General features: G+C 38.5%; 3 protein-coding genes across 3 annotated transcripts; all 3 read right to left on the bottom strand.

Moving 5' to 3' along the window:
* Window positions 1–15413: 15413 nt before the first annotated feature.
* On the bottom strand, window positions 15414–25327 carry LOC112571046. The gene is made up of 6 exons (XM_025249837.1): window positions 24675–25327; window positions 24239–24338; window positions 22455–22648; window positions 20413–20498; window positions 18822–19062; window positions 15414–16510 (listed from the first exon to the last, which is right to left on the bottom strand). The coding sequence occupies exons 1-6, from the start codon at window positions 24966–24968 to the stop codon at window positions 16379–16381; spliced, it is 1047 nt and encodes a 348-aa protein (XP_025105622.1). The 5' UTR covers window positions 24969–25327; the 3' UTR covers window positions 15414–16378.
* Window positions 25328–29131: 3804 nt separating this feature from the next.
* LOC112571044 lies at window positions 29132–33873 on the bottom strand. Its single transcript, XM_025249835.1, has 6 exons — window positions 33214–33873; window positions 32913–33012; window positions 32293–32486; window positions 31784–31869; window positions 30123–30368; window positions 29132–29388 (listed from the first exon to the last, which is right to left on the bottom strand). The coding sequence occupies exons 1-5, from the start codon at window positions 33508–33510 to the stop codon at window positions 30326–30328; spliced, it is 720 nt and encodes a 239-aa protein (XP_025105620.1). The 5' UTR covers window positions 33511–33873; the 3' UTR covers window positions 29132–29388; window positions 30123–30325.
* Window positions 33874–42518: 8645 nt separating this feature from the next.
* On the bottom strand, window positions 42519–67316 carry LOC112571045. The gene is made up of 5 exons (XM_025249836.1): window positions 66920–67316; window positions 66635–66734; window positions 45831–46024; window positions 43987–44072; window positions 42519–42638 (listed from the first exon to the last, which is right to left on the bottom strand). Exons 1-5 carry the CDS (start codon window positions 67214–67216, stop codon window positions 42596–42598), a joined length of 720 nt encoding a protein of 239 aa, XP_025105621.1. The 5' UTR covers window positions 67217–67316; the 3' UTR covers window positions 42519–42595.
* Window positions 67317–72089: the final 4773 nt, after the last annotated feature.

Raw genomic sequence — 72089 nt, 5'->3', positions numbered from 1 at the left:
AGCATAATAATTAGCATCCTTCGGTCGTCACTTATATCTCTTCCGTTTCGTATTAAATATGATATATACTTTCGGTCTAGATCTCCTAATTAAGTCATCTACCCTTCACTCTATTAAATATGATATATTATCGGTCCTTACCCCTTCAGCTCTATTAAATATGATATAGATTATTTGGTCCTACCTTATTAGTATTTCGTTGCTCTCTTTACAGGATGATAGTAATATACGCCGTCGTCCCACTATATCCTTCCCCTATTAATATACTGACACATAATTATCGGTCTGAACCTACAGTCTATTACATGTGATATAATTATAGGTCTAGCCTACAAACTATAATTTGTCATGTATTACGATGATATAATTGCAGCCTTCTCTTACAATAACTCATCCCGCTATACAGATGATATAATTAGCATCAGTTGCGTCGTCACCATATCTCTTTCCCTCTATTACACTATGATCAATAAATTAAATCGTCTATCCCTTCTATATTCTCGTCTCTCTATGTACAAGATGATATAACGTAAGCAGCCTTCTCGCCACTGATTTTTGGACTCCTCTAACATGAATTCTAACATTACGATGTACTAAATCACCTATATGTTCATCCCCTATTATAGATGATACTAATTAGCAACCTTCGTTCATTTACAATATCTCATCGCCTATGTACAGATGATATAATTGCGAGCACTTCTCATTATCAATATCCATCCCCCATTACAGATAATATAATTAGCATCGCATTGTTCGCTCACTCGTATCTCCTCCCTCTATTAAATATGAATTAATGTATCGCGCGTTCCTTTTCACTCTATAAATATGGCATATTAATTATTAGTTCTAATCACCTTTTATATATTGGTCGTCCTCTCTCTCCTATTACACGACTCGAATAATTGATGCATCCTTGCGCTCGTCACGTAATTCTCTTCACCGTCTTATAAATTAGTGATATAATTATCGTGGTCTAGCCCTTCAATCTATTTAGAACTATGATACTAGCCGTAGTATCGGTCTATCCCTTTACTATATTTCGTGTCTAGCTAATTACAGATGATATAATAAGCAACCTCCTCGCCACTATTTTTAGGACCTCTATTACACCTGATATAATTATCGATCACTAATCACTATATTTCATCCCCCTAATTACAAGATGATACAAGATTACAGACTTTCAGTTCGAAATCTTCACCCCGCCTATTACATTTCGAGATATAATTAGCATCCTTAGTCGTCACTATATCTCTTCCTCTATTAAATATGATATAATTATCGGTTCTACCCTTCACTCTATTAAATATGATATATTATTATCGGTCTTCCCTTTACTATATTTTCGTCTCTCTCTATTACACGAGTCGATAATATAACAGCCTCCTCGTCACTATTTTTAGGGGACCTCTATTTACACATGATATAATATCGATCTACTTCATCAAGTAATTTTCATCCCCTATTACAGATGATGATATTAGGGGCAGCCTTCTCATTACAAATATCTCATCCCCTATTACAGATGATATAATTAGCATGCCTTGGTTCGTCACCTATATGTTCTTCCCTCTATTAAATGTGATATAATTATCGGTCTATCCCCTTCACTGCTATTGAATATGATATACCGATTATCATCTATTCTTATTACATTTCGTCTCTCTATTACAGATGATAAGAGAATTAGCATCCTTGTTTGTCACTATATCTCTTCTCCTCTATGTAAATGACTGATATAATTACTAAGGTCTACGCCCTTCACTCTAATGAAATGATATAATTATATGGTCTAGACCTAACACTATATTTCGTCCCTGTATTACAGATGATATAAGTTAGCAGCCTCTCTTTTCAATAACTCATCCCCCCTATGTACAGATGATATAATTAGCATCATTGTCGTCACCATATCTCTTCCCTCTATTAAATATGATATAAATTATCGGATCTTACCCTTTACTATATTTCGTCTCTCTATCACAGATATGATATAATAACAGCCTTCTCGCCACTATTTTTGAGGACCGTCTATTACACACATCATATGAATTATCGGTCCTAGAGACAACTAGGGCGCCCTTCACTCTATTAAATATGATAGTACGAGTTATCGGTCTATGCCTACACTATATTTGTCGTGTCCTCTGATTTCTACAGATGATATAATAAGCAGCCTTCTCGCTGACTATTTCTAGGAGCCTCTATTACACATGATATAATTAATCGGAGGATCGTAAGCATCAGATATTATTATCAGCCTAGTTACAGAGATATTATTAGCAGCCTTCTCATTACAAATATCTCACCCCCCTATTACAGATGATATAATTAGCATCGTTGTCGTCACTTGCTTTATCTCCTTCCTGTCTCTATTATAATACTGTATATGATTATTGGTCTCAAGCCCTTCACTCTATTAAATAGGATGTAATTATCGGTCTAGCCCTTCACTCTATGTGGAAATAGTGAAGATATATTTATTCGGTTCTTCCCCTTTACTATATTTCGTCTCGCTATAATTGCGGCTCTCTAATTTCTGATGTATATAAGGCAGCCTACTACGCGCTTCTTTAGGTACTCTATTACAACACATGATATAATTATCGATCTACTGTAATCAACTTATATTTTTCATGCCCTATTAAAAATTAAGATGCAGCTTATATTAATTAGCAGCCTTCTCATTACAATATCTCATCCCCTCTAGTTGTGACAGATGATATAATTAGCATACTTCCTTGTCGTCACATATATTCTCTTCCCTGCGGTATTAAGATATAGATATTTATCGGTCATAACCTTAACTCTATTAAATATGATATAATTATCGGTCTATTACCCCCCTTTAACTAATATTTCGCTCTCTTTACAGATGATATAATTAGCATCCTTGTCGTCACTATATCTCTTCACTCTACTATAAATAGATTGATAATTATCGGTCTACCCTTCCTTCTATTTAATATGATATAATTATTGGTCTACTTCACTTATTTCGTGCCCCTCTATTACAAGATCGATATAATTACGCATCCTGGGCCCATTGTGCGTCACAATATTCTCTTCTCTCTAGTTAAATATAACATAATATTCGGTGTATCAGCCGTTTACTGTTAATATCGTCTCTCTATATACACATGATATAATATAATCGATCTAAGCATCGTATATTTCATCCCCTAATTAACAGATGATATAATTAGCACAGCCTGTCGTCACTATATCTCTTCCCTCTATTTAAAAGATATGATAATAGATTATCGTCTACCCTTAACTCTATTAAATATGATATAGCCCCATCTATCGGACCTCTAATACCCTTATCTATTAAATATGATATAATTATCGGTCTACAGCCTACACCTCCTTATTTTCGTTTCTCTATTACAGATGATATAAAGAAGCAGCCTTGTCGCCACTATTTCTAGGACCTCTATTACACATGATCATAGGTATTATCGATCTACTCAGCATCAGTATATTTCATCCCCTATAACATATGATATAATTAGCAGCGTTCTCATTACACTATCTTATCCCCCTGTTACAGATGATATAATTAGCAGACCTTCTGGGCGATTATTTACAGTATCTCATCCCCTATTTTCAGATGATATAATTAGCATCCTTGTCGTGCACTAATCTCCTCCTCTATTACAATATGAAATAATTATCGGTCTAAGGACCCTTCACCTCTAATTGAATATGATAGACTATTATTAGTCTACCCCTTATTATATTTCGTCTCTCCATTACAGATATATAATTAGCATTCCTTGTCGTCACTCATATCTCTTTCCCTCTAGTTAAATAGTGATATAATTTATCGGACCTACCCTTCTAATTATACAGGGTCTAACCCTTCTCTCTATTAAAATATGATAATATTATCGGTCTAACGCCCCTTATCTATCTTCGTCTTCTATTACAGACTGATATAAATAGTATACCTGTCGTCACTATATCCCTTCCCCCTATTAAATATGACATAATTATCGGTCTACCCTTCACTCTATTAAATGTGATATAATTATAGGTCTAGCCTACACTATATTTCGTCCCCGTATTACAGATGATATAATTAGCAGCCTTCTCTTTACAATAACTCATCCCCCTATTACAGATGATATAATTAGCATCATTGTCGTCACCATATCTCTTCCCTCTATTAAATATGATATAATTATCGGTCTACCCTTTACTATATTTCGTCTCTCTATTACAGATGATATAATAAGCAGCCTTCTCGCCACTATTTTTAGGACCTCTATTACACATGATATAATTATCGATCTACTAATCACTATATTTCATCCCCTATTACAGATGATATATAATTAGCAGCCCTTCTCATTACAATATCTCACCCCCATCGTACAGATAATATATAATTAGGCATCCTTGTCGTCACTGTATCTCCTCCTCTCTATTAAATATGATATAATTATCGGATCTACCCCACTCTATAAATATGATAATATAATTATCAGTCTACCTTTTATATATATTACAGATGATATAATTAGCATCCTTGTCGTCACTATGATCTTTCCTCTCTTCCCTCTCTTAATTATGATCTATATTCTGAATATCGGATCTACCCTTCACTCTATTAAATATGATATGAAATTATCGTCTTCCCTTTACTGAATATTCGTCTCTCTATTACAGATGATATATAAAGCCTCCTCGTCAGCCTCCTCGTCACTTATTTTTATCTAGGACCTCTATTTACACATGAATATAATTAGTCGATCTAAGCTCATCAGTGATATTTTTATTTATCCCTATAACAGATATATGATATATATTTAAGCAATCCTTGTCCTTGTCGTTACTATATTCCTCTTCCCTCTATTAATAAATATGATAATAATTATCGGTCTACCCTTCACTCTAAATATGATATAAAATTATCAGTCTATTCTTTATTACATTTCGTCTCTCTATTACAGTTGATATAATTTCATCCTGTTCACTATATTACTCCTCCCTCTTTTAAATATGATATAATTATCGGGTCAGTACCCTTTACTAATTTCGTCTCTCTCTATACCAGAATAAATAAGCAGCTTTCTCGCCCATATTTTTTAGGACTATACCAAAAAATACACATGATAAGATTATCGACTGTAATTAGCCACACTATATCTAACAAATGATATAATTAGTGCACCTTTCGTCTCTCATGACTTCCCTCTATTAGAATATACTATTAATTATCGCGTCTACACATGATATATTATAGCATATTCGTCGCACTGATATTTCTCTATTACAGATGATATAATTAGCCTTTACAGATATTTCTATGTCGTCACCTCTCTTACCTCTATTAAATATGATATAATTATCGGTCTATCCTTTACTATATTTCGTCTCTCTATTACAGATGATATAATCAGCAGCCTTCTCGCCACTATTTTTAGGACCTCTATTACACATGATATAATTATCGATCTACTCATCACTATATTTCATCCCCTATTACAGATGATATAATTAGCAGCCTTCTCATTACAATATCTCATCCCCTATTACAGATGATATAATTAGCATCCTTGTCGTCACTATATCTCTTCCCTCTATTAAATATGATATAATTATCGGTCTAAATTTCCTATCTCATTATATATTATATTAATTATCCATCTACTTATCACTATATTTCATCCCCTATTACAGATGATATAATTAGCAGCCTTCTCATTACAATATCTCATCCCCTAATACAGATGATATAATTAGCATCCTTGTCGTCACTATATCTCTTCCCTCTATTAAATATGATATAATTATCGGTCTACCCTTCACTCTATTAAATATGATATAATTATCAGTCTACCCTTTATTAATTATTTCGTCTCTCTATTACAGATGATATAATTAGCATTTCTTGTCGTTACTATACTCTTCCCCTATTACAATATGATATAATTATCATCTAATTAAGGCCTCACTATATTTTTCGTCCTCTATTACAGATGATATAATTAGCAGCCTTCTCATTACAATATCTCATCCCCCTATTACAGATGATATAATTAGCATCCTTGTCGTCACTGTGGTATATATATCTCTTCCCTCTATTAATATGATATAATTATCTCGTAACACCCTTCACTCTATTAAATATGATATAATTATCGGTCTACCCCTTTTACTATTATTTCGTCTCTCTATTACAGATGATATAATAGCAGCTCTCCTCGCCACTATATTTTAGGACCTCTATTACAACATGATATAATTATCGATCTACTCATCACTATATTTATCCCCTATTACAGATATATAATTTAGCAGCCTTCTCATTACAATATCTCATCCCCTATTACAGATGATATAATTAGCATCCTTGTCGTCACTGTATCTCTTCCCTCTATTAAATATGATATAATTATCGGTCTACCCTTCACTCTATTAAATATGATATAATAAACCTTCATCAATTAAATATGATATAATAATATCCTCTATTAAATAATATATAAGTATCGGTCTCCACTCTATTAAATATGATATAATTATCGGTCTAGCCGTTCTATTACAATATTCTCATCCCCTATTACAAATGATATAATAAGCAATAAATATGATATAATTATCAGTCTACCCTTTATTATATTTCGTCTCTCTATTACAGATGATATAATTAGCATTCTTGTCGTCACTATATCCCACCCCCCTATTAAATATGATATAATTATCGGTCTACCCTTCACTCTATTAAATATGATATAATTATCGGTCTTCCCTTTACTATATTTCGTCTCTCTATAACAGATGATATAATAAGCAGCCTTCTCGCCACTATTTTTATGACCTCTATTACACATGTTATAATTATCGATCTACTCATCACTATATTTCATCCCCTATTACAGATGACTAATTAGCAGCCTTCTCATTACAATATCTCATCCCCTATTACAGATGATATAATTAGCATCCTTGTCGTCACTATATCTCTTCCCTCTATTAAATATGATATAATTATCGGTCTACCCTTCACTCTATTAAATATGATATAATTATCGGTCTACCCTTTACTATATTTCGTGTCTCTATTACAGATGATATATATTAGCAGTCTTCCATCGCACAACTATTTCATCCCTCTATTACATATGATATAATTATCGGTCTACTTCACTTAAATATGATATAATTATCGTCTACCTCTATTAATATGATATAATTATCGGTACCATATTATATTCACTCCAATGATATAATTAGTACAGTCACTATATCTATTAAATATGATATAATTATCTAGCCTTCACTCTATTAAATATGATATAATTATCGTCTCCCCTTCCCTGTATTACAGATGATATAATTATCATCACTATATCATCCCTCTGATTAAATCATATACATTATCTTTACTTACCCTAATAGTTTTCTCGCTACTATTTTATGGTTAATTATCGGATCTATACATAATTCACTTCTATTTCAAATCCCTTATTACAGAATGATATAATTATCGGTCTACCCTTTACTATATTTCGTCTCTCTTTACAGTTGATATAATAAGCAGCCTTCTCGCCACTATTTTTAGGACCTCTATTACACATGATATAATTATCGATCTACTCATCACTATATTTCATCCCCTATTACAGATGATATAATTAGCAGCCTTCTCATTACAATATCTCATCCCCCTATTACAGATGATATAATTATCATCCTTGTCCTCACTATATCTCTTCCCTCTATTAAATCTGATATAATTATCGGTCTACCCTTCACTCTATTAAATATGATATAATTATCGATCTACTCATCACTATATTTCATCCCCTATTACAGATGATATTATTAGCAGCCTTGTCATTACAATATCTCATCCCCCTATTACAGATGATATAATTAGCATCCTTGTCACTATATCTCCTCCCTCTATTAAATATGATATAATTATCGGTCTACCCTTCACTCTATTAAATATGATATAATTATCAGTCTACCCCTTTTTATATTTCGTCTCTCTATTACAGATGATATAATAAGGAGCCTTCTAGCCACTATTTTTTGGACCTCTATTACACATGATATAATTATCGATCTACTAATCACTATATTTCATCCCCTATTACAGATGATATAATTAGCAGCCTTCTCATTACATTATCTCATCCCCCTATTACAGATGATATAATTAGCATCCTTGTCATCACTATATCTCTTCCCTCTATTAAATATGATATAATATCGGTCTACCCTTCACTCTATTAAATATGATATAATTATCGATCTACTCATCACTATATTTCATCCCCTATTACAGATGATATTATTAACAGCCTTCTCATTACAATATCTCCCTCTATTACATACAGATGATATAATTACAATATCTCATCCCATATTACCATCTATTACAGATGATATAATAGCTATCTTTATTGTCGGTTCTAATTCACCATATCTCTATTCCATCTATTAAATATGATATTAATTATCGGTCTGCACCCTTCACTCTATTAAGATATTATAATTATCGGATATAATTACAATCGATGATATATTATAAGCAGGCATTCATCCCATTCTCCCTCTATTAATTATGATATAATTTTATCGCTTCTACCCTTCCTCTATTAAATATGATATAATATAATTTCGTCTCTTATCGGTCTTCCCTTTACTATATTTCGTCTCTCTATTACAGATGATATAATAAGCAGTTTTCTCGCTACTATTTTATGACCTCTATTACACATGATATAATTATCGATCTACTCATCAGTATATTTCATCCCCTATTACAGATGATATAATTAGCAGCCTTCTCATTACAATATCTCATCCCCTTATTACAGATGATATAATTAGCATCCTTGTCGTCACTATATCTCTTCCCTCTATTAAATATGATATAATTATCGGTCTACGCTTTACTATATTTCGTCTCTCTATTACAGATGATATAATAAGCACTCTTCTCGCCACTATTTTTAGGACCTCTATTACACATGATATAATTATCGATCTACTCATCACTATATTTCATCCCCTATTACATATGATATAATTAGCAGCCTTCTCATTACAATATCTCATCCCCCTATTACAGATGATATAATTAGCATCATTGTCGTCACTATATTTTTTCCCTCTATTAAATATGATATAATTATCGGTCTACCCTTCACTCTTTTAAATATGATATAATTATCGGTCTACCCTTTACTATGTTTCGTTTCTCTATTACAGATGATATAATAAGCAGCCTATTCGCCACTATTTTTAGGACCTCTATTACACATGATATAATTATCGATCTAAGCATCAGTATATTTCATCCCCTATTACAGATGATATAATTAGCATCATTGTCGTCACTATATTTTTTCCCTCTATTAAATATGATATAATTATCGGTCTACCCTTCACTCTTTTAAATATGATATAATTATCGGTCTACCCTTTACTATGTTTCGTCTCTCTATTACAGATGATATAATAAGCAGCCTCCTCGCCACTATTTTTAGGACCTCTATTACACATGATATAATTATCGATCTACTCATCAGTATATTTTATCCCCTTTTACAGATAATATAATTAGCAGCCTTATCATTACAATATTTCATCCCCTATTACAGATGATATAATTAGCATCCTTGTCGTCACCATTTCTCTTCCCTCTATTAAATATGATATAATTATCGGTCTACCATTCACATTATTAAATATGATATAATTATCGGTCTACCTTCACTATATTTATCTCTCTATTACAGATGATATAATTAGCAGCCTTCTCATTACAATATCTCATCCCCCTATTACAGATGATATAATTAGCATCCTTGTCGTCACTATATCTCTTCCCTCTATTAAATATGATATAATTATCGGTCTACCCTTCACTCTATTAAATATGATATAATTATCGGTCTACCCTTTACTCTATTAAATATGATATAATTATCGGTCTAGCCTACACTATATTTCGTCCCTCTATTACAGATGATATAATAAGCAGCCTTCTCGCCACTATTTTTAGGACCTCTATTACACATGATTATCGATCTACTCATCAGTATATTTCATCCCCTATTACAGGTGATATAATTAGCAGCCTTCTCATTACAATATCTCATCCCCCTATTATAGATGATATAATTAGCATCCTTGTCGTCACTTTATCTCTTCCCTTTTTTTAAATATGATATAATTATCGGTCTACCCTTCACTCTATTAAATATGATATAATTATCGGTCTACCCTTTACTATATTTCGTCTCTCTATTACAGATGATATAATAAGCAGCCTCCTCGCCACTATTTTTAGGACCTCTATTACACATGATATAATTATCGGTCTACTCATCACTATATTTCATCGCCTATTACAGATGATATAATTAGCATCCTTCTCGTCACTATATCTCTTCCCTCTATTAAATATGATATAATTATCGGTCTACCCTTGACATTATTAAATATGATATAATTATCGGTCTACCCTTTACTTTATTTCGTCTCTCTTATATAGATGATATAATAAGCAGCCTTCTCGCCACTATATTTCTTCCCTCTATTAAATATGATATAATTATCGGTCTACCCTTCACTATATTTATCCCTCTATTACAGATGATATAATTAGCAGCCTTCTCATTAGAATATCCTGATTTTTCCCTTATATTTCCTCATTTTCCCCTCATTTTTCCTAATTTTCTTCCTTATTTTTCCCCTTATTTTTCCTCATCTTCTTCGTTTTTTTCCTTATTTTTCCCTCATTTTTCCTCATTTTCTTCTTTATTTTTCACCTTATTTTTCCTCATTGACACTCAGAAAAAAATTTACTCATCACTTACTTCTCTTTGGTATTAGAAACTTACGGGGTACGTTCCGTTCAAGTATGCTCACATGAATAGCCGGATTTTCTCGTTGTCGTCTCGGACTTTCTCATATTCGTCTCGGACTTTCTCGTATACGTCTCGGACTGTCTCGTCGTCGTCTCCTACTTTCACGTATTCGTCTCTGACTTTCTCCAATTCGTCTCGGATTTTCTCGTATTCGTCTCAGACTTTCTCTTTGTTGACTCGGACTTTCTCCTCATCGTTTCGGACTTTCTATTCGTCCCCTTATTTTTCCTCGTGTTATTCCTTATTTTCAACCATTTTTTCCCCATGTTCTCCTTATTTTTCCTCATTTTCTAACTTATTTTTTCTTATTTCTCGTTTATTTTTCCTCATTTTCCCCTTATTTTTCCTAATTTTCCCCTTATTTTTTCTTTTTCCTTATTTTCCTTTTATTTCTTCCTTATTTTCCCCCTTATTTTTCACAATTTTGTTACTTATTTTTTCCTTATTTTCCCCTTATTTCTTCTTATTTTCCCCTTATTTTTCCTCATTTCCCCCTTATGTTTCCTCATTTTGACCTTATTTTTGCATCTTCTTCCTTATTTTCCCTTGTTTTCCCCTTATTTTTATCTTTTCCCCTTATTTTTGGTAATTTCTTCCTTTTTCCCCCTTATTTTTCCTCATTTTAGCATTAATTTTGTTTCGTTTTCTGCCTTATTTTTCCCCTTATTTTTCCTCATTTTTTCCCCTTAGTTTTCCCTTATTTTTCCTCATTTTCCCCTCATTTTTCATCATTTTCTTCCTTATTTTTCCCCTTATTTTTCCTCATTGACATTGAGAAAAAAAATTTACTCATCACTTACTTTTCTTTGGTATTAGAAACTTATGGGGTACTGCGTTCCGTTCAAGTATGCTCAAATGGATTGCCGGACTTTCCATTCGTCGTCTCGGACTTTCTCGTCATTGTCTCGGACTTTCTCGTTTTCGTCTCGGACTTTCTCGTATTCGTCTCGGACTTTCTCTTCGACGTCTCGGACTTTCTCGTATTCGTCTCGGGCTTTCTCTTCGTTGTGTAGGACTTTCTCGTATTTGTCTCAGACTTTCTCTTAGTCGTCTCGAACTTTCTCTTAGTCGTCTCGAACTTTCTCTTAGTCGTCTCGGACTTTCTCGTCGTGGTCTCGGACTTTTTCGTATTCGTCTCGGACTTTCTCGTCGTCGTCTCGGACTTTCTCGTCATCGTCTCGGACTTTGTCGTCGACGTTTCGGACTTTCACGTATTCGTCTCGGACTTTCTCGTCGTGGTCTCCGACTTTTTCGTATTCGTCTCGGACTTTCTCTTCGTTGTCTCGGACTTTCTCGTGATTATGGCCTATTATGGCCGCGAACGACCGATTATGGCCGATCTTGCCGAGGAAAGTGTTTTTTGATTTTATAAAGTGGCATGATAAATAAAATAATTTTAACAGATAGTTGCTGACGTTTTCTAACTTTTCATTAGTGATGTTGCTAACTCTACTATTTAATATCAAATTAGAGAGATGAAGATATCCAGACAATGCCTGATCTCTGTAATGCCGCAGCCCTTGGACTGACATTCCCGAGCACACACACAGGGTTCAGCGGGGCTGATCCCCCTGCCATCTGCGTCAGGATGGGGTGGTCAGCAGGTTCAGATTTTTCTGCCAGATTGCTGCTGTAGGATGACTTCTTTGTTCTTCTGAAGTCTAAGACTTGGAAACACCAATGATGGTAGACACTTCCAGACTCTTGCAATCGTAATGGTAAGAGTAAGACCCATCTTCTAAGGAACTGTAGAAATACTCGTGAAAACAGGTGTCTCTGTCTCTCGTTGTGGAACATCAAGCATCTGCTTCAATGATGAGTGCAAAAATACAGCTACGTCCATTTCCTAGACCCCATGAAAGTTTCTTCAGCATTTCACTATCCTCGAGAATATGTAGAGCAACCGGAGCAACCCGAAGACAATACGCCGTAGACCACAAGTAGTCAACCAACAGAACACTGAACTTTGACACCGTATTCATTCAGCTTTCTAAAATGTTAGTGAGAGGGTCCTACACAGGACGACCAGTCTATTCCTTCGCGTTTATAAGCCAGTTCTTCCTCAGGCCACTGCGGCGTCAACTACCCTCCCAGGTACACATACTATTGTTAGATTTTTGTAGGCATGGGATAAGTGCATGTTCACCCTCTACCCGGGCAACCACCTCGTTCACGGTGACCTACTTGACCTGATGTAAACGACTTTTACTGTCTTGAGACATATAGGAACGCTATGTTTATAGCATAATTGCTCATCAAAATAAGAATGTCTTTTTAACTCGTGCGTTTGTCTGACGTTTCTATCGTTTTATTCATTCTCTCTCTTTCTCTCTCTCTTTCTCTCTGTCAGTGCTGTCAGTGACGGTCATCCCTTTTACCCTACCCTTTCACAATCATTGCTAATGACCGATTCGGTATCAAAAATAGAAAAAATATAATTAAAGACATTACTGTATCTGGTGTAAACGTAACTTCTTCTTTCAATAGAAAAGCGTCAGAATGGAAACAGAAAGACTAGAAGACTAAATGAACAGAAAAAGTCACCTCGCGCGTGCTTTAACTTTCCTGTGTGATATATTTGTGTAGTAAAAGTTACATCAGGATACATCTTGTTAAAGATAACAAAAACAGACACATTCAAATAAACAATTTAAAACAGTGAGAGACTAACAATTTTTTTCTTCTTTTTATAGATGTAATTGTTTATATCTTTATTGAGAAAACAACTTTGATTGCCGATAACGTAACTACCAAAACACACAGAAATGGGAGATAACACGCGCTACCTTTTTTTTTTTTTTTGTGGCTTTCGTCCCTTGGATCAGTTAATCCTCTGCCATTTGTTTAATAATAATAATGATAATGGGAACTTATTAACGCGCAGCATCACGACCAAGATAGATCGGACTGTCTGTGCAGACCAATAATGATACATGAAGGTAAACAATGAGGTACGTATAGACACTGAACAACATAAAGGTGAGGTACAACAGCCAGTGGACAGTGAGGTACGTATAGTGAGGTACGTTCATAACCACTACGCCACAGAGAGTGTGCTCGCGATGTTTATTAATTTAATGTAACCTACTTGTAGTTTAAAGTTGTCTCCACTGAGACCTTTACACACACACACACAAAATAATCAGAGCCCCGGCAATAGACAGGGTTACAGCAGACGACATTTGACGTCATATTTCAGGCTATTTTTATCCGGTTCGCGGAGAAGGTCGAGGCCTTTTTCTTTTCGTTGGCTGTAGCAACGCCTGACGTCATGCCCGTGGACGTCACTTGTCGTCTGCTTGATGCTGAGTCTGCTGCTTGTTCTAACAACAGGCGTTCTTCCTAAGACGTGAGAAGGTTGTTGTGAAAAGTGAGAGACCGACTGGTGGTGTTGGTGGACACAGCAGCCAGTAGTGACCACCGGCCAGTGGAAATCCGTGGGGCCTGTGCGTGGAACTGAATTCAGTAGCCGGGAAGTGACCACCATGGTCTGTGTGAGACTCGAGTGTGTTTCCGGTGTTGTTCGTGACAGCGGGTGACCGCTGGACCTTCCTCAAGCCGCGTGGGTGAGTACTGAGATCTCTTAGAAATTTCCAATATTTTTTCTTGTCTGTGGAAACATTGGTTAGCAAGTGAGAGGCTGTGCTTATGCATGAGTCTTTGTTTTGTCTGTGCAAGACTTGAGACATTTTGGATTGTTTACGAACGTGACTCGTGCGTGTTACCCTGTCTGTTAGCCTAAGTGTGTGATTGATGGGTTACGGTGCTTGTGACGCGCACCCTGTTTATTGTTTGAGTATTTGAGGGGAGAACTCATTGGGACCGTCTTTATTCTTACCTATAGCCGAGGCTTGGAGGAGAAAGCTTTTTCATGTTGAAGCCACCTAGTGACAGATATCCTTCTGTTTTCTCCACACGCTTGCTTCTCATCGCGACCTTGTCTGTAGACTTTGTTCTTGTCTTCGATCTTATTCTCGTTTTTGTCCTTGTTATCATCGTTGCTGTTCTACCTCTTCGTCTTTTTCGTCGGCTTCTTCCCCACCCTGTTACTCTCCTGTGTGTGCGGAGTCACGACTTTCCTACATTCATCCACTCCCTTCGTTTTATGCATCCATCGCCTTTGTCATCCTGTCCTACATCGTGTGACGTGTGGTCAACGAAGTAGCTGGGACTGAGGACCAACAGAAGGTACCTGCGTTTCCCGGACGGACAGTGAAGTAGTCAGCGCGAGAGCGTGGCGCAAAGCCACAGAGAGAGAAAGAAAATAAACAAAGTATAAACAAAATGCGGACTGCTCTACATCTAACGCTGGACATGAAAACTTCACGGACAAGAACTCTATCAGTACCGTGCCTCACTGTGTGCGGATGTTTGTTTTCTTTTCCCCTACTAACATTAATTATCTTTTGTTTGGGCGTGGTGTATCTGTGTTTTCTTGCGTATGTGTGTATGTGAATGTTCATTTTCCTCATGCACAGCAGTTTAAGTAAAAATCTGGAAATAAGAGGAAAACGAATCTTTATTAGACTTCATCATGCACTCGAAGGAATCATATTTGAAACATGCACAGACATCATGAGCTTTAGCAGATAAACGATGACATTATTTCAATGATTACATATGTTACAGCCTACTAAATGAATTTTGTATTGGTGGACATTGAAAAAAATTCAAAAGCCTTGTTAAAAGTAGTAGAAGATGCTAAAACAACATAAAGCGACTATAAAGACATGAAATTGTGTTTCCGAGCGAAGGAAAAAATCCAGCCGAATGAGGTGTACTTAGACATAAAATGGTACAGTTTATTGTCCCTCCAATTTCACAGAAAAAAAGTTAAGTTGAAAGTTTCAAAGGTCTCGATTGTTTGTGTGGATGGACTTAAAATGTTTATTAATTAGTTGAATGTTGCTTATTCAACAGTGTTTTTAAAGTCCAGCCTACTTGTTAGAATAATAACTTGAAATGCACCACTCCGATGATGTCTTAACTTGACATTAGGGACAGAAAAAAATCTGCTGAAAATTTCTGTGTAAACAAATTAGATCGCAATCTTAAGTGTACAATAATGGGTACAACACACATGGCATATAATCCTTTTCGTCCGAAAGGTCGTCCTAATATAATTGCATTCAATTATGTGCTCGTAAAACATAAAGAAAGATCTCAATACTTAAAGTGTAAAAAGCAGTGTTTATATAACATTTATTTCAATAAAAGACATGGGAAAAATCCATTTTCTCGCTTCTTGAAAATTTTGTTTTGACACTGTGAGGTACAGGAGAGAGAAAGAGTGACTAAACATAACTCTGGAAACGTGATTTGAAGAGAAATCGTATGACAAAATAAGCACACAAGAAGAAAGTATTTTAGTACACCTTATATCAATCTCTAATAGCCACCGACACAGACAATTTGGAGACAGCTTTCGACAATGGCTTTCATGGGCTGGCATCCCATTGGCTGCTTTGTTTGTAGCGCTAGTCACATCCTCTGCCGAGGTTGACGTAGGAAAGACTGACATTACGTACAATCTCCAAGTACGTGGCGTTTGTCAAGTTGATGTCTGACGCCAGGTCGACTTGTTGGGTTGTGTCATTGTTGTAGGTAATCTGTGAAACACCAGACAGACAAATAAAGTCACCGACAAAATTGCTAGCAGTGACCTACTTGTATTCGACATAGTCTCTTAATCCTTTCTGACGATTTCATTTTCCCATTAAGATTTGTTTTCCTGTTAGATGCATGAGCTGGCAGTTCAAAGTCTTGTTTTAGTGGGGGTTTTTTTTCATTTTGACAAAGCGTACTAGCATACTAAAGCCTTCATGAATTTGTTGGGTAACTCAGAACTCAGTATTTTGAAAGAAATCATGATGGATCAAACTAAGCTTTCAAGTGCAACCCGCCCCCTTAATTCAACCTATGTTTAACGCAAAATATATTTCTGACGAGTCTGAAAGAGTGTCATTTTTATTGGGCATAATTAATAGTTTCTGTGGTGATGTTACAGGTAGACATCACTTGAGGCTTAGTTACTTTCAGACTTAATAATTTTCTTTTCATCTCACGAAGTGGGCCTACTGGACATCAAGCAAAGTGATAAAACATGGGAGTGATGGAACTCTTTCAGATCTTTATATTTGGATGCTTCATGCTATTCACATTTCGAGATCAAAAGGTGCTGCTATACTGTTTATTAGTTGATTATTTAAAGATTTACTCTACCAGTCCTTATTAGCCTGGTTAAGATTGTGCTGATCAGTTTATTGGTGGTTAATGTACTGGTGTGGAGATGTTTTTAAAAAGTTTTTTGAATTTTACATTGTCTTCACATATTCATTGCTGAGGTGGGTGGGTGTGGAGAAGTGTTTCTAGTAGTGACAGACAGCAACTACAGTCACATGACCAGTCTGAGGCAGCGAACTTATTCTGTAGGTAAAATCTGTTCGTGTACAAACCCACACAGTATTGGATGCAATAATCATGATGTTAACCAAGTGGGTAACCTCTTTCCCTAGACCGTCGGTGTATCCCAGGACGATCGATTTTACCAGTACTGTTCAATCATGCACGATACACTTTAGGACCATGACACTTCTGGTGGGCGGGGTGAACCACTCAGTAACCTCCGCTTTGCTGTATACATAGATCTCATGAGGGGGGAACAGCAGCGAGTTACTGACCCTCACAGACAAACTCGCTGCCAATGCGTGATGAAGATGAAAGTATGGTCTTGGTAAACACTATCGGATTTAGGAAGACAAAGATCCGAAAGAACAGAGTACAACTTGAAGAAGTGCAGTTTTTCAAGTACCTGTACGCAACCATTTCCAGAGACTGTAGTAGTACGTGGGACATACATCTCACGATCATAGCAGCGACAGAGGCAATGGTCAGACAACAAAATCTGGATTTCTCTACCAAATTTCGGCTCTATAAGTCTCTCATTGTGCCAATCATGTTGTACAGCTGAAAAACGTGGACCTTGCTACCAAAACAAGAGCGACGTATCCAGGCGTTCGAAATGAAGTGCTTCAGGATACTCGTCGAATGATGACTACTTACGGTCTCGACCTCGAATTTCTGGAGATTCACGTCGACAGCTGGCAGTCCTGACGGACCGTTGTCACTAACTCGCCCCTTGTTTTGTAATCCAAGTGTTCTGAATCTTTGCTGTTCTTGCTTTAATCTTTCTTATTTTGATATCGGTCTTAAGTTCCCTGATATTGAAGAAAGCTGAAAACATATCGATTGTTGATCATGTGTTAGTTCTCTGATGTCGTTACGAAAAGTGTCGTGCGTTGTTCTTATTCAAGAACACACGCACACGCACACGCGTTTGGTCTCGTAGGGAATGAACTAACTACTAGAAGAAATCATGTGGTGAACTCCGTGAACATTCTGAACACCTGAGCTGCTGCACGGGTTTCTCGGCCTACGCTACTGTTTAACATGTTCACACACATACTTCGCATTTAAGGTGGATAATCCGGAGTCCTGACAGGGGATTTGGTGTTTTACGCCGTGTCAGCAACTAAGGCTATATTACGGCAAGCAGCCAGCCCTGTAAACAGATGCCACGTGCAGAGAAAGAACACCGTGCCAGGGAAGGAAAAATAGTTTGTTAGCCTTACTAGAGGACAGTGATAAGAACTACGCCGATAAGCATCCTGATTCTCTGATACTTGAGAAGACTTTCCTAGAAACACCGGCATTCAGAGAGAAACTTTCGTAACGTCCAGATATTAACGGTAAGGGCAGCAAAGGACGTGGCCACTTACCGTGCGCAGTTACCGCATCTTCTACTGGAGGGTTAGAGAGAGAGAGCCCTCTAAGGGATTGGACCGACTTGGACAGGCTTTTTTAAAAAAAAAAAATTAGCGCATCCACCCACTCACTCATAGAGAGATGGTGAATACTTACCTGCATTGTGTTGTTGAACAAGATTCTCAGAGTCATTTCAAAGTAGTCGTTGGGTTGTAGAGTAAGATTTCCTATTTCACCACGATTGGACCAGGAACAGTTATTTAGAGCGTTGAAGTAAAGTACTTTTTGTGTTACATCAAAGTCGTAACGAAAATCAAGACAAAGGTAAATGTTACCACCATCAGGAGGACTGGAATCACACGAAGCATCCTTTCTGTCGTGAAAGTTGAAGGTCATTCTGAAAACACAAGACGCAGTGTGACTAGGTGACAAGTACAGGATTTGGAGGCAAACTATTGGTGTCTGGGATGTAGCAGCTTAACATGCTTCCCCGTCGGGAATATTTAAAAGAAAAGAAAAATTACAATAATCTTTGCGAGCTCTAAAATAAGTTTTACATCTATGCATTAATTCCTTTTTATCCATTCTCTCGGTAAATTTATTATCGCCATCACTAACTGCATTAAAACTCTGTATCTCTCAGTACAAAAGTAAATGTTAAATCTATTAGAAGAATTCTCTTAAAAGGATTTTCTCTGAATTTTGCAAACTTATTATCTATTAAACCTTTATTTTAGAAAAACATTATGTGATCATTTTATGCATTTTATCGTTTTATATCTGCTCTAAGAATACGGTGAATCATTTTATTGAACCTTCCAGAATGAAAGTGAATTGTTGATAGTTTATGGCTCTGTCATTAGCCTCTTTCAAGATCGCGTCGTAAATTTTTAGATAATATTTGTTGAAAATATTGCGTTTATTTACCTTAATTTTAAGTATAGACATCGCAAAATTCTGCATCAGCTTCCAGATCTTTGAGTAAATGCTAATTAGGCGATGTCCAGTCAACGAGTGTACTTTTCTGACCTCACAGAGAATTCGGTCTTTTACTTCTTTGTGAAATCCAGAGAAGAACTATGAAGTTCATAGGTTCGCATCTTGCAAACGAAATAGATTTATAACTTTCCAATTATTATAACAAATAAAGAAAACCCCTCTCATTTAAAAATAATTCTGTACATTGGTTAGAGTTTTTTAACTCAAGCTTCCACACTAAGAGGTTTTGATAAAATTGTAAATCATGTTATGTAAAAAGCAGCAGACTTGTACTATTGGAAAAAGGTTATTCGCATCATATTTACAAGGGAAAATTAAAAGAATATTTGGAGGAATAAACAATTGGCTTGTATGTCAAGATCGTTCGCAGAACGTAAAAAAAGAGAGGGTAAGTAGTCCTGTGAATTGTTTATACAAATATTCATTTCACGTTTTATTTATTGCTTTAGGCTTCATACAACCTGGAGATACGCCAGTTGATATCAAATATTTTATGTCACTCCGCTTCTCTATCGTTTTCCCCTCGTGATTCGCTCTATAATTGTGCTGACACTTGGGATAGCCGACTGGTTACAGCACTGGGATTCGAACGCAAAGGCATGGTGGCCTGATGCCCTTGGGACGTGGCAAGTTTTAGCCAATCGGAGTAGCTGACTCTTAGAGGCTCCGGGAAAGGTAAAGCAGCGAGAGGTATGAAAAATAGTCACCTCCCTCACTAAACAGTTTGCAGGAAACAGATAAACTTTACCTTTGAAGTCCGGTGAAGTTACCCTTGAAGCAGGCCTCCCACTCTTTTGCGACGACATCCGGTAGTGGCTTGTTGAATGGCACGCTCTGTAAATAATACGAAATTATTAGTTGAATATACAGACATAATCACATGCATATAACTACACATACATAACTGAGACGTTTATTCAGAAAATTATCTTATGGGTATTTGTGACCCTCCACGAAGAAATGAGTCTTAACTCGCGAATTTCAGATTTGCCAAATTGCAAATTTTTAAAAAGTAGAGGTTCTGAACTTTCTGTTGATACAAAAGTTGTTCTTCTAGTCCTAACATTGAGTGAGTTAGAAACGTTTGAAGTGTGAAAGTACGGTGGCGGCCATTTTGAGAAAAGCGGATTCAAAGATTAGCGTCAAGATTGCCGACCAGCTTTGTTTACTTCTAAACTTTTGCAGACAAATCTTTTGATCGGTTAATATTTGAATCGTTCTTTGAAGAAGTTGGACATACAGACTCCGCGCTTTCTGGCAATGTATAACACGATGGAGTTATGACTGGGAAACAGTATGGAAACAGCGTTTGAATTTCGTCTGAAAGCAGTATGGATCGCAGTAGGGTACCTCGATTAAAACGTATTTTAAATCAATTTCTAACTTTTATTCTAACATAGCAGAGTATTTTCCTAGCAGTTTAATAACCAAGGAATCCATTTTTAAAGAAAAGACAAACTACACAAAATTTACCCCTATCAATTTCGGTGCCTCTAGCACAAAACTGTTCCGCGCGACTTAAGAGACTCATTTCGTCGTGGAGGGTCACATTTAATGTCTTGTGTCGTAGATTATCACGATAGTTACATGTCGCTAGAATCATACAAATTCAACCTACATATGTTTACTTTGACTATGATTTAAAAATACTTAAATTTGAAAGATTGAAACTAATGTCATTAGCATCAACTGCACTCTTAATAAAATGGAAATTAAATAGATTCTTATCATCATGTTGGTCTCCTCTAAAAACCTGTACAATTTCCAGGGAAATGCTTATTTGGGTACAATCATTCTTCCAGTTAAAATAAACTTTCATTAAACAGAAATAATTAGGCGATTCCAGTAATGTGTGATTTTACGCAGGTAATGACTATCCTAAATATTTCAATACTTTTAGAAATGATGAGCGAATGTCTCCTCTCACTTAAAGACCAAACTGAGGCGCGTGTGTAAGTTGATTCACACCTTCAAATGCTTATTTCCGAGATTACTGCACTGCTTAGTATAGTTGTTCACTAAATAAATGTGCCCTTAAGTTTCAGCATTCTTTCAGAAGCAGCCCTTGGTACCAACAACAATCAGATAATCAACGAGTCAGTCAGTATTGTTTGGACGTGAATCAAGATTATTTTTTCTGCACTGGTTGTGGGCGGCATTGACAGTCTTGATGGTACGTGTTGCAGAGCAATAACATTTCTTTTGTTACGAAATTCTAAGGTTATAAAAAGGGAGTCCCCAAGACTTGGATGCGATTTTGTATGAGGAAGCTGACCATCTCCTCGTCTTCCTTGCTGATGCTACAGGATAGATCAGCTGGAGAATGCACACTGTTACCTATACGACAGAGTGTGTGTGGGGGGAGGGTATCCTGTACCCATACGACAGGTGGGTCAGCTGGGGGAGGCAAGTTGCACCACACGGAATCGAAGCATCTAGAGCAGACCTGGGCAAAGGCCGGCCCGCGGGCCGGATCCGGCCCGCCTCCTGTCTCTGACCGGCCCGCCCGCTGGCCCGCCCGCTGATATATATACTATATATACAGTATTGGGTAAAACTGAGTTAACTATATTAGTCCGGCCCTCTAAAACCATCTCAATTTCTTATGCGGCCCCTTGGGAACATTAATTGCCCACCCCTGATCTAGAGTGTGCTCATCCTACTACTTACACAGGCTTTATGACCACACACACATATCGGATTACCCTAAAAAGGTTTCGCTGATTGCTAAATGCAAAACAAGAGGGTAAGAAAAGAGTTTGTAAACATAGAAAGTAGTTTTCTTCTCACCGGTGAGTAGTAGGTGGCGTTTTTACACGTCCCTTTCAGCTCGCTGTACTTGCCGTTGACTTGACACGTGACCGTCTTGTCGGCGTGACGTGGAGCCCATACCAGAGACGGGTTGCACGTGAAGTTTGTCCTTTGACCCTGGAGTAGTGTCACATTGCTGTAGACACCGTCATCTCGAGGGGGCGCTTGACATTCTGTTATATGGTAATTACAGAAAGCAATAAACACTTATCCGTGCTATATTAAACGTTTGTTTCGACCATCAGTTAACAATTATTATAATCACGTTTAAATATCACATCCAGTAAGTGGTCGCTAGGGTAGTTGCTAGGCTACTGTACTGACGACTCTAGCACCATATCGTGTCCATGTTTGATTACGTCAAAACCATGGCATTCTCGTGTGCGTCATTGCATGACGCAAAGCAATACGCAGAGGGTTGCGTCATCCAGGAGTCCAAACGTCATCCCACTATCATTGCTTCATAAACCTTTGTAAGTGCAATGGATCAGTGATTTATTATCCACAGTTCAAATCTCTCATGGCGAGTATGTCAGCCGACTGTAAACAGCAAAATTATTACAAAGGTCCGGCAGTCGTTTGCTTGTCTGCGTTAACTGAACATTGTCCCGGAGACATAAACGAAATTTCTCATCACATTACACGTTGAACCACAGAAGAACGGTACAGTGAGCTGTAGATACTCATTTACCTCGCGCAGTCATATGAGCCTAATCGGAAAAATAGACAGAAAAAAGTTCCAAAAGCCCCAACAAATCATTACTTCTTGATATAAAATTTCCCTTCATTGTCGTTTTGTGGATACAAATTATTTAAGCCACGTTCGAAAACCTGATCAGGTAAAAATAAGAGCTTGCTCTTTGATGTTATCGGCTCTAGAGAACACACTTTTGACGGACATTTCAGACTGAAATATTACAATGAAAGATGTCATTATTTGTACGAGACAAGACATTCATGTTCACAAACTTTTTAATATGTAATGCATTTCAATATGCAGGTACAAAATGATACTTTCTTAAAACGTTAGATGCAAATTTTAAGTTTCTTTCTTTTCTTCTATGTGTGAAGTCCCCAAAAACTAAACTGACGAGGAAACTCTTTTTTTTTTATAATTAGCAGACATCTAGTCTTTCTAGTTACATCTTTTGTTTGGGTTGAAATTTTAATATTCTGTATATAAGAAACTTCCCTCCAATTTCTAAAAAGAAATATGCATAACAATGAGTAGGAGAGAACGTTTCAGTCCTAAGTGGATTTAATGACATTGCTGTGCATAATATTTAGAAAATATTCCCTGGTTTCTTGAGCAATTTTCTATTCTGTTTACCTGGGTTTTAGATTTGTCAAAAACGGTTGTAAAGATGACAATACGATATTTATCTCCGAAACTTATGTCCACGTAGATGCCTCGCTCTTTCTTTCTGATGCGTTTTTGATCCGCGTTGCTGTTGCTATCTGTTAGTATTTCTTTTAGTGTTTAAAATTTATTTCTGGAAGGTTTTTGACATTATTTAAATAAAATCTGAATATAAGACTGACTTCATGTTACCATTTTGCAGAACTTGATTGGCGGGTTGAAACTCTTATCACGTGCGATCAACATAAAAAGACAGCAAAGATGTTGCATCTGATGTGAAATATTGTGCAACTATTCTTTTCCTTTCTTGTGCGCTATTAGTGTGTGCTTCAATTGTTATTTCGGAGCTGTTCTTGTCTTTTCCGAGGTTGTAAGATAATTCCATCAACCATTTCCTAGTTACCTGCAGGAAGAGGCAGACACGCGTAGAAGGGCGACGCAAAGGTAGGCACACACACCTGGGTATCATTACAGGTGCGGTTGCGACAACCGTTGTCTTGAAGCTGTTCATAAAAATATTCTGTAAATTTTATATTCTTCTCAAAAGTTAAGTACTGTTAGCTCGTTAAGGCTACAAGTAGTTGACTAGTAATAATGCTTACGCGAACATACACGATGCCCTATATCATTGCTTTTGTTAACTGTGAAGTTTGCAGGCATCTATTTGATAACAAAAAGGATATAAATTAGGAAAATTGTGAAGAGTATCTTGTGCTGGCTTTAGCTGTCCGTTTAAGTTTTCCATCCTTTTGCGCGTTTACCAAGCTGTCAAAGAGCTAAACACTATAAGTTACTGCAAGAAAGAACTAATAAGAAAATAAGAAAAGGCTAATACATACTGCTTCGTCCCAGAAAGCTTCCCTTTCGACCCAGTCTGTAGAAACACCGCTTGTTGTGTTTGTAGAGATGTTTTCAGCGTGTAGAACACAGTTACCACCAGTGGCCAGGGTCCTGTTGTAGATGTAAGTGTAGGTCTTACACAGTTTCCGGTACCAACAAAGTCGTTCACACTGATATCTATTCATGAAGGAATACTTCCCCATCACGTCCTCTCTCTGACTTGGATGCAGCGATGACATTTCAGCGACACGACAAACGAGAGTCGCAATAAAAATTGTCAGAAAGGTCTTCATTTCAAAACGGTGATGCTGCTCGACTGCTTGTAAAATTTTCAGTTAGCTCATCTGGATGCTGTTCTGTGATGAACGAGGCTGACTTTATCGATGTTATATCTTTTGATACTGATTTTAAAATTAGCACTGAGCTTTTTTATATTAAAATCAGGAGAACACCTGGTTGGACTGAGCATCAGCCAATGAAGTTTCGTTTGTGGCAAAGCAAGCGGGTGCTGGTGTCCAGGTGCACGCGACGCAATCCAACCTCGCGCCGGGGACACAGCAGCTCGTAGGTACAAAGCTAACAAACAAGTTAGGTATGTGGTGTGGACATGAAAGACACGTTTACTGGTTGTATGTTTATGCATTTTAGCCGTAAAATGTATGCACGGTAATGCACAACGCCTTAAAATGTGCACACCCAGAAATGAAATAACTTTATCGCTATTAAAATAAGTTGTGACTGTAACTGAAGTGTACCAGTCACCGAACAAATTTATTTTTGTCTATTCACTATTTTCTGTAATACACCATCTAATTTATGCTTAGGATGGGTTTCGTCATTTTAGAAAACGGCAATATTTATGGTGGATCTGTGATTCCTCAACTGTTTGCAGCTGATCTTGCTCTTGCTCAAGATGGTACTAGCTCTTTGGCCAGATTAGGTGACGTTCAAAGTTTTGTCTTAAAAAACTGAAACGGGTTTATTATTTGAATTCTTGACCACATCTTGAATTCCATGTTTCATTGCTTTTTGTCTTTTCGCTGTAACATTCTAGGTCCGAATATTTATTGTTATAATTTTGTACATCATAACATGCTCACAGTAATCTTTTTGAACTCATTTTTCTGAGGACTATAGCTGTAAAGCAGATGAATGCAACTCAAATTTTGTTTTACTTCTGTTCCTAGCTACTGTGAAGTGAAATAATTATTATGAAAATTGTAAGACATCAATGAATGCTGCTGTCATCATCCCCATTGCTGCTAGATGATGGATGAAAACCTTTTGCAGATCACGATTATGGAGGTGTCGTGTGTACAAAGCCAGGGTCACAGCCTGTCCTCGTGCTTTGTTAACAAAGTCCTTCATTTATGTAGTTAGAAATGTGAAAATGTTTTAATTCACATTATTAAAGTTTTTCCAGTTCCACTCAAACGCAGGGAAGTGTTTGAGAGGCATTGTGTAGGGTGACATAAAAAAGAATACTAATAATGGTACACTTAACAGTTCTTCGTCCAGAAATTAAAAAAGATCGTCCAGGACAGCCGAGTAAATAATAATTTTGTTGTTTAACAAAGAATGAACACAACACTCAAGTGGGTGTTGTTATTTGCACGTGATGGCAACGTATATGTTTTTGGCGTAGTTTCAGTCTCCGACAACATCTGTCGGGTACACTATATCTGTTTGCTTTGATCCATACCGTACTTGATGAAAACAGCAATGTCCTTGGTGGATCTGCTGTTGTCTCCATTGTTTGCAGATGCTGGTGTTCTTCACATGGTGTTGTTCACTACAATGATCTGTTTAGATGCTTTTAAGGGTGTAGAAGCACAGACGAAAAAGAAGAAGAATGCAAGGGATGAAGAGAGATAAGTGACAAGTGAACGACAGCATTTAAAAAGAAAGAGCATCAGTCAGTTTTGTCTCCTTCAACAAATTCAAAGGAACAATGCAGATTGCCTGGACTGCGAAATGTCGCCTAACAAATGCCTTGATGCCATCATCTGCTTTGATCACAACACCAGCTAAATTACAGGAAACAGAACATGTAACACGAGTAACATGTTTACGCATATCATTTTGTGATGTTATCAATAACACTATTAGAAATAAAGGTGTGTGTTGGTGCGCAGTGTTAGCGATGGATCCAGTAACAACCATAGCCTTGACTGAAGGTACAACGAGAAAAATTTCCAATTTGAAGAAAAGGGAAAAGCTATCATATCCTGTAACACGAAGCTGGGACATTAATTTGACACCCGCTGTACTGAGAGCAAATAATTCATGCATTGCAGATACTCATCGCACACCCAAAACAAGAGGAAAAAAAAAACAAGAGGAGGCAAAAACTCGAAGGTTTAAGTTCCAATCTACTACAACCACCCAACCTCACTCAAGACAAAGTTTTGCTGCTAAGCACAAACAAAAGCAAACATCTCATTTTTGGTATCTGTCATCAATTAAAATAACAAACAAGCCAAAACACTCAGCATCAAACAAGAGCCTCACAGTATCCGGACAGTATGTAAGAGATGTGAAGCTAGGTCATCAGCATCATGAAAAGAAAGATTGTTTCAAGCGCTGGGGTCGAGGGTCACTCACTGGATGCGACCTAACGTGTGTCCCAACCCTTTCTCCACCGTCCTCCCTGCCCAACCTCCACACACCAATGTCTAGATAGTAGGCCAACCTGGTGTCAGAAAGACCCGGCTGTCAACTGTGCCCTACGTGAGGAGAACGTAATAGTTCCGCTTTCGCCTCCTCAGCAACAGTCCACTATTTCATTCAATCTCTCCCCCATCCTCCAGGCCTGGAAATGGCATACTATTATCTTCAAACTTGAGTCTCCTAGTGTATTGCTTTGATTGTTTTCCCTAAACATTCGTTAAAAATAAAGACAAATAAAAGCAGGATGAAAGAGGAACTGACTGTTTTCAGTTGTAAGAGCGTCTTGAGAGTTACCAGGTACCAGAAAAGTCGTTGACGCAGAAACATATTCGTGAAAATGACTTTGTTTCGTTTATTGGCCATCCTGGGTTCAGTTCTTGTCTCGGGCACACTGGTCTTTCTCTAAATGTAGCATCTGCTTACAAGACTTGCTGCCTACCCGTGATATCGCCTTAGTTGCTGGCTCTGTGTAAAACATCAATCTCTTCTCTCCCCTTCCCCTCCCTCTGTCGCTTGTCGCCAAGCCTGTGGTTGAAGTGTTGTTGTGTCTACAGTCACAGTCCGGCATCCCTCACACGCTCCTCACAGCTCGGCACCGGAACGTCTGGTCAGCCCGTTGGTCGTCTTGGACACGCTCTGATGGCTCTCACACTTCAGTTGTTCGTCCTTTCTCTCTACAGAGTGTCTTGTGTTGTCGCACCGTGACAGGAGCTCATCTAGCTATCTGGCTATCTCACCAGGACTAAGCTGCTCACTGCGTTTATACATACGTATTATATTCATATCTTTGGTCTCCATCACACCAGGGTGAGCATCGCGAAAAATACGTGGAACGCAAGGGAAATTTTAGGAAAATAAATTAACTGCACATTGCTTTAGAGCTCGTGTATTTCTTAGGTTGACTAGAGTATCTATCACTCAGTGCGAGACGCACTGGAACTTTTTTTAAATAATAATAATAAACCTTCCCACTCATAGGAACATCTCTCTATATATATACCAACCAGCAGCCTACTCACTACTTTTATTTAGTTCCTTGTGGAAGTGTTGACCTTATCATTCGCTGCTTTTAAAACGATAGAAACAGTAATAAACGCACTCGGACACACACACACACACACAAACACATGTCGAATAGGTCTACAGATTGCTTACTTATTGTGTTGATCACAGACCAAACCACACCTGTTTCATTTAGCTGCAGTTGTTACTAGTAGAATTTCTCTCCGTGTGTTTCTGCTGGGTGTGGGTTAAAAAGTGAGTGAGAAAGAGATGTCAGATACATAAAACGACATGCTATACACACATATATTCTGTGTATTTGCACGCACACACGCACGCATATTCTTTTTCATCAAACACAACAATCCAATAACACGAGAACAAATCTTTATTAGAATTCACAATGTATAACATAGAGAATATCTACTGAGAGTAATATTTGAAACATACACAGACATCATAAGCTTTTAACAGATGTTCGATGACATTATTTGTACGATCATGTCTGTTACAGACGACTGAATGACTCTTGACCTTTAGATACGTTGACCACGGAAACATTTTTTTAAACGGCAAATAGAAAAGTCTGGATAAGTAATGATGATATTGAAAAACAGCGAGTAAACACAACTCCAGAAACGTGTTTTGAATAGAAATCGTATTACAAAAGAAACACACAGCAGGGCTTCTGCTAAGGCTAAATCCCAGGGACCCTTTTTCAGTGAAGGGGACATTTATTGAAAACTTTTAATGCGTAAAATTTTTGCGTAAGCAACTGACACAGGAAGAAAGTATAATTAGTACACCGTGTGTCAATCTCTAACAACTACCAATACAGAAAATTTTAGGAAACCTTCACAGCAGTTTCCATGTACCAGCTTCCCATTGGTTGCTTTGATTGTAGAGCTAGTCACATCCTCTGCCGAGGTCCACGAAGGAAAGACTGACATCATGTACAATCTCCAAGAACGTGGCGTTTGTCAAGATGATGTTGGTTGACACCAGGTCGAATTGTTGGGTTGTGAGATTTTTGTAGATAATCTGCAAAACACCAGACGCATACATAAGTCTGACGTTGAGGAAACGCGAGACGTATCGAGACTTTACCAAGTGTTCAGTTTGCATTGTTGTCGTTGCAAAAAGTGTCGTGCCATATGCCTGCCCCTACATCTTACATTCATATGTATACACTCACACACACACACACACACAACATAACAGTTGCATTCAAAAACATTAGTTTTATGTTTACCAACAAATAAACTATCACATATTATAGTAACGTTGACAGGAAAATGTTTTGACGTTTTAGAAACACTGGAAAGTTATTAGAATATAGTTTTATCGCCACAAAGGTGGATTTGTGACATTTGCTGCTTAGGCTATGATTTTATTACACACTTTCAATTTTTAGCTTTGTGTGAGTGAATTTTATTTATGCGCTGTGGCAGGGTAAGGAAACAGTGAAAATACTACAAGAAGTTACAAGTGAAGGGGACAATCACTCTTCCACATCCTCTCGCTTCTTTCTTTCCTACGACTCTACCTCTCTCTGTCTCTCGTATTATCTCTTGAATTATTTACAACATTGTCTTCATTTGTTCTGCATAGTTGTTTTTCATTTGTAGCCAGTGGTAATGTCATTAAACTAATACACAATTATATCGTGAGTAAACATGTTTCACAGTAACTTACACCAACCAAACAACTGACACAATCAATCTGAACACTCACTCACCCACTCACTCACTCATAGAGAGATGGTGAACACTTACCTGCATTGTGTTGTTGAACAAGATTCTCAGAGTCATTTCAAAGTAGTCGTTGGGGCGTAGAGGAAGATTTCCTATTTCACCACCAGGGGTCCAGTTACAGTTATCTAGACCGGTGTAGTAATATACTGTTTGTCTTGACATTTGAAAAATTGTTTCGGAAATCAAGCTGAAGGTAAATGTTGCCAACTTTAGCAAGATTGGTATCACACGAAGCATCCTGCCTGTCGTGAAAAGCTGAAGCTCATTCTGTAAATAGAAGACGCAGTGAAACAGTTGGCATCTTAGTTCCAATTAAACATAATAAATGCAATATAATATGTAGGAAATTTGTAATCTAGCTGTTATCCGAATTCATTGAAGCTCTTGAAATATAAGTTGAAGCATAAATATATAATGCCTCTCGTTGTATATAGTGTAAAACACACTAATACGCATACAAATATATGGTCAGATATGTTTTACATATAGCAATGTATTATGCTTCATACTTAGTAAGATGTCCGACAATGAATTAGGACTAGTTCATTATTAATCTTGCTACAAAATATAATTTTACAATTCGCTGATTAATTTTTTCAGATTAATTGCACTATACTGTCTATACATATATATATATACCTTGCTCGACAACTTGTAATATTGTTATCTGACATGTATATTAAAGAATGGGAAAGGGATATTGGAGGGATAAATTATTCCCGTAACCTAGTAAGTTGCGGACAACACAATAAAAGTGTAATTCAGTTTCTTCAAGATTTTTACAGAAGGGACGATTGTGACTAATGCTTGAAGCTGTTATATACCATAATTTATGGCACTTAAGGTAAGAAACACTTAGTTCCGATCTGCTTATAGAATTTCTCATCCCTAAATGATTTAGATACATCTATTGCAAATAGGAAAACCAGGATACACTGCTTTCAAAATACCGATAAGGGTCGAAGGGGTCACTACTAGTTATCCTCTCACTCCATTCCTGCTCGTGACATCTATCAATCTTTCTTTAAATTATTTCAAAATTATCAGCATTTCCTACACTCTGCGGCTCCCATACAAAGTCAAACCATCTTTGTACAGAACCATCATGATGCATGATCATTTTGCCCTCGGGCTTTGTCCATAAACAACTTAACTTTTCATTCGTCGACTTCAATCCGAAGTACGAGCGTGATTCTTGATCAGAGTTTTACTTTTCATCATTATATTATTCATGTCTTCATAATTCCTCATCTTGAACATCGTCGGATTAGCACAATTCGTCGTTATCCGACCACTGATGCAACTATAACTCTGATCTTTGTCTTTGTGCTCTCAAGCATTGACTCTTGTAATTCTCTTTTCGCGAGGATTCTAAGAGAATCTTAAAACTATGTTATGAAAGTGTATGTTTATGCCACTAGGGGTACTACTGGAGTATGTTACTCGTTATCATATTTACAAGAACAAGTAAAAATGGTTTGTGTTTATTAACATGGTTTGTCTTTTATCATTGTCATTTTCAAGAAAGAAGAATGTAATGAAGTGAGGTCAAACAGTCCTGTGAATTTTCTACTCACGCATCGTTTATGTATCTCCTGCATATTGTAAACATAATAATAAATGCTACGGTAGCCTTTTATGACAGAATACATCTCTGTAATCTGTATATGGTGGATACTAACCTTTCAGTGCCAATAAAAATGCCCTTGAAGCAGGCCTCCCATCCTCCCATGACCACATCTGGCAGCGGCTTGTTAAATGGAACACTCTTTATAACAAACAACAAAACGTCACACACACACACACACACACACACACACACACACACACACACACACACACACACACACACACACACACACACACACACACACACACACACACACACACAGATATTAATGTAGTCGTATCCCGTAGAACGGTCAATACTCAGTAGAAATCCCATGCTTCTGTTTGAAGTCTGATCATCCCTGTTAATAACACCTTTAGTTGGTTTTGGAAAATGTGAGAGATCGCGGTTAGGAAAAACTTATTGTTATTTTCACGAGAATAAGTCTGACCTGCTTACATCAATGCTTTGTTAGTTTATTTTGTTTCCAGATCAACAACACGCTACTCTTTGGTTTATTTAAGACTATTCTTTTTATGATGTAGCATGTAGAAGGTAGACAAAAAAGAAAAGTATCCTCACCGGTGAGTAGTAGATGGCGTTTTTACACGTCCCTTTCAGCTGGCTGTACTTGCCGGTGACTTGACACGTGACTGTCTTGTCGGCGTGACGTGGAGCCCATACTAGAGACGAGTTGCACGTGAAGTTTGTCCTTTGACCCTGGAGTAGTGTCACATTGCTGTAGACGCCGTCCGGTTGTGGTGGAGCTTGGCATTCTAGAATAAAATTGCTTTAATAATAAAGTCGCAGATGAACGAGAATTTGTTCACTGAAACCAAAAACCAAAAACAAACAAAAAACAAAAACAACCAACCAACCAACCAAACAAACAAACAAACAAACAAACAACAATAACAAAACAGAAACAAACAAAAACTTGAGACAGGAACAATGACGTAGCACAGACAAGGGAGACACGAGTCAACAGCGGGAAGGCCTGCTAATTACTGAGCACTGTGTCCAAGACAAGTGAACAAATATTCACCTTTGTATGAACACTCGGTTGAAGTAAATCATGGGATTCAATATCGCAAAGAACTGTAAAGTCTTCATCTGAAGGCAGCTTTATGAGACCCAGAGATTCTATATTTCTACCAGCCTCACAGGTAAATGTTCAGACAACTGAACACAGTCATATTTACCTGCAACAACCGGATGGCAGGTGTAGGAAGGTGACGTGTAGGTGGGAAAACACATCTCCGTGTCTTCGCAAGGGCGACTACGACAAGTTGTACTTTGGGTCTGTTGGTAAGAAATAGTCTGCCATTTAATTACAACTTTTTGCGTAAACTTTAATTTACTCATACAGATATACAAATGATAGAAAGTTACGTGAGACTTGATTTGCTTCAAGAATATATCACATCAATGTCTATGAATCATGTACAAAGCTGCGACCTATATTTAACTAAATTTAAAATAATTTATAGAGCTAGTACGTACTGTGGGGTTGGATATCGCTTCTCGTTCTATCCAACCTGTCGGCACCATGTTGGTTGTATTTGTGGTGATATTCGCAGCGTGCAGAACACAATTACCATCAAGGGCTTGCACGCTGTCGTACATGTAAGAGTAGGTCTTGCACAGCTTCCGGTACCAGCAAAGTAGCTCACACTGATACCTGCTCATTACAAAATACTTTCCCATGGCATCTTCTCTTTGACTGGGCGACTGTGCTGACGTACACCTCACAGCAAGGTGAGAAACAAGAGCAGCAATGAATATCCAAGACATCTTCATTTTTTATGTGGCTGGTCCTAAGGCAAGTTCTTGTTGAGAGAGAAGTGACAGTGTTACGATCGCAGAAATATCAAGGTAAACAAAACAAAGGTCGATTCGGTTAGCGGGTGAGGCTACCCAACCTGTCTTCTTCAGTGCTGACTCTCAACTGTGCAGGTGATATCTTATTAAAGTGACCGAGACTTACTGTTGAAATGATTGCCAGCCAATCGCATGCGACTTCGATTCAGAAATGTTTGTTTGGTATCCAACACTACGAGGGATGAAAAGATACAGTGGGCGTGGTCGTGACGGACAGAGTGCTAACACGGGGATGAGGCAGAGAGTAACTCAACTCCACAAACTCTAATAACACGAGTGCCAAGCTTTGTGTAGAAAAGCACTCAATGTGCTGCCAGTGATGTAGTGTTTTCACTTTATCTGACCAGGACTTGTTTGCCTAGCATCCTATACATTTTGTGATTTTGATCATGGCCTTACTGCCAGCACCTGACAGCCTTGCGTGTGAAATGACATTCAGCAGACGGACTGGAGGGAGATAATTGTTTCTGTTTGTCCTTGGTGATTGATTCCACTTTCAAATAAATCGCTTTTTTGCTTTTAAGTCGATGTGAAACCTGCTAGATACCGATGAAAGGGTCTCTCGCGTAGCTTTGTTTGTAAAATGTTGGTAAACAACTCATGTTTCTAGTGCCCGGTTTCAGTGTAACTTTATAATTTTGAAAGAAATCGTAAATAATGATTTAACCTATGAAAAAACTTAACATATTGAGCTATTTATTTGTTTGAAATAACCATTTTTCATCAAGACTGCCACCTATCAGTCCATGCCAGACCAAAACTTGTTGGACGCCGTGTAAGAACAGAAGGACTGGATTGCCATAGACGGATACAAAGGGTTCAAAAGAATATTCTTCATCCCTGAATAACCAAACATGATTAATCGTTTCAGTGAGTGCTGGAACAAAAAAAAAAATCGAAGGTTGACCGTCGTTAAATATTAAAGACAACTACCAGTTATCAAGAGGGCTACTCAGGCAAATGAGCTGATCACCTAACCCTCATGTAACAGTTCTAGGGGATGAACGGAGGGTTTCTAGATGCTGCGTTGTTATGATATTTCATCTATTCCCTGGATGTTTTAGTTGAGTTGGAATGAAGAGTATGGATAATTTATGAATTGTTGAGCATCACTCACCCAACCATGTTTGTCACTCCGCCTGAAGTTTCCAAACTGGTGTCGGTTTTAAATGTGTGAATGTAGAGGTAGAAAACCGTTGGAACGGTGAGTTTCATGGCATTTGTGTTTCAAGCCATTCGTCCTAGAAATTAATACATCACAACTGGGACAGCAAAAAGAATTCCTGAGTGTTATTGAACGGCACCAGTCACTGACAAATTTGGGTCGTTTCGGTATCTGTTAGAAACAATATAATAATTTATGTTTAGATGGATTCCATCCTTTGAAAAATGACAATGTTTTTGATGGATCTCCTGTTGTCTCATGGCAGTTACACGGACGGACTTTATGAATAGTATCCCTGTCAGTTTTCTACGATGATGTTTTTTAAACTTTGGTTTATCTCTTTGGTCAGGTTGGGTGACGTTCAAAGTTTCTTTTCTTGAAAAACTAAATTGTTTTATCATTTGAATTACTTGACCACATCTTGAATTACATGTTTCATTGCTCTTTATCCTTTTCCTGTAACATTCTTGGTCCGAATATTTATTGTTATAATTTTTTACACTATAGCAGGCTCACATTCATCTTCTTGAACCTATTTTTCTCAGACTGTTGACACAAAGCAGATGAATGCAAGTATGATTTTGTTTGACTTCCTTTTGTTTTTAGATACTGTCAAATGTAACACATTTTTATGAAAACTGAAAGACATCAATGAATGCCGCCGCCGAAGCCACCTGACAGGCTGTCCTCGTGCCTTGTCAACAAAGTCCTCCTATACATCGAGGTTTTGGAAATGTGAAAAATGTATTAATTCATATTACGTTTTTTCAGTTTGCACCAACGCACGAAAGTGTTTAATGAATTAGGCATTGTGGAGGGTGGATACAACAATACGACGGTAGGACGGATACTAACTAATGTCACATTAAACACGAAATGAATCACAAAGGCAGCAAAAAGGGGGAAACGACATTACTGCTCAGTACATGTACATACTTGTCTGAGGTCAATGTCGCCCTAACATGCTCGGGTCATTTGGAAGTTATGTGATATATATCACATTTTTTCCTAGGGGTCACCTTTTCGTGAGGGCGGTCCCACTTTCCCATCGCTCACTTTCTTACATTATCTAACATTCTAAGGACTCAGGTACTTATTTCCGACAGCTCGGATTAGTAGAAAAGTTTTCTTGTATGCGTGTTTGGGCACCAGTCCTCTCACCTTTCGGCAATGCACTTCCCTTTTAGTTCTTTATATGAACCTTTGCTTCTGGCTGATTTTGAATTAAAAAACTGCTTGGCTCTAATGACAGGCCCCGTCCGACTCTGGTTTCTGGAAAATGTCAATGGTGTACATTACTGTACTGCCTCGCTGGACAGGTGAGGGAGGCTAGGTGCACAGCATGTTTTGGAAATATTATAACCGTTATAAAGAAGGAAATTTACAAACATCTTTTATTTATAGAGTAAATAAGAAGCACCAATGTGTGCGGAGAACGTACTGACGCGCACCAAAGTTTGTCTTGTTTCAAACAATTGTAGCTCTTACAGCTCTGACATTGTGTTGTACACTGTGTGCCTTCAAACTGACTTCCTCAATACATTGGACCCTTAGAAGACATTTAAATTAGGAATGTGGTGTGCAATTGAGTTTTGTGATGCGATTTGTACGACTCCTTGATTGCGTGGGTGATGTGTGATAAACATAGACAAGCAAATGAATTAACAAAAATCTATATTCACAGTACGTCTTCAAAGTTAATTATTTTGCGAACGTTTCAGTAAAGTGTCTTGTTTTTTGTTTTTATAAACTGGCATGATAAATAAAATAATTTTAACAGATAGCTGCTGACGTTTTATTACTTTTCATTAGTGATGTTGCTAACTCTACTATTTAATATCAAATTAGAGAGACTAAGCTACCAGACAATGCTTGTTAAAGATGACAAAAACAGACACATTAAAATAAACAATTTCAAACAGTGAGAGACTAACAATTTTTTCTTCTTTTTATAGATGTAATTGTTTATATTTTTATTGAGAAAACAACTTTGATTGCGGATAACGTAATTATCAAAACATACAGAAATGGGAGATAACCCGCGCTACCTTTTTTTGTGGCTTTCGTCCCTTGGATCAGTTAATCCTTTGCCAGTTGTTTAATAATATAATGGGAACTTATTAACTCGCAGCATCACGACCAAGATAGATGGGACTGTCTGTTCAGACCAATAATGATACATGAAGGTATACAGTGAGGTACGTATAGACACTGAACAACATAAAGATGAGGTACAACAGCCAGTGGACAGTGAGGTACGTATAGTGAGGCAAGTTCATGACCACTACGCCACAGAGACTGTGCTCGCGATGTTTACTAATGTAGCGTACTTGTAGTTCAAAGTTGTCTCCACTCAGACCTTTACAAAAAAGAAAATCAGCGCCCCGGCAATAGACAGCAGACGACATTTGACGTCATATTCCAGGCTATTTTTATCCGGGAAGGTCGAGGTCTTTTTCCTTTCGTTGGCTGTAGCAACGCCTGACGTCATGCCCGTGGACGTCACTTGTCGTCTGCTTGATGCTGAGTCTGCTGCTTGTTCTAACAACAGGCGTTCTTCCTAAGACGCTGAGAAGGTTTTTGTGAAAAGTGAGAGACCGACTGGTGGTGTTAGTGGACACAGCAGCCAGTAGTGACCACCGGCCAGTGGAAATCCGTGGGGCCTGTGCGTGGAACTGAATTCAGTAGCCGGGAGGCGACCACCATGGTCTGTGTGAGACTCGAGTGTGTTTCCGGTGTTGTTCGTGACAGCGGGTGACTGCTGGACCTTCCTCAAGCCGCGTGGGTGAGTACTAAGATTTTCTTTGGCAATTTCCAATATTTTTTCTTGTCTGTGGAAACATTGGTTAGCAGGGATGGGCAAGCTACTTTTAATTTGTAGCCGGCTAGGCTACAGCTACTTTTTTTCAAAATGTAGCCGGCTACACTACAGCTACAATTTTCCAAAAAGTAGCCAGCTACTTTTGGCTACTTTTAAAATGTAGCCAGCTTCTTTTGGCTACTTTTAAAAACGTGATGTTATAACAAGTTAGCTGTAGCCAGCTGGCTGTAGCAACATACACAAACATCAAACATACACACTAAACACTATTACTTGCTTTACAAAGTTTTTATTATAATAATGTAACGGAGAACTGCGATATACCGACAATTTTATTTAGTGAATCCATAAATGCTTTCATTCATTCCTTGCACCCTTCCTCCCCCGGCCTTTTTCAAACAATAAGTACACGTATTTACGATTATATTAAAAACATTTCTGGATCTTTTTCCTCATCCTGTTTTAGTGACAAAAGAAATTATATAAGTTTTCGATAAACATTGTTTTTCTATAACTATTTGTTCCCTATTACTTAGAAATGAAACTAAACAGATGCTTAAGTATCAGGTCCCTGGTGGAATTTTCAATAAGTTAGGTTATGTGGTGATGAAAAATGTCAACCTCTTATCAATACTGTGACAATGAACAACAGACATTGAAATAAATGAGTTTGCATGGAATATAAGTAAACACTGCTTAATCTAATTTAGGCAAGCAGATCATAAGGCATTTTTTTCTAACACTGAACTGAAAACAAGAAAAGAACACAAACTAATTGTTCCAAAAGCTGATAGGGTGAAAATATAGTCCTGGCATCAAGTTTTCTTGTTATCAGTGCTCTAGTTTAAAAAAATCAAAACCTTTGGTAATATGACTTATGGTATTGTGTAAATTTGTTTTTTAAATGTTGTACGTTTTGAAACAAAATCGTTGATTAACGTCACAATTTTCACTTTAGGTACTCAAAAACAGTTTTAAAGTGCTATATTTATGTTATTTTGTTACTCTATATTTAAAAACCCTTAAAGATATTTAAAATATGGATTTTAATTTTTGGAGTGTACCGGTAAAACTTAAAAAAATCTACATCTTTTTAGTCCTTCATGGAATTGAATTTGACCAGAACTTTGGCCTCGAAGTTGCTGTCTGTCACCTAGTGCGCAGCTTTGTCATGATAAGTCCTGCAGACTGAACTATCTCTCAACCGCAGCACTGCTTGGCAAGACGTGTTGGTGCGCAAATAAATTTGTTTGACCGTGGGATATTTGTCCAGTTCACTGACATTCTGTGACAATCCAGACATCAGGAAGGTAGTTGTCTCAGGGGTGCCGGTAACGTCTTGTTCGTTGAGTACTTTTTCGTGCTGCGCACCCATTCTTGCATTTGAAACTATACCCACATTTTGTGGCTTCGCAAAATGTAAAAAAATTTCAAATAAGGCTAGAATTGATGGGTACGTCATCTTCGTTTTTCAAATCACTCCGCCACATGGACGACCGGTACTTCCGGTTACTGAGCGCGCGAGACACGGTGGTGTCTGCTGTCAAGACACCGAGCAGTGAGAGCAGTGGCTGTCGTCGTCTTGCTGACAACGCTGTCGACGAATGGTCGTGTAACCAACAACGTCAAATGGCTACGTAGAGTGGCTGTCGTACAGAAATAACACCAGAGATTGAATTCCACACTGAAAGTTTCTTTAATTCACTATCTTTTTCTCAGCAGCTGGCTAACTTCTCTCTCTCTCCATTCACAAAGAGGTCCCACCACTGTCAGCCCTGCTATTTATTCTCTCCCCTCGAACATTCTAGCACAGACATTCTATTTCGTCGCAATAAGACATTTTGAACATCGCTACATTGTTGAACATCATTTCCTCCTCGCACAAAGACATTCTATCTTTTTACATGCTCCCGTGCTGACATTCTGGAATATAGATGCAAATCTACAACCCAAAGACATTATATACTTGTACACTACTAGAGTGCTACAGTCGTGAAAGTAGCCAACATGTAAGCAGAGCTACAGCTACTTTCTAAAATGTAGCTACGGCTACAAGCTACTTTTTTTTAATTTGTAGCCGGCTAAGCTACAAGCTACAAAATTTGTAGCCGGCTACAGTAGCTGTAGCCTAGCTACAGCTACTCCCCATCCCTGTTGGTTAGCAAGTGAGAGGCTGCGCGTATGTGTCTTTGTTTTCTCTGTGCAAGACTTGAGACATTTTGGATTGTTTACGAACGTGACTCGTGCGAGTTAACCTGTCTGCTAGCCTAAGTGTGTGATTGATGGGTTACGGCGCTTGTGACGCGCACCCTGTTTACTGTTTGAGTATTTGAGGGGAGAACTCAGTGGGACCGTACTTAGTCTTAGCTATACCCGGGGCTTGGAGGAGAAAGTTTTTTCACGTTGAAGTCACCTAGTGACAGATATTCTCGTTTTTGTCCTTGTTATCATCGTTGCTGTTGTACATCTTCATCTTTTTCGTCGGCTTCTTCCCCACCCTGTTACTCTCCTGTGTGTGCGAACTCACAACTTTTCTTCATTCATCCATCCCCCTTCGTTTTATGTATCCATCGCCTTTGTCATCCTGTCCTACATCGTGTGATGTGTGGTCATTGAGTAGCTGGGACTGAGGACCCACAGAAGGTCCTGTGTTCGCCGGACGGACAGTGAGTAAGTGGTCAGCGCGAGAGCGTGGCGCAAAGCCACAGAGGAGAGAAAGAAAATAAACAAAGTATATAACTAAATGCGGACTGTTCTACAACTTACGCTGGGCTGAAACTTCAAGAACTCTATCAGTACCGTGCCTCATTGCGTGCGGGTGTTTGATTGTTTTTTCCCCCTATTAACGTTAATTATCTTTTGTTTGGGCGTGGGGTATCTGTGTTTTCTTGCGCGTATGTGTGTATGTGAATGTTCATTTTCCTCATGCCAAGCAGTTTAAGTAAAAATCTGGAAATAAGAGGAAAACGATCTTTATTAGACTTCATCGTGCACTCGAAAGAGTCATATTTGAAAATGCACAGACATTATGAGCTTTTTAGCATAAACGATGACTTATTTCAATGATTACAATATGTTATAGCCTACGAAATGAATTTTGTATTGGTGGACCTTGAAAACAATTCAAAAGCCTTGTTGAAAGTAGATAGAAGATGCTAAAACAAATAAGATCTAAAGACATGATTTTTGTGTTCTGCGCGAAGGAAAAATAGCGAATGAGGTGTATTAGACATAAATGGTACGTTTATTGTCCCTAGTAATTTCAGCAGTAAAAAGCTAAGTGAAGTTTCAAAGTCTCGAGTTGCTTGTGTGTGGATGGACTTAAAATGTTTACTAATTAGTTGAATGTTGCTTATTCACAGTAGTTTAAGTCAGTCCAATTGTTGTTTGAAGTATAACTTGAAATGGCACCACTCCGATGATGTCTTAACTTGACATTTAGGGACAGAAAAAATCTGCTGAAAATTCTTGTGTAAACAAATTAGATCGCAATCTTAAGTGTACAATAATGGGTAACAACACACATCGCATATAATCTTCAATCGTCCGAAAGGTCGTCCTAATATAATGCATTCCAATTATGTGCCGTAAAACATAGAAGAGGATCTCAATATTAAGTGTAAAAAAGTGTTATGTAACATTTATTTCAATCAAACAGACATGGGAAAAATCATTTTTCTCGCTTCTTGAAAATTTTTTAGTGACACTAGTGAGGAACGAGAGAGAAACAGGACTAAAACTACTCTGGAAACGTGATTTGAAGAGAAATCGTATGACAAAATAGCACACAAGAAGAAAGTATTTAGTACACTTTATAATCAATCTCTAATAGCGCACCGATACAGACAATTTGGAGACAGCTTTCACAATGCTTTCATGGGCTGGCATCCCATTGGCTGCTTGTTTGTAGCGGCTAGTCACATCTCTGCCGAGGTGAACGTAGGAAAGACTGACATTGTACAATCTCCAAGTACGTGGCGTTTGTCAAGTTGATGTTTGACGCCAGGTCGACTTGTTGGGTTGTGAGATTTTTGTAGATAATCTGGTGAAAACACAGACAGACAATAAGGTACGTACCGACAAAATTGCTAGCAGTGACCTACTTGTATTCGAGCATAGTCTTTAATCTTTTGACGATTTCATTTTCCATTTAGATTTGTTTTCCTGTTAGATGCCTGAGCTGGCAGTTCAAAAGTTTGTTTAGTGGGTTTTTTTCATTTTGACAAAGCGACGTACTAGCATACTAAAGCCTTCATGAAGTTTGTTGGTAACTCAGAACTCAGTATTTTGACTGAAATCATGATGGATCAAACTCAGCTTTCAAGTGCAATCCTCTCAGTCAACAACCTATGTATAATGCGAAATATCTTTCTGACGAGTCTGAAGAAGTGCCTTTTAGTGGGCACAAATTAATCAGTTTCTGGTCTCGGTGCTAATATGGTGCTGATGTTACATGTAGCACTCACTTGAATGCTTAGTTACGTCAGGCATAATAATTTTCTTTTCATATCTCACGAAGTGGGCCACTGCATCAAGCAAAGTGACAAACATGGGAGTGATGGAACTCTTCCAGATCTCTATATATGGACGCTTCATGCTATTCACATTTCGAGATCAAAATGTGCTGCTATACTGGTTATTAGTTACTTATTTAAAGATTGTTTACTCTACAAGTCCTTAATTGCGCATCTCCTACTGGTGGGTAGCAGAGAGAGAGAGAGAGCTCTAAGGGATCTGACAGACTTGGACAGGCTTTAAAAAAAAAATTAGCACATCCACCCACTCACTCACTCATAGAGAGATGGTGAATACCTACCTGCATTGTGTTGTTGAACAAGATTCTCAGAGTAATTTCAAAGTAGTCGTTACAGAGTAGAGGAAGATCTCCTATTTGACTACCAAGGGACCAGGAACATTTATTCAGAGCGGTGTAGTATAATACTTGTTTTTGTACAACAAAGTTGAAACGGAAATCAAGACAAAGGTAAATGTTGCCACGACCAGCAGGACTGGAATCACTAGAACGAATCATCCTGGCTGTCGTGAAAGTTGAAGGTCATTCTGAAAACACAAGAAGCAGTGTGATTAGGCGACAAGTACAGGACTTGGAGGCAAACTATTGGTGTCTGGGATGTAGCAGCTTAACATGCTTCTCCTTCGGGAAGATTTGAAAGGAAAGAAAAATTACAATAATCTTTGCGAGTTCTAAAATACGTTTGACATCTTTGCATTAAATCCTTTTTATCCATTCTTTCTGTAAATTTATTATCGCCATCACTAACTGTATTAAAACTCTGTATCTCTCAGTACAAAGATAAATCTTAAATCTATTAGAAGAATTTTCTTACAACGATTTTCTCAGAATTTTGCAAACTTAGTTTCTATTAAATCTTTATTTTAGAAAAATAGTATATATAATAGTTTATGCATTTTGTCATTTAAGCCTGCCCTAAGAATACGGTGAATCATTTTATTGAACCATTTAGAAGGAAGGAGAATTGTTGGTAGTTTATGGTTCTGTCATTAGCATCTTCCAAGATCGCGTCGTAAATTTTTAGAGAATATTTGTTGAAAATATTGCGTTTATTTACCTTAATTTTAAGTATAGACATCGCAAAATTCTGCATCAGCTTCCAGATCTTTGAGTAAATGCTAATTAGGGCGATGTCCAGTCAACGAGTGTACCTTTCTGACCTCACAGAGAATGGGGTCTTTTATTTCTTTGTGAAACACAAAGGAGAACTACGAAGTTCATAGGTTCGCATCTTGCAAACGAAATAGATTTTTTGCTTTCACATTATTATAACAAATGAAGAAAACCCCTCTTATTTAAAAATGATTCTGTACGTTGGTTAGAGTTTAAAACAAGTTTAACTACCGCACTAAGAAGTTTTGATAAAATTGTAAATCATGTTATGTAAAAGGAGGTTGAACAGCAGGGCACTTGTACTATTGGAGAATGGTTATTTGTCATCATATTTACAAGATAAAATTAAAAGAATAAATGAAGGAATAAACAATTCGATTGTCTGTCAAGATCGTTCGCAGAACGTAAATAAAGAGAGGGTACATAGTCCTGTAAATTGTTTAGACAAATATTCATTTCAAGTTTTATTTATTGCTTTAGGTTTCATACAGCCCGGAGATAGGCCAGTTGATATCAAATATTGTGTCATTCCGCCTCTCTACCGTTTCCACCTTGTGATTCGCGCTGACACTGGGGATAGCCGACTGGTTACAGGGCTGCCATCCATTCGTAAAGGCGGCCTGAGGCCCTTGTGACGTGGCGACTTTTTAGCCAATCAGATGAGCTGACTCTTAGAGGAACAGGGAAAGGTAAAACAGCGAGAGGCAGAAAAAATAGTCACCTCCCTCACTAAACAGTTTGCAGGAAACAGATAAACTTTACCTTTCGCTGCCTGTAAAAATACCCTTGAAGCAGGCCTCCCATTCGTTTGCGACAACATCCGGTAGTGGCTTGTTGAATGGCACGCTCTGTAAATAATGCAAAATTATTAGTTGAATATACAGACATAATCACATGCATATAACCATACATACAGGCCAGTTCTTAGCCCCCGCGGGGCCCGAGGCAAAGGGCATGTGCGGGGCCCTCACGCCACGATCACACGGTTTTAGTTGGGATCTAAAGTCACATATCAATCAAAAGCGCGGGGCCCCTTGAAGCGCGGGGCCCTAGGCAGATGCCTCGTCCGCCTGCCCCTAAGCACGGCCCTGCATACATACATAGCTGAGTCGTTTATTCAGAAAATGATCTTCTGGGTATTTAATGTCTTGTGTCGTACATTATCACGCTAGTTACATGTCGCTAAAATCATGGATATTCAACCACTGGCTATGATTTTAAAACACTTAAATTTGAAAGATTGAAACTAATGTCATTAGCATCAACTGCACTCTTAATAACAAGGAAATTAAATAGATTCTTATCATCATATTGGTCTTCACTAAAAACCTGTACAATTTAAGGGAAATGTTTATTTGCTTAAAATCATTCTTCCCGTTAAAATAACAACTGACAACTTTCATTAAACAGAAATAATTAGGCGATTTCAGTGATGTGTGATTTTACGCAAGTGATGACTATCCTGAATTTTCCAATACTTTTAGAAATGATGAGAGAATGTCTCTGCTCACTTAAAGACAAAACTGAAGCGTTGATCCACACCTTCAAATGCTTATTTCCGAGATTCCTGCACTGCTTAGTATAGTTGTTCACTAAATAAATGTGCCCTTAAGTTTCAGTATTCTTCCAGAAGCAGCCCTTGGTACCAACAACAATCAGATAATCAACGAGTCAGTCAGTATTGTTTGGACGTGAATCAAGATTATCTTTTCTGCACTGGTTGATGGCGGCATTGACAGTCTTGATGATACATGTTGCAGAGCAATAACATTTCTTTTGTTACGAAATTCTAAGGTTATGAAAAGGGAGTCCCCAAGACTTTTGTGCGATTTTGTATGAGGAAGCTGACCATCAGCTGGAGAATGCACACTGTTACCTATATGACAGAGGGTGTGTAGGGGGGAAGTATCCTGTACCCATACGACAGGTGGGTTAGCTGTGGGAGCAGGGCCGTGCTTAGGGGCAGGCGGACGAGGCATCTGCCTAGGGCACCGCGCTTCAAGGGGCCCCGCGAATTGATTGATATGGTAACTAGGCATATGGAAGTGTAGTCAGCCGTATCACATTCTCGCTGGACGCGCTTGGAGACAGAAGGCTGCTGGACACCGAGGATTTATCGCGCATGAACGTTCGTGCATTGAGCTATTGCTGGATTTATGTGAGGGCCCCGCACATGCCCTTTGCCTCGGGCCCCGCGGGGGCTAAGAACGGGCCTGTGTGGGAGGCAAGCTGCACCACACGGAATCGAAGCATCTAGAGCAGACCTGGGCAAACGCCGGCCCGCGGGCAGGATCCGGCCCGCCTCCTGTCTCTGACCGGCCCGCCTGCTGGTCCGCCCGCCAGTAAATATACTATATATACACTATTGGGTAAAACTGAGTTAACTATATTAGTCCGGCCCTCTAGAACCATCCCAGTTTCTCATCCGGCCCCTTGGGAAAATTAATTGCCCACCCCTGATCTAGAGTGTGCGCATATGACTACTGACACAGGTTTTATGACCACACACACATCTGATTACCCTAGAAAGGTTTCGCTGATTGCTAAATGCAAAACAAGAGGGCAAGAAAAGAGTATGTAAACATAAAAAGTAGTTTTATCTTCACCGGTGAGTAGTAGGTGGCGTTTTTACACGTCCCTTTCAGCTCGCTGTACTTGCCGTTGACTTGACACGTGACCGTCTTGTTGGCGTGACGTGGAGCCCATACCAGAGACGGGTTGCACGTGAAGTTTGTCCTTTGACCCTGGAGTAGTGTCACATCACTGTAGACACCGTCATCTCGAGGGGGCGCTTGGCATTCTATCATATGGTAATTACAGAAAGCAATAACACTTATCAATGCTCTTTTAAACGTTTGTTTCGACCATCAGTTAACAATTATTATAATCACGTTTAAATAGCACAGCCAGTAAGTGTTCGCTAGGGTAGTTGCTAGGCTAGTATACTGACGACTCTAGCACCATATCGTGTCCATGTTTGATTACGTCAAAACCATGGCATTCTCGTGTGCGTCATTGCATGACGCAAAGCAATACGCAGAGGGTTGCGTCATCCAGTCGCGTGACTTTCACGCCCTGGGATCGTATCGCAGTTCTAAAGGCCTGACCATTAAACAAATAATAAACAACACCGGGTACCATGTATCGTTACAATCATAGATCATTGAAGAGACAGGAGTCCAAACGTCATGCCACTATCATTGCTTCATAAACCTTCGTAAGTGCAATGGATCAGTGATTTATTATCCACAGTTCAAATCTCTCATGACGAGTATGTCAGCCGACTGTAAACAGCAAAATTATTACAAATGTCCGGCAGTCGTTTGCTTGTCTGCGTAAACTGAACATTGTCCTGGAGACATAAACGAAATTTCTCATCACATTACACGTTGAACCACAGAAGAACGGTACAATGAGCTGTCGATACTCATTTACCTCGCGCAGTCATATGAGCCTAATCGGAAAAATAGACAGAAAAAAGTTCCAAAAGCCCCAACAAATCATTACTTCTTGATATAAAATTTCCCTTCATTGTCGTTTTGTGGATACAAATTATTTAAGCCAGGTTCGAAAACCTGATCAGGTAAAAATAAGAGCTTTCTCTTTGATGTTATCGGCTCTAGAGAACACACTTTTGACGGACATTTCAGACTGAAATATTACAATGAAAGATGTCATTATTTGTAAGAGACAAGACATTCATGTTCACAAACTTTTTAATATGTAATGCATTTCAATATGCAGGTACAGAATGATACTTTGTTAAAACATTAGATAAAATTTTTAAGTTTCCTTCTTTTCTTCTATGTGTGAAGTCCCCAAAAACTAAACTGACGAGGAAACTCTTTTTTTATGATTAGCAGACATCTAGTCTTTCTAGTTACATCTTTTGTTTGGGTAGAAATTTTAATATTCTGTATATAAGAAACTTCCCTCCAATTTCTAAAAAGAAATATGCATAAAAATGAGTAGGAGAGAACGTTTCAGTCCTAAGTGGATTTAATTAAATTAATGACATTGCTGTGCATAATATTTAGAAAATAAAATGTTCCCTGGTTTTTGAGCAATTTTCTATTCTTTTTACCTGGGTTTTAGGTTGGTCAAAAACGGTTTTAAAGATGACAATACGATATTTATCTCCGAAACTTATGTCCACGTAGATGCCTCGCTCTTTCTTTCTGATGCTTTTTTGACCCGCGTTGCTGTTGCTATCTGTTAGTATTTCTTTTAGTGTTTAAAATTTATTTCTGGAAGGTTTTTGACATTATTTAAATAAAATCTGAATATAAGACTGACTTCATGTTACCATTTTGCAGAACTTGATTGGCGGGTTGAAACTCTTATCACGTGCGATCAACATAAAAAGGCTGCAAAGATGTTGCATCTGATGTGAAATATTGTGCAATTATTCTTTTCCTTTCTTGTGCGCTATTAGTGTGTGCTTCAATTGTTATTTCGGAGCTGTTCTTGTCTTTCCCGAGGTTGTAAGATAATTCCATCAACCATTTCCTAGTTACCTGCAGGAAGAGGCAGACACTCGTAGAAGGGCGACGCAAAGGTAGGCACACACACCTGGGTATCATTACAGGTGCGGTTGCGACAACCGTTGTCTTGAAGCTGTTCATAAAAATATTCTGTAAATTTTATATTCTTCTCAAAAGTTAAGTACTGTTAGCTCGTTAAGGCTACAAGTAGCTGACTAGTAATAATGCTTACGCGAACATACACGATGCCCTACAACATTGCTTTTGTTAACTGTGAAGTTTCCAGGCATCTATTTGATAACAAAAAGGATATAAATTAGGAAAATTGTGAAGAGTATCTTGTGCTGGCTTTAGATGTCCGTTTAAGTTTTGCATCCTTTTGCGCGTTTACCGAGCTGTCAAAGAGCTAAACACTATAAGTTACTGCAAGAAAGAACTAATAAGAAAATAAAAAAGGCTGGTACATACTGCTTCGTCCCAGAAAGCTTCCCTTTCGACCCAGTCTGTAGAAACACCGCTTGTTGTGTTTGTAGCGATGTTGTCAGCGTGTAGAACACAGTTACCACCAGTGGCCAGGGTCCTGTTGTAGATGTAAGTGTAGGTCTTACACAGTTTCCGGTACCAACAAAGTCGTTCACACTGATATCTGTTCATGAAGGAATACTTCCCCATCACGTCCTCTCTCTGACTTGGATGCAGCGATGACATTTCAGCGACACGACAAACGAGAGTCGCAATATAAATTGTCAGAAAGGTCTTCATTTCAAAACGGTGATGCTGCTCGACTGCTTGTAAAATTTTCAGTTAGCTCATCTGGATGCTGTTCTGTGATGAACGAGTTTGTCGATGTTACCTTTTTTGAAACTAATTTTAAAATTAGCACTGAGCGTTGTTTTACATAAAAATCAAGAGAACACCTGGTTGGACTGAGCATCAGCCAATGAAGTTTCGTTTGTGGCAAAGCAAGCGGGTCTTGGTGTCCAGGTGCGTGCGACGCAATCTAACCTCGCGCCGGGGACACAGCAGCTCGTAGGTACAAAAAGTATGGGGTGTGGACATGGAAGACGCAATTACAAGTCACGTGTTTATGCAATTTTAGTCATAAATAGTATGCACAGTAATGGGCAAAGCAACAATTTAGACTTACCTGCTAGATTCCATCGTTCTTACTAGATATACAGAAATCCAGCAGCTAAAGCTATATCATATTAGCTATCTTTGTTTGCAGGTGCCTTTTGCAGAGAAATAAAGGCTTGGTGTAGTCTAGAGCTGAACCAGGAACACCTAGTCCTCAATGTATCACTGACAGGCGCTAACAGTTTGCCACCAGATCACTCATTACATTGTCGTCAATATCTAAGTAGTCACAGAAAAGAAGATTACAATGAAAAAGAAGAACTCAATGTCACGAGTCCAAACTGGCTTCTCTCTCTTATCTAATATATAGAATTTTGCATTGAGGCAGCATTGTATTAAGTGATAGTTTAACTGTAGAAAAGTGTTTGCAGGGACAGTGTTTTTAAAACTTATTGAAATTTTTTTTATTGGATTATCTGCTTCGTTATCCATTCTCTTTGCATTTGCGTAAGCATTTACACTTTAGAGTAAATATCCAGCATGGTCAAGGTCTGTGATTATGTCCTGTTTGCTTAGACTGCCACCTATCAGTCCATGCCAGACCCAAACTTATTAGACACTGTGTAAGAAGAGAAGGACTGACTTGCCATAGACGGATACAAAGGGTTCAAAAGAACATTCTCGATCCCTGAATAACCAGACATGATTAATCGTTTCAATGAGTGCTTGAACGAGAAAATCAAAGGTTGAATGTCATTAGATATTAAAGACAACCACCAGTTACCAAAAGGGTTGCTCAGGCCAATGACATTAACCATATTCTCATATTCCATTGGGTGAATTGTTATGTCTAAATACTGCTTGGTTATATATGATATTTTATTAATTCACTGGTATTTTTGACTGGAGACATTACTTGAGTTGGAAGAGTATGGAGATTGTTTAAAAAACCTTTGAGAGTCCAAATTTGTGTTTGACTTTTTGCGCCCAACCATGTTTGTCCCTCCGCCTGAAGGGGTGCAGGTTTTAAAGTTGTGAACAAAAAGTTGGAAAACTATTCTTACAGTGAGTTTGATGCTACTCTGTTTCAAGTCCCTTGTCTGAATACATTTCAACCTGCACACCCAAATAAGAAATAGCGTTATCGTTGTTAAAAGAAATCGTGAGTGTAATTGAAGTGCATTAGTCGCTGATAAATTTATTTTTGTCTATTCACTATTCCCTGTAATCAGTTAGAAACACTATCTAATTTATACTTAGATGGATTTCGTCCTTAGAGAAAACGGCAATATCCATGGTGGATCTGTGATTTCTCCACTGTTTGCAGCTGATCTTGCTCTTGCTCAAAATGGTACTAGCTCTTTGGCCAGATTGGGTGACGTTCAAAGTTTTTTTTTCTTGAAAAATGAATTGTTTCATTATTTGAATCATTGAAGACATTAACAATTACATGTTCATTCTTTTTGTACTTTCGCTTTGACATTCTTGGTCCGAATTTTTATTGTTATAGTTTTGTCCATCATAGCAGGTTCACAGTAATCTTGAACCCATTTTTCTGAGGACTATAGCCGCAAAGCAGATGAATGCAACTCCGATTTTGTTTTACTTCCGTTCTCAGCTACTGTGAAGTGAAACACATTTTTATGAAAACTGAGAGACATCAATGAGTGCCACCGCCATCATACCTAGTGCTGCTTACTGACAGATGAAAAGCCTTAGAAAATCCTGTTTATGGCAGCGTCATGTGTACAAATCCCGGGTTACAGGCTGTCCTCGTGCTTTGTTAACAAAGTCCTTCATTTATGTAGTGTAGTTGGAAATATGAGAAATGTTTTAATTCACAGTATTACAGTTTTTTTCAGTTCCACATGAACGTGTGGAAGTGTTTGAAGCAGATCAACCGGCAAAGACAAAAAAGTTACAAAGTGTATTTTCCTTCCTTATATAAGCAAAGTGACATCACTCTCAATCACATATAACGTTTAAAGGGAATTTCATGCTATTCTCTTGAATGTAATTGAATTTGTGTACTTGTATTGCGGCCAAGATAGGTCGCACTCTCTGCGCTGACCAGTCAAGATGAAAGGAAGACAATGGAAGCTGAGGTACATTGAACAGTTCTTCGTCCAGGAAATGACAATAGCTCATCAAGTACAGTTAGAAAACAATAATTTTGTTCATATAGATCAGCGGTTCTCAACCTGTGGGGCGCGACCCCCTGGGGGGTCGCGACGTGCCTACAAGGGGGTCGCGAAGGTGGTCATTTTTTAAAAAAGTTTTTTATACTGGTATTAGTGAAATTAGTTTACATTGTGTAACCGAGTGGTGCGGGGGCTCAAACTCCAAATCTCTTCTCCCTATTCAAGTACACTGTCTCGGCAATGCAGTGACTTCTCACTTCCAAAACTCAAAACACAATCCCCCTCTCAACAATTAAGCCTCCAATCTCCCTCCTCTCACCTTTTGCCCTCTCTCTTCCCCAATCTCTCATCGCTGACTCCCCTCTCCCTCTCCAGTCACACCTCTCTTTTTTTTTAAACATCTAAAAGGCAAGCATTCAGGAAACGTCCATCATTCACACCCTTTCGCCCTCACACGTGCTCAGTCCTAGTACTCTAGGTCCCTGACAGAAGGCCATGACCAGACAAGGGAAGGACACCACCATATTACAAACAACTGACAAGATGAATGCTTTCGTCCGAAAAATTTCGTTGTGGACGAAAAGATACGCCAAGAAAATATTTTTGATATGTTTCCATGCTTGTGTAAGTGCAAGGCTGACAACTTGAATCTTGATCAGGTGAAGAATGTAATTATTGCCCATCTAAACGGACTGCAAGAAAGGTTTCAGCATTACTTCACTGAAATTGATGTGACTAAATACGATTGGATTCGTAATCCATTTCTGGCTGATCCTAGCACAAGCGGGTTGTCCACGCAAGAAGAAGAGCAGCTCATCGACCTTTCGAGTGACCAATCCCTGAAAATGGTCTTCCAAACAACACCAGTGCCAACATTCTGGATTAGCATCAACGGTGAATATCCTCTCCTTTCTGAGAAAGCAATGAAAGTTCTGCTGCCATTTTCAACTTCGTATATGTGTGAGCAAGGATTTTCAGCATTGGCAGCACTGAAGTCTCAATACAGAAATCGTGTGGACGCAGAGGCTGAGCTGCGAATAGCAGTGGGTACGAACATCACACACAGGTTCGCTTCTCTATGCAACAGCAAGCAGACTCAACCTTCCCATTAATCAAAGTGTCTAATAAAATAATATTTATTAGCAGAATTTGAATTAGAATTTGCTTTAGTAAAATTTCATTAACAGTTATACTTCTTGCAGATACGAACTTTGTTCTCCCGTTGTTGATTTCCTCGACGCGGCGTTCGAGGTTAGCTAAGGCTTCCCCCCCCCCCCCCGCTCTTCCACCGACCTAGCTGGCTAAGGGGGTCGCGGACGTACCGGTGTTCGTCAGGGGGGTCGTCACATGTAAAAGGTTGAGAACCGCTGATATAGATCCTTTTGTGGTGTTAACACCAACACTATTATAAATAAAGGTGTATGTTGGTGAGCAGTGTTAGCGATGGATCCAGTAACAACCATAGCCTTGACTGAAGGTACAGCGAGATAATTTACAATTCGAAGAGAAGGGTAGAGCTGTCATATCCTGTAACATAAAGCTGGGACATTAATTTTACATCCGCTGTACTGAGAGTAAATAATTCATGCATTGCAGATACTCATCGCACACCGAAAACAAGAGGAGGAACAAAGTAAACATAGTTTTTAAAACTCGAAAAGAACTCGAAGGTTTCAGTTCCAATCTACTTCAACAACCCAACCTCACTCAAGACAAAGTTTTGCTGCTAAGCACAAACAAAAGCAAACATCTCAATTTTGGTATCTGTCATCAATTAAAATAACAAACAAGCCAAAACACTCAGGATCAAACAAGCGCCTCACAGTTCCCGGACAGTATGTAAGGGATGTGAAGCTAGGTCACCAGCATCATGAAAGGTAGATTGTTTCAAGCGTGTGACATTGTTACACACAACTACAACAGACACATGGTTAAGGAAGTTGCCGGGTTGGCTTTAAAGTGTTAGTGAGCGGCCTGACTACGTCACACATGTAGCAATGTAACAATCGTCTGTAAGAAAAGAGCAAACGTTTTTCTGCTCCTCTACATCGCTGGGGTCGAGGGTCACTCACTGGATGCGACCTAAAGTTTGTTTCACACTTTCCTCTACCGTCCTCCCTGCCCAACCTCCACACACCAATGTCTAGATGGAAGGCAAACCTAGTGTCAGAAGGACCCGGCTGTCAGCTGTACCCTACGTGAGGAGAACGTGATTGTGCCGTCTTCGCGTCCTCAGCAAGTCCACTATTTTATTCAATCTCTCCCCCATCGTGCAGGTCTGGAAATGGCATACTGTTATGTTCAAACTTGAGTCTCCTAGTCAGTGTATTGCTTTGATTGTTTCCCTTTAAACATTCGTTAAAAAAAATTACGAAAAAGACAAGCAGGACGAAAGAGGAACTGACTGTTTTAAGCTATAAGAGGAGGTCTTAGAGTTACCAGGCACCAGAAAAGTCGTTGACACTGACACATATTCGTGAGAAATGTTTAAAAGATTTTGTCTGCTTCGCTTGTCTAACAATTGGCTGTCCTGGGCTCAGCTCTTGTCTCGGGCACCTTTTTCTTTCTCTACATGTGACATCTGCTTACAAGGCTGGCTGCCTACCCGTAATATTCCTTTAGTAGCTGGCTCGGCGTAAAACACCGATCTTTCCCCTTTCCCCTCCCTCTGTCGCTTGTCACCAAAGCCTGTGGTTGAAGTGTTGTGTCTACAGTCACAGCCCGGCATCCCTCACACGCTCCTCACAGCGCGGCACCGGAACGTCTGGTCAGCCCGTTGGTCGTCTTGGACACGCTCTGATGGCTCTCACACTTCAGTTGTTCGTCCTTTCTCTCTACAGAGTGTCTTGTGTTGTCTCACCGTGACAGAAGCTCATCTAGCTATCTGGCTATCTGACTAGGACTAAGCTGCTCACTGCGTTTATACATACATATTATATTCATATCTTTGGTCTCTATAACACCAGGGTGAGCGTCGCGAAAAAAAACGTGGAACTCAAGGGAAATTTTAGGAAAATAAATTAACTGCACATTGTTTTAGAGCTCGTGTATTTCTTAGGTTGACTAGAGTAGCAATTACTCAGAAAGCGCGGGAACTTTAATCATCATCATCGTCGTCGTCGTCGTCGTCATCATCATCGTCCTCTTCGGATGGACATTTTACTATAGGAAAATCTCTATCTATATATGTATACATGTACCAAGCAATAGCCTACTCACTACTTTCCTTTTGCTCCCTTTGAAAGTGCTTTTAAAACGATTGAAACTGTAATAAACACACACACACACACGTGTCGAATAAGTCTACAGGTTTCTTACTTATTATGTTGATCACAGACCATACCACACCTGTTTCATTTAGGTACAGCTGTTGCTAGGAGAACTGAGTACTCTCCGTGTGTGTCTGCTTATTGTTGGGTGTGGGATAAAAAAGGAGATAGAGACAGAGACATACAGACAGACGACAAGTTACATGTGAGTGAGTGGAAGAGAGATATGCGAACCGCAAACATTCAAAAAATATCTCCGCTTTCTAAATAAAACCCTTTGAAAAAGCTAATTGTTTATGCATATTTATATGATTTATAGAAATGTAATTTTAAATACAAGTCTAATGCCCATTATTGTGCGCGGCCCTGAGCGGGTATAATTATGCACATAAGAATGCCTGTTTGTTTCTGTGTGTGTATGTGCGCGCGCTATTGTGTATGGCACATATACACGCACGCATATTCATTTTCATCAAGCACAATACTCCAAGTACTAATACAGAAATAACACGAGAATAAATCTTTATTAGACTTCATTAATCTACTGAGAGTAATATTTGAAACATACACAGACATCATGAGCTTCTAACAGATGTTCGATGACATTTTTTGTACGATCATGTCTAATACAGACGACTGAGTGACTCTTGACCTTTGGATACGTGGAGCTTGAAAACATCTATTTTAAACGGCAAGACAAAGTAGTGATGCTATGGTAAAACAGTGACTAAGTATAATTCTAGAAACGTGCTTTAAAGGGAAATCGTATTACAAAAGAAACACACAAGAAGAAAGTATAATTAGTACACCTTGTATAAATCTCTAACAACTACCGATACAGAAAATGTGGAGACAGCTTTCACTGTGGTTTCCATGTACCAGCTTCCCATTGGTTGCTGTCTATGTAGCGCTAGTCACATCCTCTGCCGAGGTTGACGTAGGAAAGACTGACATCACGTACAATCTCCAAGTACGTGGCGTTTGTCAAGTTGATGTTGTTTGACACCAGGTCGAGTTGTTGGGTTGTGAGATTGTTGTAGATTATCTGCGAAACACCACACACATAAATAATGTTATCGATGAAATTGCTGAGCAGTGAACTACTTGTCTTCGTAACAGTCTCTTACTCTTTTCTGGCGATTTTGTTTTTCATTTAAGATTAGTTTTCATGTTACATGCAGGCTCTGGTAGCTTTAAGTCTTGTGTATGTGTTCTTTTATTTCGCCAAAGCGTAAAAGCAGATTGAAGGTCTTCATTAATTTTCTTTTGATAATTCAGAACTCGGTATTTTTAAAGTGATCATGAGGGATCAAACTACTTAATTTATGGAGTTCAGAAAAAAAACAAATTCAACCTACGTGTGCTACAAAAGATCTCAAAGACTTGTGCCTGAAAATATGACATTTTTATGGGGCTTAGGAAATTAATAATTTTGGATCCTGATGTATAATTATCACTGAACGGTTACGGATCGACGATCTTGCTCTCAGAAAAAGAGCCACGGATCCAGGCTTTTGACATAAAATATTTCAGAAGACTCCTCTTGACCTCCCACAGAAAGCAAAAGTTGAGGAAAACTCGAGACGTATCGACTGTTGACGAAGTGTTCAGTTTGTATTGATGGCGTCGCAAAACGTGTCGTGCGATGTTTTTAATCAACTAGTTCATACATTCATATATATATATATGTCGCGTGTCACGATTTCGGCCTTTCTGTCAGCGCCTGGGGACGCTCCTGTTCAGTAAGGCAGCTCACAGCAGACGACGGTTGACGGCTGTTTTGTGTACAGTTCGCGGGGAAAAGGTCAAGGCCTTCTGCCGCTGACCGTAGCCGTGCCTTACGTCACGCTCTTGCTACGTCACGTGACGTCGGCTTGAGTGCTGTGTGCTGCCGGTGGGAGCTTTGGGGGTGCACTGTTCGGGCCCCTCCCTTCCCTGTCCAAGGTTTTGGCGTGAAAAGCGTTCACGCGCCTTGGCATGGGCTGGGTGTCGTGGGCGCTGGCGATTGGTCACAGCCCCTGGGCGACAGGAAGTGACCCCCAGAGAGCAGCGTCCCTCGTGGCAGTTCTGACCTGGCCCCGTATGCATGTAGCCCGGAGAAGGGGTCTAATCCGTAATAACGCTCATCCGGGTGGATAGGAGCGAAAAATTCGTATGCACGAGAGCCCGGAGAAGCTCTCCGGTCTGGCTTCTCGCGTATAAAGTTATCGGCGGCCCCGGGGCTGTGTAACTCGCTATCCGGGCGGAAAAATGGCGGCCGTCACTGTGTTTACTAGCAACAACGTCGATTGTCGAGACGAAATCGGGTGTTTGGTGACAGATCGCACCCGTTTGAAGTGTTGGATGAATTAAAAACTGTATTGCAAACTTCATTTTAGACGAGAGAACATTCTAGCGCTGACCGCTGAAGTGGCATGCGAGATCGCTGTCACCAGTCGGCAAGGTACACTAACATCGTCACTACAAGTGCTCATGACTGACGATATTTTGCCATATCAAACTTTCAAGAAGTGTGTGGAGAATTCACTGATGTAGACAAATCGACTGTTATTAGTACTGTGACGAGAATCACCGATAGTTTGCATCGGCGAGCCCCTAACGGAATTTCATTACCGGATCAAGGTTGTGCTGAAAAGACAAAGATATGCAGACACATCGGGCTTGTGAATTTTCAAAAGTAGTTGGATTTATCGACAGCAACTTGATTTCGGACTCCAATGGAAAATAAAGTAAACTTATCCATAATATTAATACTTGAATTTGTAAGGCGCTTGTAAATGTTTGTTGAATGCACCACACATGAAGTATTGCAAAACAAACCTACAGTACAAAACATGTAAACAAGAAACATGTAGACAAAATGAAACCCTAGAAATGAAAGGCTCTACATACTTTGTAATTTCATTATCTATTCAACGCTACAAAAATTTGCTGACCAATGTAGAAATAATTTATCACTTTAATTTACTCACAATCTCAATGTCTTAAAGTTCCATTCTTTACTGACATCAACAAATAAACAGACCCTTATTAGATGAGCTAAGTTTGTTTACTTAGGACGGTAAACTAGAAGAAATAAGAGAATATGTATATGTGTGTGGAGGTGGGAGGTTTACATATATATACATAAGTAAATATGAGTATATGCGTGTGTGGATGTGGGTAGTATATCTATAAGCAAATATATGTATGTGGGGAGATTTACATCTATAAGCAGAGATGTGTGTGTTGGGGGGTATTAAATATATATGGATATGAGTGTGTTGGGTGGTGGTGGGAGTACATGTGTATATAAGAAGATACAAGTGTGCATGAGGGAGGGAGGATTTTATATATACATGCAAATATGAGTGAGTAAGGGTGTGTGTGTCAGGGGGTATTTTATATATGCAGATATATGTCGGGGGGGGATTACATATATATATAAAAGCGGATATAAGACTGTGTGTACCGGAGGTGGGGGAGGTTATAAATAAGCAAATATGAGGCTGTTTGTGTGTGTGTGTGTAGTTGGATTATATACATATGAGTGAGTAGGTGTGTGTTGGTGGTATATACATATAAGCAGATATGAGGCTGTGTGTGGTGGTGGTGGTGGGTTAAATTTGTATTCATAAGCAGATACAAGTGTGCATGAGTGGAGAGGAATTATATTTATATATGCAAATATGAGTGAGTAGGGGGAGTGTGTCGGGGGATATTTTATGTATATGCAGATGGGGGATATATATATATAAGCAGACGTGTGCATGTGTATGTTTGTGTATATATACATAAGCAGATATGAGACTGTGTGTAGGAGGATTATTTTTAAATATATATATATGCACATATGAGTAAGTAGGTGTGTGTATATGTCAGGAGCAGATATGAGTATGTGTGTAAGGTAGGTTACATGTATATATATAAAGGCAGAGATGAGTGTATGTGCATGGGGGGTTACATATTTGTATATAAGCAGATATATGGCTGTGTGTGGATGGGTGGGGGTTACACATGTGTGCATAAGGAGATGTGTGTGCGTGTGTGAGGGGAGATTTTATATATATATACTGATATGAGTAGGTGTGTGTGTCGGGGGGGGGGGAGTTTATATATATGTGTGTGTGCATGTGGCTTGTGTAAGCATCAATAAGCATCTATGAGTAGGTGTGTAAGGGGGGATTTTATATATGTATGCAGATATAAGTAAGAATGTATGTGTATATATATATGTGTTAGGTAAGAATGAAATAGAGGGCCAGAAACATCCCCTCCAAAACGTTTTGTTTGTTTACATGTGTTTATATACTTTGATTTATTTGATTACACATGCAGTGATGCGATTTGCATTAAAGGGCTAGAAGAAGGAAAGAACAAGTGAGTGAGGCAAAAAATTAGCTTTTAATGTATTAACTGTTACAAACTGACCAGTGAATGTGTGTGTGTATGTGAGGGAGATTGCATATAAGATATTTAGTAATGCGTGTGAATGTATGTATATTTTGAATATCTCAATACCCTTGAAAGGGTGAAAAAAATTAAGATTCTTGAAGCATAAGCTTCACAAACTGATGACACTCTGAAAAACATGAACTAAGTGCATTGGTGAAGATCGATGTAAGGAATGAACCAAGTAGTGCTACATTACACGAAATATTTCTTCAAGAATTCTTAAAGTAGTTACAAAATGAAATCCCCACAAATACAAGCACTGGTTAAACATGACAAATGCTGTGCTTGTCTGCCCATGATAGGAACAGCTTGAACAAAATTGCCCATGTTAGTTATAAGATCATTGGTGTCAAGCAGAAGAATTTGGGTTTTTGTTGGTATTAGTAAATTGTCAGGAAATTGGCATTTGAACATGTCATTGCAGGAGAACTTGTATTAAATTCAGGCAAACCTAATGCTATTCCAAAAGTGCAGAAGCAATAAATATATATATACACAAAATCATTTCAACTGATGAATACTAAGTGAAAGGTGTGTGAGTGTAAAGGGTATGGTCCTAGAATAGATGTAGGAAACTAGGAATTTTTTGTATCAAGCCATTCATTCTTTTACGATGTACCACTTTGTTTTGTAACTGAGCACTTGGTTTGTAACTTAGCAGACTTAAAGTTAACCTCTGGTATTACTAATGCTTGTCACTGGTCAATGACATTATATTTTGTGTGTTGGAATCACCATGTTTAGCGAATGTATAAAGCAGTTTTCAACATAAACTACAATGTTGCCCTCTCTAAATGCCACTCTGTGTGTTTAGTATGTGTGTAGACACTTTGTAAATGCAATGAACTCCTCCATCGATGTGTGCATACTAAACAGTCACTTGCTTTCAACTGTTAAATTATACATCATCTGGGTTATCAGTGTAATAATGTAACGAATTAAACACAACCTTAGACTGAACACAGGCTATATATATTGTCAATATTTACATTTCAAGACTCAAGGCTCTTCATTTGTCTTTGCACTCTGGGCACTTCTAATGCCAACCCACATGCAGGTATTCACCTTTTGCATGTTGACTCCTCATGAATTTTTTTTTAGGCTGTGACTGTGACTGTGATTACCAAATAAAACACGGTGCTTGAGGGAGATCTCTACAAGCAATGTCGGAACGCTGAAGTTAGCCTTGCCCACATGTTTATTTCTTAAACATTTTAAACTTTTGCACATGTAATATAGTCACAAGATACAACTCCCTTTGGTAGTTGACATCGCATACCCGTTTGCTCTCTGACAAATCCTTTCGCCAGCCCCTTTGTTTATTTCCGTACTTTCTTTGTCTTCGCTAGTAACCACACAAACACCATGGTGAGAGATCGCTGCCTCACACTCTGAGTCACTTGACTCGACTACAATAAGGTCAAATACCTGACATTGAAACAGTGACTTGCTAATTAAGTAGGTGGGACCTCAGAGACGACAGTTCGATGTAAGGAAAGAACGAGGTGACGATAGGAAGTAGTTAGCCTCCTTCACCTCCACTGACAGCCAGCGGGTTTTCCCGCAGCCAGGCCCGGAGAGCTAGTTGAGGGCGATTAGCGCTTCGTGCATGCGGAACTCGGAGAGACCGTAATCGGGAGTAGGTCCCGAGTAGCTTTCCGGGACTAGCAGCTACTTGGAAATATCCTCAGTCGATTTTCATGCATACGGGGCCTGGGCTCTGTGGAGAGAGGAGCGTCTTGTGTCGGAAAGGACGGCGGGAGGCCGGGCCAATGGGGCCAGTGTGGGCCGGGCAGTGTAGGCTTCGCCGTTTTACCCAAGCCGTGTGAACTTCATATGGAAAGTGTCCGCGGATATCCACGGGAGAGTTTCTACCATTCCTGTTGTGGAGGGCAGCTGACCGACGGGTCGTAGCACAAGCCGTTTTGGGTGAGCAGAGTCTAGTTCCACTCTGTTCTAGTTTATAGAGCCCTTAGTTCTCGGTTGGAGTGCTAATGCGCTGATTTTATATGTTACAACTATGTTTATGGTTTTGAATGGAAGACATGTCGCTTTTCATTGTTAGGTTAGAATCTGTAATGGCCGGGTCGCGTCGCGTGTGGCACGCACCCGCTTTTCCATGTATCAATTTGTACAAGGGTGTTTTTAGAAACGGAGAAATGTTTGGAGTGCCGCATGAATGATTGGATGAATTGTTTTTTCTACAGGCTTCCATTTGTTTTCTTCTTCATGTGTTACTTCTTCTCCGTGTTCTACATAATCGTGATGTCGCTGGACGTTTTTCTGCTCCTCATCTGTGTCGTCGTCCTCTTTTGTGTGACTGTCCGCCGTGGTGTCGACCCTGCGCCATCATCGCCTCGTCAGCGCGTGTGCGCGACCCTGCTGTGCCAGTGTACGGCCTAGCCATCGGGGGGAGCACCTAGGGTGGAGGCCGACGAGCGGAGACTCCGTGACCAAGGTCTACCCGGACGAGGGAGTGAGGTCTGCTGGACAGCTGGTCCAGAGGGAGAGGGGGTGGCACCGCTGGTTCTGTGAACACCTTGAGCGGACACTTGACTGTGCTATGTCGCCGTATACTTTGTATTTTTTTTTTTCTCTTTTGCTGTGTGTGAATATTATTTGTAACTTTCTTTGCGGGGAGGCAGTCCCCAGTTTTGTTTGACGAGTACTCGTAGGTGTATTTTTTATCTGGTTTTTATGGGTGTGTGTGTACGTGTATTCGTGTTTATATTTTTATTAAACTGCTTGTTTGTATCGTTTTTCCCGTCTTTGTCGTGGTTTGTGCCGTGCACGGGTTCGAGAGATAAGTCGCTGACTGCCTCCGGCCGAGTGTCTGTGCGTGTCTGGCCGGCTGTGTGAGCGGCTGTGCGCGTGCTTCCGGCGAGGCTGGGGGTGGAACGCGACAATATATACACACACACACACAATATAACAGTTGCATTCAAAATCATTAGTTCTATGTTTACCAACGAATCAACTATCAAAATGTTATAGTAAAGTTGACAGGAAAATATTCTGACAACTTTTTAGAAGAAAACTATTAGAAGGTAGTTTTATTTACTCTCGCCACAAAGGTGGATTTCTGACATTTCCTGCATAGGCTATGATTTTATTACATAGTTTCCATTTTTTAGTTTTAGGTTAGTTTTGTTATGTTATGTGGAGATAGGAAACAGTTAAAATACTACACGACACGATGTTTTAAGTGAAGAGGACATGTCAATCACTCTTCCATCTACTCTCGCTTCTTTCTTCTCTTTGACTCTATCTTTCGCTCTCTCTCTATCTCTCTCTAACCGCTTTATCTTTTGCATTATTTACAAAGTTGTCCACATTTTTTCTGCATAGTTGTTTTTCATTTGTAGCCAGTGGTAATGTCATTAAACTTATACACAACTATATCATTTAAAACATGCTTCACAGTAACGTACACCAACCAAACAACCGACACAGTCAATCTGAACACTCACTTAGCCACCCACCCACTTACTCATAGAGAGATGGTGAACACTTACCTGCATTGTGTTGTTGAACAAGATTCTCAGAGTAATTTCAAAGTAGTCGTTGGGATGTAGAGGAAGATTTCCTATTAAACCACTGTACCACCAGTGACAGCTATTCAGAGCGGTGACGTAAAATAATTGTTGTGTTACCACAAAGTTGTAACGAAAGTCAAGAAGAAGGTAAATGTTTCCACCAACAGCAGGACTGGAATCACACGAAGCATCCTGCCCGTCGTGAAAGTTGAAGCTCATTCTGTAAAGACAGACGCAATGTAATTAGGAGAGAGTAAGATTTGGTGGGAAACTAAACGAACTTCTTGGTTGTAGCAGCTCGACATGCTTCTCATGAGGAGAACTTAAACGAAAATAAAAGATGCAATAACCTTTGCGACCAGGTGCGTTCCGATAATAGTTTTACCTCAGTACAGTAATTCCTTTTAATAGGTTCTTCATTTCGGTAAATTTATCATGGCCATCACTGACTGCATTCCCAGTAGTTTTGAATGTCACTCCAAAGATAAAGCTTTAATTTGTTAGAAGGAAAATGGATTTTGATATTATTTAGAGGTTTATTAAAGTTTTCTTATGAAACATATCTGTGGGAGTATTTGATACTTTTCCCGAGAAGTGTGGTGAATATTTTTTTTATGGATCTTGACTTTATTTATTCAGTGTAGGACATGGTCCATAACTGAAGAGAGTGAACATAGAACAAAAACAAATTTAGATAGATGTGTTAACTAGCACAGTTGGCATCTTAGTTCCAATTAAACATAATAAGTGCAATATAAAATATAATAAATTGCAATCTAGCTGATATCCTGATGTATTTAAGCTCTTTTAAATATATTCCTTTGGTGAAACATAAATAAATAATACCTCTAGCTGCATCTAGTGTAAAAAAAAACATTAGTACGCATACACGTATACAGTGGAACCTCGGTTAACGAACTTAATCCGTTCTCGAAAGTTGTTCGTTATCCGAAATGTTCGTTATCCGAAACAATGTTTTCCATAAGAAATAAAGGAAATAGATTTAATTGGTTCCCAGCCCCTGTTGACTCGCTAATATTTGAAAGTTACAGGCTATATATATATAGGTGTTTGTTTTAATGAGAACAGTTATAATGCAATATAAACGGAGTTAAATAAACATAAAAACATTAACGAAAGCATTGAAACATCGGAAAACTTGTTTTGACGGCGTGGTTTGAGGGTGTGGGGAGGAAGGGGTGGGATTACTGATTCCCCCTCCATGAGCACACGTGACATTGTAAAATCGGGGGTGACTTCCCTTTTCTGTAGCTTTGAGGTTAAAGGTAAAAACTTGTCCAGTGTTTGTTCCTTCTGCCTTTTTTGTAAAACTCTTCGGTAATACGACATCACACATCCGACAGACGCATGCCACCTTCATACTTTGAAATCATTTCCTTTTACAATTCATTTGTTGGCCGCTTCCTTGTCATTACCTCACTACTATTAATTGCTCTTAATCTTCTTTGGAGCCATGATTGAGGATTGTCTTATTAAAATAAAGCATAACAATCACTAAATAAGAAGGATGCGCACAGGTAAGGAACGACTGATCGTAACTGTGTCTCGAGCGTGAATGATGACATGCTGGTCGGTCACGTGTGGTTCACGTGGCTGTTCGTTATCCGAAATTTTGTTCGCTATCCGAGACAAACTTTTAACGAAATTTTTGTTCGTTAACCGAAATATTCGCTATCCGAGGCGTTCGCTAACCGAGGTTCCACTGTATATGGTTTGATACATATATATATATATATATTAAACATATAGTAATGTTCTTACTACATTCTGAGTAAGATGTCTGGCAATGAGTTATGACTAGTTAAACATTAATCATGCTAGAAAATATAATTTGACAATTAGCTGATGGAGTTTCTCAAATGAATTGCACTGTATATATATATAGCTTGCTTGACAACCTGTAATACTGTGGTGGTGATCTGACATGAATATTGAAAAATGGGAAAAGGATGGATAGTGCCAAACTTTGGCAGGGATAAATTATTCCCGTAATCTAGTATTTTGTGGACAGCACAATAAAAGTGTAATTCAGTTTCTTCAACATTTTTACAGAAGGGACGATTGTGACTAAAGCTTGAGTCTGTTATATACCATAATTTATGGCACTTACGGTAAGAAACACTTATTCTGAATCTGCCTAGGGCATTTCTCATCCATATATTATTTAAATTCTGCAAATAGGAAAACTAGCAATCGCTGCTTTCAAAACACCGATAAGGGTAGAAGGGGTCACTACTAGTTCTCCTCTCTCTCCATTCCTGATCGTAGCAATCTACCAATCTTTGTTTAAATTCTTTCAAAAAACATCAGCATTTCCTACACTCTGCAGCTCCCATAAAAACTCAAAACCATATTTGTACAGAACCATCATGATGCATGATCATCTGGTCCTCGGTCTTTGTCCATAAGCAACTTAACTTTTTCTTTATCGACTTCAATCCGATGTTTGAGTGACATTCTCGATCAGAGTTTTACTTTTCATCATCATATTATTCATGTATGCAGAATTTCTCACATCGTCGGATTTGTACAATTCGTCGTTATGTGACCTGTGATGTAACTAAAACTCTAATCTTTGACTTTTTTCTCTCGAGAATAGGCGATTGTAACTCTCTTTTGGCTGGTTTTCTAAAAGAATCTTATAAACCATGTTATGCAAGTGTATGTTTATGCTACTAGGGGTACTGACGGAGTAGGTTACTCGTTCTCATATTTACAAGAAAAAGTAAAAATAGTTTGTATTTATTAATATGGTTTCTCTTTGATCATTGTCATTTACAAGAAAGAAGAATGTAATAAAGTGAGGTCAAATAGTCCTGTGAATTTTCTACTCACCCATCGTTTATCTATTTCCTGCATATTGTAAACATAATAATAAATGCTACCGTGACCTTTTATGACAGAATAAATCTCTGTAATCTGTATTTAGTGGATACTAACCTTTCACTGCCAATAAAAATGCCCTTGAAGCAGGCCTCCCATCCTCCCATGACATCTGGCAGCGGTTTGTTGAATGGAACACTCTTTATAACAAACAACAAAACGTCACACACACACACGCGCGCGCACACACACACACACACACACACACACACACACACACACACACGCACGCACGCACGCGCGCACACATACACACACACAGATTAATGCAGTCGTATTCAGTAGAACAGTGAATGCAGTATTAAGTTCTCATCAATACTCAGTAATGTCAGCAAAAATATGGTAGAAATCCCATGCTTATGTGTAAGGTGACCAGACGTTTCTGGGGCGAAAGCGGGACACTTGCCGATGATGGTGTCGTCACCGTCAAAGAATGCCGAAAAAAGTGATTTTTAAAGACAATCGAGACATTTGATGGACTTGCCAGAAAGCCAGAAAGCGGGACATTGGGCGTCCCGCCCGATCAGCAGGCGGGACACGAGGTCAAAAGCGGGACTGTCCCGCCTAAAGCGGGACGTCTGGTCACCTTATTATGTGTGAAGTCTGATAATCCTTATTTATAAATAAGACCTTTAGTTGTTTTCAGAAAATGTGATTGAGGTTATAAAATACGTATCGCTATTTACACGAGAATCAAACAAGTTACACCTGCTAACCTCCAAGCTTTGTTTGTTTATTTTGCTTCCAGATCAACAACACACTAGTCACTAGTGTTTCGTCTAGCTACGACTATTCTTTTATTGATGTAGTGAGGAGAAAGTAGACAAAGAAAGAAAAATTCTCACTGGTGAGTAGTAGGTGGTGTTTTTACACGTCCCTTTCAGCTCGCTGTACTTGCCGGTGACTTGACACGTGACCGTCTTGTCGGCGTGACGTGGAACCCACAGTAGAGACGAGTTGCACGTGAAGTTTGTCCTTTGACCCTGGAGTAGTGTCACATGGCTGTAGACACCGTCCGTTCGTGACGGAGCTTGGCATTCTAGAATAAAAGAGAATTTGTTCAAGAAAACCAATAGAAAACTTGACTCAGGAACAATGACGTAGCACAGAGGAGGGGTGTACATGGCGAAAGCGGGAAGGTCTGCCAGCTACTGAACACTGTGTCAAAGACAAGTGAACCACGGACGTGTACAGGTGGACTGCTGTCTGTCTGCCAAGACAAACACTTAGCCTCTTGAGAAGTGATCCGCTGTTAGTTTCGGCAAACCTAAACAAAGAATGTGACTAAATCGAGAGCTTTGTCGACTAATATGCCTCGTTTTAGCAGTTAACTGGAAAAAAATCATCTGCCAGGAGTCCCGTAATACACGTTCGTGAGTTAGAAAACAGTTTTAGCAATCTTAAACAGCAATTTGCACCTTGGTATGAACACTCGAGTGAGCTAAATCATGGGATTGAATGTCACAAAGAACTGTAAAGTCTTCATCTGAAGACAACTTTATAAAAACCAGAGATTCTATGTTCCTACCAGTCTCACAGGAACAACTGAACACAATCATATTTACCTGCAACAACCGGATGGCAGGTGTAGAAAGGTGACGTGTAGGTGGGAAAACACATCTCCGTGTCTTCGCAAGGGCGACTACGACAAGTAGTACTTTGGGTCTGTTGGTAAGAAATAATCTGCCATTTGATTACAACTTTTTTCGTCAGCTTTCAATGTACTCATACTGACATTTAAATTATAGAAAATTACGTAAGACTTGGTTTGAAAGAATATATCATAAGAATTATGTAGAAATCTGAGACCTATATTTAAATAAAAGTAAAATTCTAGAACTAGTACATACTGTTGGGTTGGATGTCGCTTCTCGTTCAATCCAACCTGTGGGCACCATGTTGGTTGTATTTCTGGTGATATTCGCAGCATGTAGAACACAATTACCATCAAGGGCTTGCACGCTGTCGTACATGTAAGAGTAGGTCTTGCACAGCTTCCGGTACCAGCAAAGTAGCTCACACTGATACCTGCTCATTACAAAATACTTTCCCATGGCATCTTCTCTTTGACTGGGCGACTGTGCTGACGTACACCTCAAAGCAACGTGAGAAACAAGAGCAACAATGAATATCCAAGACAACTTCATTTTAATGTAGCTGGTCTTAGCACAAGTTTTTCTTGAGAGAGAGAAAGAGAAATGAGTGATCGCAGAAATATCAAGGGAAACAAAACAAAGGTCGATTCGCTCTGCGGATGAAACTATCCAACCTTCTTCTTCTGTGCTGACTCTTAACTGTACACGTGATATTTTATAAAAATCACCGAGAGTGGCAGTTCAAATGATCGCCAGCCAATCGCATGCGACTTCGATCCGGCAATGTTTGTCAACCCGGCGAAGGATGAAAGATACAGCGCGCGTGCTGATGAAGGACAGAATGCTAACACAGGAATAAATCAGAGACTACTTCAACTCCATAAACTCTAAGGACACGAGTGTTCTATGATTTGTGTAGAAAAACAATGTTCTTCCACTGATGCATTGTTTCACGTTATCTGACCAGGACGTATATACCTCGCATCCTATACATTTTCTGATTTGATCATGACCTCACTGCCAACACTTGACATCGTCGCTTGTGAAATACAATTCAGCAGACGGACTGGAGAGAGATCAGTGTTTCTGTTTGTCCTTGGTGATTGATTCCATTTTCAAATAAATCGCTTCTTTGCTATTGTCGGTGTGAAACCTACTAGATACTGATGGAAGGGTATTTCGTCTAGCTTCAGTTGAAAAATGTTGGTAAACAATGCATGCTTACGGTCTAGTGTCCAGTTTAAGTGTTACTTTGTTAAATAAATCGTAAGTTATGATTTAACATATGAAAAAACACAGCAATTTGCTATTTATTTGTTTCAAGTAACCGTTTTATATCAATCCAGTCGTCGCATTTTTTTGTTACAGTTACAGCTAAAGGAGAAGTAATCGTATCGTACCTGTACGTCACGAGTTACCGATCTTTCAGCCTCACATTTGATTTGGATGAGGAGGTTTGCTTGTCTGCCCCTTATTGTTATGATTTTCATACTGTGGCCTTGTACATAGTGAATTCTCTTGGCGACTAATAGTCATAAGGTCTTTTTGTGGTGAAAATAGTGGACCCCAAATCTGATTTCTCTTGCAGAATGTCAGCGCAATATCTACTTGAACAACCAATCTGTTTTGTAAGACAACAGTTATGTTATTCTGAATACCAGGCGATATTATGAACTTCTACATTTCATTTGAATTTTGTTTTAAAAGCGGACAAACACATTAAAGTCTGTTTATCCACCTTTGAACGAAAAGATTTTGAGATGGTGATTCTGTCAAATAATAATACGTTTATTCTGCTGCGTTATAAATTTTCTCACCATTTGCATCAGCTTTTACACTTCAGAGTAAATATCCAGCATCGTCAAGGTCCGTGATTATGTCATGTTTGCTTAGACTGTCACCTGTCAGTCCATGTCAGACACAAACTTGATTAAAAAGAACATTCTTGTTCCTTGAATAACCAGACATGATTGATCGTTTTAAAAAAGTGCGGAAACAAGAAAATATGAGGCTGATTGTCATTAGATATTAAAGACAACTACCAGTTGCCAAGCACATCAACCACTTGCCACCCGCAGCCGTACGGTGCATTGTTGTAACCACAGTACAGTTTGAGCTTTTAGTTCTGTGTGGAAATGAACGAATACATAAGGGAGAAAACACGGGAATCTTTAGGAATTGTTCCTCTTTCGATTACTTCCCTTGAATGGTTGTACGAAATCAAACAATCAGGTATTTTTGTTTGAAAGTAGGCGAAGTTTTGTTTATCAAGCGCCATATTGAGATTTGTTGCCGGTTACTCCATTCGACGTGGATTTGTACTCAAACAATCGAAATTGAGAAGAACACAGTTTTATATTTAACAGTAATATTTAAACTCAAATGTATATTCTAAGAAAATATATGTTTGTTTTGTCCTTTTGTGTGTATATATATATCATAAGTAGTTTTTCTAAGCGTCCAATTTTTGACCTACTTTCCGATTTGTGAATTCTCCGTTCCACACTTTTATAGTCTATCAGCAGGGATGGGCAAGCTACTTTTAATTTGTAGCCGGCTAGGCTACAGCTACTTTTTTTCAAAATGTAGCCGGCTACACTACAGCTACAATTTTCCAAAAAGTAGCCAGCTACTTTGGGCTACTTTTAAAATGTAGCCAGCTTCTTTTGGCTACTTTTAAAAGCGTGATGTTAATAAAAGTTAGCTGTAGCCAGCTGGCTGTAGTAACATACACAAACATCAAACATACACACTAAACACTATACTTGCTTTACAAAGTTTTTATTATAATAATGAAACGGAGAACTGCGATATACCGACAATTTTATTTAGTGAATCCATAAATGCTTTCATTCATTCCTTGCACCCTTCCTCCCCCGGCCTTTTTCACTCAATAAGTACACGTATTTTACGATTATATTAAACATTTCTGGATCTTTTTCCTCATCCTGTTTTAGGAACAAAAGAAATTATATAAGTTTTCCGATAAACATTTGTTTTCTATAACTACTTGTTCCCTATTACTTAGAAATGAAAACTAAACAGATGCTTAAGTATCAGGTACCTGGTGGAATTTTCAATAAGTTAGGTTATGTGGTGATGAAAAATGTCAACCTCATATCAATACTGTGACAATGAACAACAGACCATTGAAATAAATGAGTTTGCATGGAATATAAGTAAAACACTGCTTAATCTAATTTAGGCAAGCAGATCATAAGGTATTTTTTTTCTAACACTGACACTGAAAACAAAGAAAGGAACACAAACTAATTGTTTCCAAAAGCTGATAGGGTGAAAAGTATAGTCCTGGCATACTAGAATAGACTTTAATTATATAGTAGGATGTCAAATGTAGCATATAAACACTGAAATATATTTTTCAAAAATGATCTGATACAAGATATATTTATTTTAAATCTTTAAGCTTGAATTTCTCTGTTTGTCGTTTTTGACATCCAGTCCTAAACTATAAAAACATATTTCTCAAGATTGGCTTGTGCTACAGCAGTAAAATTTTGCAATTTTGTTTAGAAATGCATAAGCTACAAAGTGATGCATTTGAGAATATGGTATAAACATTACTTTTGATTAAATTAACAAAGAGGTCCCACACCACTGTCAGCCCTGCTATTTATTCTCCCTCCCCTCGAACATTCTAGCACAGACATTCTATTTCGTCGCAATAAAGACATTTTTGAACATCGCTACATTGTTGATCATCATTTCCTCCCTCGCGCAAAGACATTCTATCTTTTACATTGCTGCCGTGCTGAACATTCTGGAATATAGATGCAAATCTACAACCCAAAGACATTATACTTTGTACACTACTAGAGTGCTACAGTCGTGAAAGTAGCCAACATGTAGCCAAGCTACAGCTACTTTCTAAAATGTAGCTACGGCTACAAGCTACTTTTTTAAAATTTGTAGCCGGCTAAGCTACAAGCTACAAAATTTGTAGCCGGCTACAGTAGCTGTAGCTAGGCTACAGCTACTCCCCATCCCTGTCTATCAGTTGATTTTACTAAGACAACAAAAGAAAACAAAACGTGTATTTGTTAAAATTTACACCACGTAAATGTATTTAAAATGCTCTTTAAAACGAAGTATCACAGATAGTTGTTTTTTTTTATTGTAGGTTAATAAATATAAATTTTTGAAAATATTGGTGAAAGTTTCCTTCGCGGGAACTCGCCTCTGTTTACACAACACGTCTCGGGTGACCGCAGCTGCGGAGGGTGTGTGCAGGGGGGGATGCTCAGTCCAATGACATGAACCATATTCTGTAGGGCGTGAATGGAAGGTGTCTAAATACTGCTTGTTTATATACTATATTCATTAATTCACTGGTCTTTTTGACTGAAGACATTACTTGAGTTGTAAGTAAGAGTATGGACAAATTTATATTTAAATTTTTGCGCTTCACTCGCACAAAGATGTTTGCCCCTCCGCCTGAAGTTTCCACACAGTTTGGTGCAGGTTTAAAATGTGTAAACAAAGAGTTGGAAAACTATTCTAATAGTGAGTTTCATGCTACTCTGTTTCAGTTACTGAATGACTCTTGACATTTGAATACGTGAACCGTGAAAATATTTATTTCAAAAGGCAAATGCAATAATCTAGATAAGGTAGTTATGCTAAAACAAATATAAAACCTCTATGAAGCTCAGCATGCAACAAGAATTTCGTAAAAGCAACATAAAATAAACAGAAAATCGACATAAAATTGTTCTTCCGCTCAAAGGGACGAATCCAGCTGAAGAAGGTGTTTGCACGCACAGAAAATACTTGAAGTTTCAAAAAGCACTTATAAAATGTTGCACTCTGATGATGTCTTAACCTGACATCTTGGAACAGAAAGTGAGATATCTGCTTAGAATTGTGAGAACAAATTAGATTGAAAACTTATTAGATATAACCATTTAGGTCAAAAAGGATACTTCATTTATTTACTTATAATATACAACTAAGGATCTTATCTATATAAAAATTAGTATAGCGAAGTTTATACAACATTTATTCCAATAAAAGACATGGAGAGAAAAAATGCTATGAGAAACAGTGACTAAACACAACTCCAAAAACGAGTTTGAATTGAAATCGTATTACAAAAGTAACACACAGAAAGAAAGTACAACAGGTTGTATCGATTTCTACCAACTACTGATACAAAACATTTAGAATCATTTCTTACCAGTAATGTACCCGCAAGTGTGTTTGTGCACCTGTGGTTCCTCTGTGTACGTGCATTTGTGTGATGCTACTGTTCCTATTTTTATTTTAATAGAAATAACTGAGAAAATATGCGATGATGTCAAAGGAAAGTAAATGTAAGTACGTTGACAAATCCCTTTTTCTCAACACAAACAGTGAAATCCCAGGTACATCCACGGCTTAATTGTTTATCAAGCTTTTATAAAAG

Source organism: Pomacea canaliculata, linkage group LG8 (genome assembly GCF_003073045.1).
Source record: "Pomacea canaliculata isolate SZHN2017 linkage group LG8, ASM307304v1, whole genome shotgun sequence".
NCBI lineage: Eukaryota > Metazoa > Mollusca > Gastropoda > Architaenioglossa > Ampullariidae > Pomacea > Pomacea canaliculata.
This window is presented reverse-complemented; position numbering and strand designations above follow the sequence as displayed.

What these genes read in the sequence shown, in the direction of transcription:
- LOC112571045 (XM_025249836.1), bottom strand. Translation starts at nt 67,216, where the DNA reads ATGAAGTTGTCTTGGATATTCATTGTTGCTCTTGTTTCTCACGTTGCT. An exon ending in AAGCGACATCCAACCCAACA is followed by an intron (nt 66,735 to 66,919) that starts GTATGTACTAGT and finishes TCTTACCAACAG; the next exon opens with ACCCAAAGTACTACTTGTCG. An exon ending in CTGCCATCCGGTTGTTGCAG is followed by an intron (nt 46,025 to 66,634) that starts GTAAATATGATT and finishes ACCATATGATAG; the next exon opens with AATGCCAAGCGCCCCCTCGA.
- LOC112571046 (XM_025249837.1), bottom strand. Translation starts at nt 24,968, where the DNA reads ATGAAGACCTTTCTGACAATTTTTATTGCGACTCTCGTTTGTCGTGTC. An exon ending in GTGTCTGCCTCTTCCTGCAG is followed by an intron (nt 22,649 to 24,238) that starts GTAACTAGGAAA and finishes ACCATATAACAG; the next exon opens with AATGTCAAGCGCCCCCTCGA. An exon ending in TGTTCAACAACACAATGCAG is followed by an intron (nt 16,511 to 18,821) that starts GTAAGTATTCAC and finishes GGTGTTTCACAG; the next exon opens with ATTACCTACAACAATGACAC.
- LOC112571044 (XM_025249835.1), bottom strand. Translation starts at nt 33,510, where the DNA reads ATGAAGATGTCTTGGATATTCATTGCTGCTCTTGTTTCTCACCTTGCT. An exon ending in AAGCGATATCCAACCCCACA is followed by an intron (nt 33,013 to 33,213) that starts GTACGTACTAGC and finishes TCTTACCAACAG; the next exon opens with ACCCAAAGTACAACTTGTCG. An exon ending in ATTTTTATTGGCACTGAAAG is followed by an intron (nt 30,369 to 31,783) that starts GTTAGTATCCAC and finishes TTCTATTTACAG; the next exon opens with AATGAGCTTCAGCTTTTCAC.